This window comes from Petaurus breviceps, unplaced genomic scaffold, assembly GCF_028583685.1.
Source record: "Petaurus breviceps papuanus isolate PSGF00001 unplaced genomic scaffold, PetGlider_PUasm1.0 100, whole genome shotgun sequence".
NCBI lineage: Eukaryota > Metazoa > Chordata > Mammalia > Diprotodontia > Petauridae > Petaurus > Petaurus breviceps.
The window spans coordinates 402,277-456,791 of record NW_027185573.1 but is presented as its reverse complement, the minus strand read 5'-3'; the positions used below and the strand labels follow the sequence as shown (position 1 = coordinate 456,791).

General features: G+C 44.9%; 2 long non-coding RNA genes across 2 annotated transcripts; both read right to left on the bottom strand.

The window, feature by feature from the left end:
• Positions 1–13,554: 13,554 nt before the first annotated feature.
• LOC138149367 (uncharacterized) lies at positions 13,555–14,231 on the bottom strand. The gene is made up of 2 exons (XR_011165353.1): positions 14,008–14,231; positions 13,555–13,886 (listed from the first exon to the last, which is right to left on the bottom strand). It is a non-coding gene; the product is annotated as an uncharacterized lncRNA (long non-coding RNA).
• Positions 14,232–19,704: 5,473 nt separating this feature from the next.
• On the bottom strand, positions 19,705–49,634 carry LOC138148834 (uncharacterized). Its single transcript, XR_011165238.1, has 3 exons — positions 49,081–49,634; positions 35,985–36,083; positions 19,705–20,278 (listed from the first exon to the last, which is right to left on the bottom strand). It is a non-coding gene; the product is annotated as an uncharacterized lncRNA (long non-coding RNA).
• Between the last annotated feature and the right edge of the window lie 4,881 nt (positions 49,635–54,515).

Here is a 54,515-nt window from a genome sequence, read left to right as displayed (position 1 = left end):
AAAAAGAGACAGAGAGTCAGAGAGAAAGTATGTGAGAGAGACAGAGATAGAGACACAGAGATAGAAAGAGACAGAGAGAGGGAGAGAGAGAGAAGATATTAAGCTGGTCCCCACCTTCATTGGATTAATCTTTACTTCATCAAAATGTAACCTTCCTCTGACATCTACTTGCTGTAATGACTCTGAACAAATCTCTTTCCTCTTGAAATAGTAAATAGAGTACTGGATTTGGAGTCAGGAAGACCAGAATTCAAATCCTGCCTTAAACTCAATTTATTCTGTGATCCTGGGAAAGCCACTTCAGCCTCAGTTTCCTCAACTGTGAATGGGAATAATAGTATCTACTTCATAGGGGGTCATAGGCCTCTAGGTAGTATAGTGGTTACAGTGATGGGAGCTGTGTGACCCTGGGCTAAATAATTTAATCTTTTTTTTTTAAGCAATTGGGGTTAAGTAACTTGCTCAAGGTTACACGGCCAGTTATTTCTGGGGTCTGGTGCTGAGTATCTGAGCCCGGATTTGATCCCCAGGTCATCCTGACACTGGGGCCAGTGCTCTTACTCGCTGAGCCACCTGGCTGCCCCTAAGCAATTGGGGTTAAGTAACTTGCTCAAGGTTACACGGCCAGGTGTTTCTGGGTGGGTGCTAAGTGTCTGAGCCCGGGTTCCAACACTGGAGCCCGTGCTCTTACTCGCTGTGCTACCTGGCCGCCCCAATAATTTAATCTTTTTCAGCCTTAGTTTCCTCAGTTCTAAAATGGAGACAATAATAACAGCTACCTCATAGGGTTATTGTAAGCTTAAAATAAAATCACCTGTATGCAGCCCTTTGCAAAGAATAAAATGCAATATAAATGCTGGCTATCGCTACCTATTTATAGTACTTTAAGGGTGCAGTGATGCTGTGCAGCATGTAGACACTGGGACTAGAGTCAGGAAGACCTGAGTTCAAATCCAGCTTCAGACACTTGCTAGCTGTATGACCCTGGGTAAGTCACTTAACCCTGTTTGCTTCAGTTCCCTCATCAGTAAACTGAACTGGAGAAGGAAATGGCACACCACTGCAGTTCCTTTCCCAAGAAAACCCCCAATGGTACCCTAAAGAGTTGGACATGACTGAAAAGGACTAAACATCAAAAATGGTTTGCAATCCAATCTAATCCAACCCAATAAACATTTGTTAAGCACCTACTATGTGTCAGGCACTGTGCTAAGTGCTAGGGATATAATTATTAAAAAGCAAGATGGTCCCCGCCCTCTGGGAATTTACAATCTAAAGAGAAAGACAACACACAAATGGAGAAAAGCAAGGGTAAAGGGATGCACTAGGGAGGGGCGGGGCACCTTGTTCAGGCAAGGCAGCAGGTACAAAGTGGAATGAGATGAACACATATTATTATTGAGATAATATATGTGAAACACTTTGAAAACTTGAAAATGTCATAGAAATTGTAGCTAATTATCCAGGTCCCACTGATAGGAAATGAGAGAACTTGAACTCCAGTCTCCTGACACCAAGACCTGGGCTTTTCCCACCTATGGAAGATGATGACAATCCCATCTTCAAGAAACTCAGACTGGGGAGTCCAGTTTCACATTTAGGAAATGGTTAAATGATGATTCCTGAGAGTACTTAAGGAAAGCCAGTGTCACGGACAGGAAAAGCTCCAGGAGATCAGAGAAAGGGGGAATCACTGTGGTTGTTTGTCCTTCCTTCTCAAAGAGGACCATGACATCAGGGAGGTGATGCCATGACTTGCAAGTGAATTGGATTTAAGTGAGGCAGGGCTGGGCAAAGTCACCAGCCTCACTGTCTCCTCCAGAGCCACCTGGGTTCAGTGGCCAGGTATTGATCAGGACAACTGGAGATGGCCCTTGGGATTAGGGTAGGTAGAGAAGGGATAGTCAAGACTAAAGAAGGTAGCCTACTCCTGGAGGACCTGGGGGAGAGACTGGACTGAAGGAACGTCAGAACTAGACCCTGCCAAGATCATCATTGTGAGATCTTGCCCAACGGGAGAGGTGGGCGAGGAAAAGTGTTGCTGTAAGACTGGTGAAGGCCAAAGGTTATCTCACTCTTCAAAAAAGGAATGAGAGTGTTGTGTGAACAACAATCGGCTGGGGTGGGTTGGTTTCTATTCCTGGCAAAATTCGAGAATGTACTTTTTCTAGGAAAGGCTTAGGAAATCTAGAAAGGAAAGAAAGGCCCACCAAGAGCCATCTTGCTTTTATCAGGAGTAGGTTGTTCCATGCTAACCTTTGTATTTTTTCTGACCAGTGGACCAGAAGCATAGATCTAGATCTGGAAAACATAGGGAGCGGTTGTCTTGAGTGTTAGTGAGCATTGAGAAAAGAAGGCCTCTCATGCTTTTCTGATGGGTGAGAAGAAGAGATGGATTTAGAATTGATTGAATAGAGCTTGAAGGGAACCTTAGAGGCAGGCCATAGACTGCAACCCCCTTATTTTACAGATGAGGAAACTGAGGCTAGTTTTTGGATGATCTGAATTAAAGAGTAGTAATTAGTGGTTCAATATCAATTCAGATGAAGCTCTCCAATAATTATAATAGCTAACATTTTTATACCACTTTAAAGTTTGTAAAGGACTTTACACATACCTCATTTTATCTTCATAAGGCTCCTGGGAGGTAAGTGCCATTATCATCTCTGTTTTATAGATGGGAAAACTGAGGTAGAGGTCCATTGTGCCCAGGGTTACAGAGCTACATCTGATGCCGATCAAATCTTCTGGACTCCAACTGAAACCTCCATTCACTGTGCCACCCAGCTGCCATATTCTCTAGGAAAATACCTTTGGCATATATGTGTGTATAAATATCTATGTATGCATCTTTTTCTGAATCTGTGATTTCATGAATTTGGAGCACTCACTAGTGTGAAAAACTTAGTGTGGAGAGGGCTCTGGACTTGGAACAGGAAGACCTAGGTTCAAATCCTTCTTCAGACATCACTCAAAGTTCTCTGTGCCTCAGTTGTCCTAAATTAGAAAGTCAGTCTGTTGATAAGCATTTAAGAAGTGCCTTCTTTGTGCCAGGCACTGTCCTAAGTTCTGAGGATACAGCAAAAGACGAAAGACAATCCCTGCCCTCAAGGAGCTTGTAATCTAATGGAGGAAATGGCATGCAAACAAGCATGTACAAGTGAGCTATCTCCGTGAGCCAAAGAGGTGACAGCTAAAGGACGGGCTCTCCTTGGGGAGGGGGCAGAGGGTCTCAGCCTATTCCAAGCCTCTTATTCCCAAGCAGTAGCTGAAGGATCCCAGATTTGGAGCCAGAAGGGATCTCACATGCCACTGAGTCCAGCCCCTTGATTTTACAGATGAGGAAACTCAGGCCCAGCAAGGTTAGACTCGTGGGACTGAGCAGTTAATATCTGAGGCAGCATTCTAACTCAGCTCTTCCTGACTCAAGGTCCAGTGCCTCATCCATGCTGCCATCCCGAGGGGAAGTCTCTGGGGCAGAATCCTACCTGAGAAATGCAAGCAGTCTCAGGGCTAGGCCTTTCTCTGGGGGACACTTCTTTCTCCAAAGAGAGTTGATTAGACTCTGGGAGGACTGGCAATAAGTTAGCTCATGCATTCCTCCCTATGGGCAAAGAGCCAGGGAAAAGCAGAGATTTCTCCTGAGAGAGGAAGGAGGACTCTCTGGCTCCCTGCTTGGAAACCTTCAGAGTGTCAGAAGATGGGAGTCCTCAGGGCCTTCCCTGCTGGGGCTGTCTCAGCCCTGCTGAGTCCCTGGAAAGCCAGGTTTGTTCTGTCTCCTTAACAGCCATTGTCTGAACTTGGAAAAGTTCATCCTTGACATCATGACACCCCTTCCTCCTCAGTTTCCTGGTTCTGCCTCCTCTGTCCTAGTTCTTATTGATGAGCCTCCCAAGTCGCTATTGGCTTACAGAAATGAGCTCCCCATTTCTTATAGAATGAAGACTAAGCTCCTTACTCTAGTATTCATGGAAGTGTGGCCAACGGAGAAGAATGTTCAAAAGGGAATTAGAGGGCCTGGGTTCAAATCCTGGCCACTAACTATGTGACTTTAGATAAAACCCTTGCAGACACAAAGAAAGGTAAAAGACTGTCTGCCCTCGAAGAGGTTACAATCCAATGGGGGAGATAAGTTGCAGCCAACAAGGTACCAATGAGCTAAGGAAAGCCACATAATATGGCTGAGAGATAGCCAGCCTTCAAGTAAAAAAAGGCCTGGATTCAAATCCTGATTCTGGTTTCTACTGGCTATGTGACCCTGGAGAACTCACTTAATTTCTCAATGCTCCAGGAAACTAGAAGACTCTAAGCAGCAAAACAACTGAGATCTAAATTGGTGGAGAGACTTGCCTCACCTGGAGTGCCTATTCTGACAAAATCCCTGCTCTAGACCTAGTATCCTAAGGAAGCAGCCTCTTTCTTGCCAGGGTCAGGGAGGGAGGAAGAGTCCAGGAACCCTCAGAGGCCCCAGACGACCTTTGGGGAAGGAAGAGAGACAGATAGAGCCCCAAGTGACTTTCCAAGCCCTCGGTCACATTCTGTGAAATCAGCTTCCTAAGAATGACACCCACGCAGATGTCCATGGCAGACAGGGGCTGGGCCGTTGTCATGGCAGCAGCCTTGTGTCCGCCAACTTCTTTCAACCAGATGCCACTCTTGGGCTCCCCGCCACCCTCCCCCTCAAACAGATTCTAAGAGCTGGGTGTCAGGAAAGTGTGGCCAAAAGCCCATCGGGCCACTAGGGGAACGAACTCTTCTTTCCTGCCTGTAGGACACAGCCTCTCCATCACTCAACTGGGCTGCTTGCGAGCAAGCCAGTTCCCTCGGAGCTGGCTTTCCAATCCCTTTTTTCTTCTCTCCCTCTGGGTTTGGGGGAAGGGGCCCCCGGATAATTTCTGGGCCATTGTACCCTGGTGGCAGCCCGAAAATTTATCACCCAAGAAACATCTTCTGGTTCAAAGTGCACATCCGTTCTGTTAATGGTCCACGATCTTTCCCCCCCTGGGAGGAAATGGAGAGAAAGGAGACATTATTGCCACCAGACTGAGCCAACCAGAATTAACATGACAATGTCTCCCCCACCAAGAGATGCTGACTCCATCCAGAAAACAAATGGGCCTTCCCTTCCCCCTGACCAGGAGGAAACACACTGGAGTCCCTAGCCCTGGGTAGGCAAGAGTCTCTCACCTCTCTAGACAACTTGCCCCTTTCCAGAGAGCGGATAGATGGGCTTGGGGGTAGGGAGCCAGGACTAGAGTTCTAGGCCCCCCACCTCTCCTTTTGGGCCCCTTTCCACCCCACTTAGCCCCCAGCCTCAAATAGCTGAAAAGTCATCATGCAGAAGAGCAATTAGACTCAATCCCTGTACTCTGCAGTTCTTGGGGACAGATGTAGGAGACAGAGATGGGCATTGCAGAGAAGCAGAGTGAGGCTTGATATTGGCAAAAGCTTATCAACAAGTTGATCTATTCCAGAGCAAAATGGTAGGTCTCCAGAGGTAGCGGGTTCTCTTTTCCTGGAGGATTTCCAACATACACATGTTGTCTTCCCTGATAGAATGAAATCATCCCTGCCACCTATCCTAGGGCCTAGCACACAGTAGGCATTTAATAAATGCTAGGGGATTTATTGGTTCGTTGGTGTGGCTGTGATCACTTGTCTGATATTGTGGCCTAATAAGAAAGATGTGGGTTCAAATCCTTCCTCAGAGACTTACTGCTAAATGACCCTGAGCAAGTCATTTTCTGAGACAATCTGCTGCAATGGAAAAAGTATTGGACTGAAGGTGGCAAGATCTAGGTTTGACATACTCACCCTGTGGCATATAGTTCTGAATAGGGTTGGGAGGAGGGAATCTATTTCCAGGGGTTCTTATTCTGAGGTCCATGAACTTAAAAAAATATTTTTATGATAATTGTATTTTATTGTGATTGGTTTTCTTTATAGTACTGTGTATTTTACTTAGAGAATTTAAATTTTTTTATTCTGAGAAGGGCTCCATAGGTTTCTTAAGCCATGCCATTAAAGAGATTAAGAACCCCAGATTTAAACTGAGGACCAAAGATAGAGAAATCTTTAACCAAAAAGAATGAATACCTAATGGTTGGACAGCAGCAGGGGAGAGATTTTTGAGGTAAATATTTACTCCCCCTGTGCTGAAGGTTATTTTTTCTGACCACTCTACTTAAGCTGGTACTTTCTCCCATGAAGAAGGTACAAGTTTGGTTGCAGCAGAAAATATTCCTAGGACTACTCCTAATAGTAGCAGCAATAATAGCAATAATACTTGGTAGTAATTAGTAAGATTATTATTAATAATAGTCATATTATTATTGTTATTAATAATCATTGCACTGTGGCATGGAGATGACCTTGTCTTTATTTTTATAGTATTTTATTTATTTTATTATTATATTTATTTTATTTTTCTAATTTCATGTAAAGACAAATTTTAACATTCATTTAAAATTTTTGAGTTGAATATTTTCTCCCTCCCTCCCCTACTTCCCCATTCCCCAAAATGGGTAAGCAACTTGGTGTAGGTTGTATATGTGCAATTGTGTAAAACATATTTCCATATTAGTCATGTTGTGAAAGAAGGAACAGACCAAAAGAAAAAAAAACATTAAAAAAAATAAAGTGAAAGATCGTATGCTTCAATCTGCATTCAGACTCCATAGTTCTTTTAATGGATGTGGATAATATTTTTCCTCACAAGGCCTTTTGAGTTGTTTTGCATTGCTGGTAATAGCTAAGTCACTCATAGTTGATCATCGTTACAATGTTGCTGTTATTGCATATAGCATTCTCCTGGTTCTGCTCACTTCCCTCAGCATCAGTTCATGTAAGTCTTTCCAGGTTTTTCTGAAATCTACCTACTCGTCATTACTTATAATACAATAATATTTCATTACACTCATATACCACAGCTTGTCTAGCCATTCCCCAATTGATGGGCATATCCTCAATTTCCAATTCTTTGCCACCACAAAAAGAGCTGCTATAAATATTTTTGTACAGGTAACTCCTTTTCCCTCTTTTTTTTATGTCTTTGGGATACAGACCTAGTATTGATATTACTGGATCAAAGGGTAAGAACGGTTTTATTGCCCTTTGGGCATAGTTCCAAATTCCTCTCTAGAATGGTTGGATCAGCTCACAACTCCACCAGCAGTACATTAGTGTTCCAATTTTCCCATATCCCTTCCAACATTTATCATTTTTCTTTTGTGTCATGTTAGCCAATCTGAGAGGTGGGAGATTGTTTTGATTTACATTTCTCTAATCAATAGTGATTTAGAGAAATGGCCTTGTGTTTATTAAAGGCCATGACAGCTGCTGGCATGATCTGGGAGGTCTTACAAAGCCAGAAAGGCTTTGAGACCAAACCCAGGGAAGTATCTATAGTCCAAGACCAGCCAGTGTAAGCTGAGTGATCTCACTACTGAGATTTCAGACTATGATTCTTTTTAGCCTTAGCAACCCATGAAGGTCATCTATCAAAGTACAGAGGGTCCAACCCATACCCACAGGAGTTGGACAGTTCCATAAAGGATAACCCCATGATGCTGTGTATAATGGGACATTGACTGAGAGACTTTCGGGCTAGATTAGGTAGAGATATTTCAAAAGAGTTCAGGATAGATGGATCTGGAGAGGTGAGTACAAAAAAAAAGCTAATCACCTTTGATTTAAACTGAAGAGAGAAATCCTTAAGCAAATGATAATGGTTGGACTGCAGATACCCACAAAGGAGATTTCCCAGGAGTCACAGAAATATGGCAAAGCTAGCTTCCAAAATGTTCTTTCATTCCCAGTACCTGAAATCCTAAAATGCTAAAAGTAGATTCTCCTCTCCCTCTCCCCCCATCAAGATCGTTCTCTATCCTTGGTTGAGCTAAGATCTTATCTTGCTCCCAGTCAAATGGCTCATTTCTTCTCCTGTGTTCAATCATTTACTCTAATCAGTATAATTTCCCCAATTTCTGTTTCCTGTTTACTTGTGATAAAAAGGTTTACCAGTTATTCATGATTGTCTTTTGTGTAACCAGAGTTTGCTTGGAGGAAGTTAAGCTAGTGAAAGTAAGATAAATGTTACCCTTCTCTTAACAATGACCAAGGGAAATATCCTTTCTTCTGAAACCCTCATAATGCTAGATCATGGGCATTTGGAGCTGTAATATATTTTGTCACTGAGTCATTTCAGTCACATCCAACTCCGTGTGACCCTATTTGGGGTTTTCTTGGCAAAGATACTGGAGTGGTTGACCATTTTCTTCTCCATATCATTTTACAGATGAGGAAAATAAGGCACACAGGGGTAAGTGACTTGCCTAAGGTCACACAGCTAGCATGTAAGTCTGAAGTCAGATTTGAAGTCAGGAAGAAGAGTCTTCCTGACTCCAGACCTAACACTCTATCCACTGTGCCACCTAGCTACTCATTATAGATATAATGTCTATGATAAATTTAATTGTAGCCTACCCCTGTAAAATCTAGCCCAATACACTTCTTGGAGATAGGATTGTGACCTTCTTGTGCTCCCCACAACAGTCTCTCTTGGAAATGGGTTGGGCTATATCCCAAATTAGGTTTTTACCTAGCCATGCCACATATAGTTTTTTACATTAGAGACCAACCAACCACATACATTATGTGTGGAGGATTGTCCACAGGAGTATTTCTTACTAATTTTTTTGGCCATGTCCGTTTCAAGAATTTTTCTTTTCTTTTAAAAGATATTCAAGGAATTGGACATTTTCAGTGGTATTTCTGAGGCTGTGTGTATTTTTCCTCAGGCTTTCTCATCATCTTTTCTGAAAGCTGGTAAATGACCATCACCTCATACTTTGGATCTTAAGTGACTCTGTTGCCCTAGGCGCTCCATTTTAAGAGGTCCACTGTTTAGGGAGCAGGGGTTACTTTCATCTTTGCTGGCTTCACACTTTTTATTTGACTTTTCCTACCTTTCTGGCTTCACACTTTAAATTGGAATGCTTTTTGTTTTTCTGTGCGGCAGATACATTTTTTTTTTTTCTGGAAAGAGTGATTTTGAAAAACAGGATATTTTTTCAATTGTTTCAAAAAATAAAGTATCTGGGATTCGATTTTTCATCAGGACAATTGTGAATTCTAGTAGTATAATTAGTATATTTTTGTCCTTAATTTCATCCACACTCACAATGTGTGTATGTGTATATATACTAATTTTTAATATAATTCCATGCACACACATATATGGAACACACACATGTACTACACACAAATATATGTGCATGTATATTTACACACATGCACAATGTATACAAACATGCATATGTAAACATATATGTACATGTAGGCAGCTCGGTGGTGCAGTGGATAGTGTGCCAGCCTGGAGTCAGGAAGACTTATCCGCCTGAGTTTAAATTTGACCTCAGATACTTCTTAGCTGTGTAACCCTGGGCAAGTTACTTAACCCCCCGTGCCTCAGTTTCCTCATCTGTAAAATGAGCTGGCAAACCATTCCAGCATCTCTGCCAAGAAAACCCCGAATGGGGTCAAGAAGTATCAAACTGAAATGACTTGAACAACAACAACAGCAAATGTTGTCTCAATTTTAGCCTCATCACAAACCTGGGAGATAGCAGTGTCATTATCTCCATTTTACAGATGGAGAAACTGAGGCAGACAGCAGTTAAGAGACGTTCCTAGAGTGAGACAGCCTGGAGAGATAGAGGATTCTCCTTTTTTTGGGAAGTTTTCAAACAAAGGCTGGACAGCTAATTATCAAGTATATCATGAAGCTGTGATTTTCAAAGTGTGGTCTAGGGACTAGAGGGCCCCAAGATCCTTTACTTACCTTAGGTCTATGAGATCAAGACTTTTGTTGTTAAGTCATTTCAGTCATGTGTGACTCTTTGTGACCCCATCTGGTGTTTTCTTGGCAGAGATACTGGAGTGGTTTTGCCATTTCCTTCTCTAGCTCATTTTACAGATGAGGAAACTGAGGCAAACAGGGTTAAGTGACTTGCCCAGGGTCACTCAGCTGGGAAGTGTCTGAGATCAGATTTGAACTTAGGAGAATGAGTCTTCCTGACCACAGGTTGGTACTCCATTCTCTGTGCCACCTAGTTGCCCATATACATATGTATATATGTACATATGCATATTTGTACATATTATGCATGTGTAAATATACATACACACATACTTGTGTGTGGTATATGTGTGTGTCTATAGATGTGTGTATAGAATTATACTTTAAAAGAGTATACGTACACATTACATAGACAGAAAGATAGATACAGATATATACAAATACACATTGTATGTGTATGTGCGAAATTAAGGGCAAAACTAAAATTATTAAACCACAATATGTGTACGTGTGTGTGTGTGTGTGTGTGTGTGTGTGTGTGTCCTCCAAAGAATAGTCTACCTTCCCATTCAGGAACTCACATTTTATTTTGCATTCTTTCCCACAGTAAGAAGATGCATTTTATATTTTTTGAAGGCATAGATAATTTTTCTTCATTTCCTGGTTCCACTCTGGAGCTGTTTCTTAGTGATCATTCCAGCAAAAACCCTACTTATTTTCAATATTTTTCCCTTTCATATTTCTCTTATTTCCTGGGAGGGTACAGAGCTTACCCACACTGACTTGGGTTCACGCTCTACCTGAGCTAGCATGAAAATATCACTAGCTATTTGTCTGCTTCATTTTCTCGATGTGCTATGTATTTATAAGCAAGTTTGAGTGCCTGTTGTATGCATAATGATTTACTCTACGTTGCTACATTTAAAAGTCACTAGTCCTTTTTTTCATAATTTCAGACCTGTTGCTGAATAATACAAATATAATATATTTACAAATAATACAAATAATTGTATTATTTATGCTTAATATATTAATTATACAGAGCAATATTTGCTACAATAGTACACATTTATTATGTGCATTAATATTTAAATATTGATATTGTCACTTTTATGGGGCAATCTTTAAAAATTACAGGAATTGAGGCAGTTGAATTTATTTCTGTGAATTTACAGCTGAAAAACATAAAGGTTTCCTGATATCAGGAGGGGGTTCAGACCTTAAATACAGAGACATTTTAAGAACACTGTGCAAATGTGTAGAAGACTTATAAGAGTATACAATTAATATTAAGGTGGGTGAGATGACTGAGGAAAGTTTTCTAATCCTAATTAAGAATTTTGACTGTGGATGCCTCTATGAAGAGCTGACACCAGGGGGTAATACCTGGGAGCTTTATGACAATTCACTCTTTGAAAAAGAGCTAGCAGGAAAATCAGGGGTCATACTCAGCAAAGAAGGCTTCCCCACAGAGATACCAAATGGCACAATTAAATCCAGATATACCACTTTATCGGTAAGTAAAGCTGAGGCCATACCCTCTAGGGAAGACACATATGATAGACCCCCAAATTGGCATTTTCTCTAGACATGAATTGTGTTTCTGAGAGCTTTTATTCTGAAAGAGAAGCCATACTACCTTGTTTTACAAATGAGGAAACTGAGGCCCTAAGGGATGAGTGCCTTCCGCAAGGTCACACAACTACTAAGTGGCAGACAAGGAATTTGAACTAATGTCTTCTGACAAGAGATTTAGTGTTTTCCCCATAATTTCACAGTTTCTGACCTGCCTCTGGAGAGGGCATAGCCACTCTGGCAAAGTGACAATTTTTTATGAGATTGAAGGAAAATAGTCTAATATTGTGTTTGGCTCTCCGAGCTTCCAAGTGGTTTGGTTTTGTTTGTTTTGGTTTGTTTTGTTTTTTGCCCTTAATGTCCAGCCATTTACTTATTCAATAAGTCTTAAGTACCAACTGTGTGTCTGATGGAATATAAACTCTCTATTTTACTTTTGCTTTGATATTCTCAGTATTTAGAGCAGTGTCTGGTGCATAGTGGGCATTTCTTAAATTCTTATTGATTAATTGATTGGCAGTTACTGTACTAGGTACTTGGTAGTAAAGAAAAAAAAAATAAAACCAGCTCCTGTCCTCAAGAAGCTTACATTCTATCAAGGAAAACATGACTACATATAATTAATTGCAAACTATATACAAAGTTGTTGTTTAGTCGTTTTCAGCTGTGTTTGACTCTTTGTGATCCCATTTGGGATTTTCTTGGCACATTAGAAAGAGCCCCAGGTTTGGAGTCAGAAAGACCCGAGTTCAAATCTCACCTCAGAAACTGACTGGTTATGTGACCCTGGGCAAGTCATTTAACCCTATTTGCTTCTGTTTTCTCCAGTAAAATGAGCTGGATTAGAAAATGGCAAACCACTGTAGTATCTTTGCAAAGAAAACCTCAAATGGGGTCATAAAAGGTAAGATACAACTGATATAGTTCTTAGTGGTAGTTAGGGTTATAATTCCATTTTACAGTTTAGGAATCTGAGATGTTGTGACTGACCCAAAGTTACACAGTTTTTAAGTGCTGGTATGCTGGCCAAAACCTCAGTCTCGTCTCCCAGATGAAGGCACTTTTCACTGCACCCAAGTGGTCTTTATAATATACTAAGCTGGTTATGGATGAAATATATTTCCCTATGAAAGATATTTAAAAAGTTTTATTAATGCTTCTTTTCATACCAGGATGACTTTGCAAAACATACATATTTTTCCTAAGGACCCCCTCTCCACCCCCTTATAACTGAGGTTAAGGGCTGGGGGAAAGACTGGTCAATGAGAACCCAGTCCTTGGAGTATGCAAAGTATTGCTCTTCTCTACATTGGAGGCTTCTGAGCTGGGTTCTGGACATGCAAGAAGCCTATGTGTAGATCCAACAGAACATTCAGCTCACACTCCCTGGACAGGGTTCTCACTGGCCAGGACCTTTTCCACTTGCAGAAGAGAAACAGTTAAGGAAGTTAAACCCCTATAATGACCCTATTTTAAAATGTATGTGACATTCCACAACCCTAGATTACTGCCTTTTGTTCATTCATTCAATAAGCAGGGTGCTAAGCACAGGGGTACAAAAAGAGGCAAAAAGTCCCTCCCTCAAAGAGTTTACAGTCTAATGGGGGAGACAACATGTAAACACATAGGTATAAAACAAGTTATAAGCAGGATAAATAGGAAGGCACTGGAATTAAGAGGAAGTGGGGAAGGCACCTCTCTACCAAAGTCCTTGAATTAGTACTAGAGGCTATCTAGTCAAATCCTTTTATTTTACAGATGAGGAAACTGAGACCCAGGAAGAGGAAATTACTCACCCAAGAACACACAAAGGGGAGATTTGAACCCAGAGCCTCTGAGTGCAGAGCCAGTGTTCTTTCCAGTATACCATGAGGATCATAGATGGATGATGGGGTTATCTGGTCCAACCCCCTTGTGTACAGATTGAGGAAACAGACCAAAATTGTAGGTGGTCAGAGCGTTTCATCATCATTAACCCTCTGGACACCAGATTGGACCATCCATTTACCCTAAATTCTGATGTCTTTCCGTGTTGTTCATTTCTTTCCATCATGGCGGCCCTTATTTGCATTGTACCCTTCATTCTGCTTCCCATTCATACAGAGCACAGCTCAGCTGTGTTTCAGTAAAACAGAACTTTATTTTGCTTTGGGCCTTTAGCCATCTCTCCACAAGGACCAGCTTTCTTCTTTTCTCTGTCAGTCCATCAATCCACAAGCATTTATTGAGCACCTTCCCCGAGCCAGCCATCCACCCCCGAGCACGGATTCCTTGTCAGAGTTAGGAAATGGTGACTAAGCTACATGAGCCCCGTTCCAGGCCTCTCTGGGGGGAGCCTCCCAGTCTATGGAAGGGAACATTTTTCCTGGCTCAGCCTCTTCATAGTCAGTCTGGGTCCTTTGCATCTTCAAAGTGCTGCTCTGCTGTTGAATAATTAATTCTCGGGCTGCTCCTGGGAAAGAGAATAAATAAATGTACCTTTTAGAGGGTGACAAGGGCCTCTGGGGAACCAAGGGCTGTCAGCTTAGCAGAGGCTGGAGGGGGGTGATGCACACGGGGCTCTGTTTACTCACCGAAGCAATCTTTAAATTGGATCTCACTCTGCCTTTCACAAGGGAGTCTCTGGTGCCCCTTCAGAAATATGTCAACACGGTAACTGATGGCTCACTCCCAGGATGGAGCCCTCCCTCCTCCAGTCCGGCATGGAGAGAAAGACCCACCTGTGTTTTCTGCTTGATATACAGGGTCAAGATGCTAGAAGCAGCTTCCAGGGCTGTATGGAGAAAGAACCATGGCTTATCACAGCTGGGAGAGGCCTCAGAGCAGGGGATGTCAGCGCTGGGAGGGGCCTTAGAACATGGAATGTCAGAGCTGGGAGGGGTTCTTAGAACAGGGGATGTCAGACCTGGGAAGGGCCTTAGAATAGGGGATATTAGGACTGGGAGGGACCTGGGAACAGGAAATGGAGGAGGGCTCCTGGGCCCCTGGTTCATACTAGCTTAAAGTCTAATAAGGGATTAAGACAGAAAAGCACAAACAACCCCAGAACTAGGGAGCATGAGAAGGAATGGGAAAGCATTCATTCAGCACTTACTGCATACCAAGAACTGGGGATGCAAGTACAAAGGTGAGGCAATCTTTGCCTCCAAGGACCCTCCATTTGCACAGGAGATGACACATCAAAGAGGTGAGGCCTGGAAGTCACCAGGATGACCAATGTCCCACAGTGGGGCGGACACTTACCGTGCCTGTTTCAGGAACAGTGCATTTGATTTGATTTCCATTTCCACAGCAAGGTTTGATAGGAGGTTTGGGGGAGGGGGAGGAGAAGCATAAGAAGAGGTTGGCAGGTTTGGACACATCCAGTTATTAGGAAGAGAAGCTAGGGGGCAACATAGTACGTAAAGCACCAGGCCTGGAGTCAGGAAGACAAGTCCTGAGTTCAAATCTGGCCTCAGACACTTACTGGCTGTGTCACCCTGGGCAAGTCACTTCACCCTGTTGGCCTCAGTTTCCTCATCTGTAAAATGAGCTGGAGAAGGCAGTGATGACAATGATACTCCAATATCTCTGCCAAGATAACCCCAAATGGGGTCAGGAAGAGTCTGAAATGACTGAAAAACAAGGGAACAATGGCCAGGACGTTTTCACCCCCATCTGGCCTCCATTGCTCCTGGTTCTTCCCCCTGAACAGAACAAGCAGAACCTTCCACGTGAACGTTTTAGTTTAGTTATCATGTCCATTTCCCATCCTCCCTCCCACCCCAACCCCAGTCTTCTCTTTTCAAAACTAACAGCATTATTCCCAGTTCCTCCAAACATATGACATGACTCGAGCCTCTTCTCCACATTTTTCATCTTCCTTTGGGCTCCTGGCCTGCTTGTCAGAGTCCTTAGGGAGCTGTGGTGCCCAGAACTGAGCCCAAGGCCCCAGATGAGGCTTGGCAAGGGCAGAAGACAGTGGGATTATCACCTTCCTCCCCCAGAGAGTTCTCACTGACTGTCTATCCAGCCCAAGGTCACACACTCTTTCATGGCACCATATCACCCTGCTGACTCAAAGAGAGCTTGGCAACCAGTAAAAGAGGAGGTAACCTGCCCATGGGCACCCATAATGACAAAGCCAAGGTTCCTGCCCTCTAGCCCCCAGAAGTCACTGGGTCACAGACTCATAGGGTTAGAAGGGACCTACCTCAGTGACCATCCTGTCCAGGCAGACCTGAATGACAATTACCTCTTCAGCCTATAAAACCAGGGGTGACCAGCCTTTCCTTGAAGACTCCCTCAGTGAGGGGAAACCCATTACACTGTAGGAGAGCTCTCATTATAGATGCCTCTCAATGGAAATGTCAAACCAAACTCTCTGGTTGTCGTTGGTCAGTCATTTTTGACTGTGCCTGACTCTTCATGACCCCATTTAGGGTTTTATTGGCAGAGATTCTAGACTGCTTTGCCATTTCCTTCTCTGGCTCATTTTACAGCTGAGGAAACGGAGGCAAATAGAAATAAGTGACTTATTCAGGATCACACAGCTAGTAAGCATCTGAATCCAGATTTGAATTCGAGTCTTCTTGACCGCAGGCCCAGCACTATCTGCTGTACCGCTGAGCTGTGTCCTCTCTGGGGCATCTGCTTGTGGCTCCTAGTTCTGGCCTCTGGAATCAGGCAGAGCAAGGCTAATCCCCTCCTCTAGCCCTTCAGATACCTGAAGACAGTTTTCGTGTCCCACCCCCAAGTCTTCTCTTCAGGCTAAACATAGAATCATAGACTTAGATCTTAGTGGTCCAACTCCCCTCACTGTACTCATGAGGAAACGTAGACCCAGAGGGAGTAAGTCATTTGCCCATGGGCAACCCACGTTACAGGTAGGATTTGAACCAAGGACCCGTGAATCCAAATGCAGTTTTCTTGCCCCACAGGGGTTTCCTTTGGCCAATCCTCATGTGGTGATTTCATACACAGTAAGGTCAACCTAAAGTGTCCTGACTTTATCCCTACAAGTCGGACGATCACCATGAAGAAAGAGAGTGTGTTAAAAGCACGGGAAAGATCAAGGGATACCACAGGCTACAGTGCCTGGCCATAAGCACAGCCTCAATTTGGGCACCCTCCATTCCCAGGGCCTTCTCTCTGAGGTTACCCTTCCTTCTGCTTCATCTATCTTGAACGTATCGTACCTCATTGTTAACATCTTGTCTTCCTCATTAGAATGTGAGCTTCTGGAGGGCAGGGGCTGGTCTTGCCTTTATTATCCCTAGCGCTTAATACATAGTAAGAGCTTAATAAATGCTTGGACTTCATCCCACTGACCAAGTAGGTTTCCCTGAGCCCTGATCATAGCTTCAACTTTGAGATTCTCTGGCTACTGAGATTTCCTTCCACCTGCTCTGTACATATCTCACTAAGTGCCTAGCTTTTGAATGTTGTCTCTTCTGCTAGAATGTAAGCTCCATGATGGTAGAGACCCTGCTTTTGCCCTTCTTGGCAATCTCAGTTCTGTGCCTGGACATAGCTGAACACTTAATAAATGCTTCGTGGCCAATCCTTAGAGGAATCATGGCTTTCGATCCGGTGTCTCAGAATTCTGATGTCCAGTGCAGCTGGCCTGACTCACAAGGGGCCATTTGGATCCAGTGAGCATCCAGAAGACAGAGGACATGTTGGGAGCCTGATGGCTGCGGCTCATGCCTAGGAATCTTTTCAAGTTTTCTCCTGGAGGGTGCCAGGAGCTAAGACATGCTGTCCTCTTGTCAGGCTGACTCATCCTGCCTCCTCTCTTTCCTGCTCTCCCGGTTCAGAAAAGGCATTTTTCTTCCAAGCAGTTTTGTAGGGTTTGGGGGTTGGGGAGAAGTGGCATAGGAGGGCTCATAGATGAGAATGAGAGAAATAAACATTTGTGCAGCACCTGTTGTTGTGTTTCGTGTTCAGCTGGTCAGTCGAGCCTGACTCTGTGACCCCATGGACTATTATTCGGGGCTGGGGAACCTGGGGCCTCGAGGTCACATGTGGCCTTCTATGTCCTTGAGTGTGGCCTTTTGACTAAGTTCAAGTTTTACAGAACAAATCCTTTTATTAAGGGGGGATTTGTCCTGTGAAGTTTGGATTCAGTCAAATGGTGACTCTAGAGGACCTAGAGGGCCACATGTGGCCTCGAGGCTGCAGGTTCCCCACCCCTAGACCCTTCTGTCCTCATCTATCTGTTGAAGTCTGTCCAAGCTCATGTTCATTGCATCCACATAGCACCTACTATGTGCCAAGCACTTTATAATAATTATTTCATTTAATCCTCACAACAACCCTACTATCATCCCTACTCTACAGTTGGAGAAACTGAGGCAAACAGAGGGTAAGTGGCTTGTCTAGAGTCTCACAGCTAGGAAGTGTCTGAGGCTGGATTTGAACTCAGGTCATTCTGCCTCTAACCACAACACCTGCTGAGAGGGCTTCTGGAAATGCAAGTCCGGCCAGCATCAGAGGAAGAGGCCTCTTGAAAAGATTTTAGCTTTGTATCACAGCAGCCCCTAGCACAGTGCCTAGTATACAGAAAGGGATTAATGAATGCTAGTTGATTGATTCATGGTTGGGGGCTAAAAACTTACCTGCTCTCCTTTGGAAGGTTTGAGGCTTGTAGGGGTGAGTCTACGACCCCGGGAGTCAGCACTAGGGGGCATTGAGAGGGGTGCAGTGTCCAGGATGGAAGCGGTGCTCTCGCCCTCTGACCCGATTAGTCCACATCTGGAACACTGGTCAGGCTTGAGCACAGGGCTTTTAGACAGCAGGGGTGAGCTGGAGGTGGAGGGGCCTCAGAAGATCTTCAGTCCAACCCTCTCATTTTACAGATGAAGAAACTGAGGCCCAGAGAGGTGAAGGGAAGCCTTGTATAACCAAAGCAAAATAAAATAAAATAACATTCTTTTGCTCTTGACTTAGGAAAGCGTAGAGTGAGTGAATCTGTCCAACTTCGATGCTCTTCTCTGGCAGGTTTCTAAGATCCCCACAGAAGTCGGGCCCCTCGGCAGGAGCAGCCGCCTGTGTAAGGATATCTGAGGAGCCCACAGAGTCTGATGAAGGCTGTTCTAACACAATTTCCCTCAGACTCCAAAAGCTCAGGAGGCCCCTTTGTCTCAGGGGCTGCTGGAGAGAGGAAGGAGCTTGTGTGAAGTGGGAAATCAAATGGGATTTTTGTTCTTTGCAAGGACAAAAGAACAGTGGCCCATCCCCACGAGGGGCTGTCTCTATTACCCAGGCAGGCTTGCAGTTTGACTAGCAAAGAGCTGTTTGGAGGGGCTGTGCTTATGGAAAAGAAAATGACCTTGGAGTCTGTTCTGAGCCCTTGCACTTACTGGCTGCGTGACTGTGGGAAAGCCCTTTCTCTTCTCTGTGCCTCAGTTTCTCCCTCTGTAAAAAGAGGAGATTGGACTAGATAACCTCTGAGGTCGCTTTCAGATCTAAATTTATATTCCAATTTACATACTCTAGGAGGGACATTGTGGGTTAGTGGACAATGAGCTGATCTTGGAACCCTGAAGGCCTGGGTTTGAGTCCCTCCTCTGACATCTCCTGGCTGTGTGACTGTGGGTGAGTCATTTCATTTTTCAGAGTCTTAGGTAGCTCTCTGAGCCTATGAGTGGAAGAGAAGCTGTTTGGCCAGAAGTTCCCTAGTCAGGTAACTAGCCCAGTATCCATCCCCTATAGACTTTGTGCATCTTCTCTTTCAAAAGCTAGGGATCTGGGCTCCAGAGAGCCTGAGCCCCCATTCATGACCAAGGGCCCTTCCAACTTCAAGATCTTACAGCTTTGTCCAAAGCTTTTATATGTATATGTGTGTGCGCATATGTATAACACATACAAACACATCCATGTATGAGGTGTGCATGACTATGTATACCCACAATACATGCATGTGTGTATGTACACATTCACATATGCATCTGAACGATACATGCATGCACACAGACACATACAATATAAACATATAAACATGTGTGTATAAAGGCAAACATTTACTTGCCTATACTATATCCATTGAATGGAAATACCAAAAAAATACTGCTACCCTGCCTGGTTTCAGCTCCACAGACCAGGCACACCCTGAATGTCATCCCTCCCCTCCTCCTGCTTCCTGTCTCCTTCTGTGTGCTATCTCCCCCATTAGATGGGAAGCTCCTTAAGGACAGGGACAGTCTTTCTTTTATTAATTGCATGCCCGGCACTTAACACAGTATCTGGCACATAGTAGGCTCTTATTTATTATTTATTGGATTGGAAAGATCACTGAATTTGGAGGCCCAGGACCTAGGCTCAAATCACAGGTCTCCCATTTAATAGCTGTGTGACCCTGGGCAAATCACTTCTCCCCCTGAGCTCCAGCTAGGTGGCACAGTAGATAGAGGACTAGGCCTGAAGTCAGGAAAACCTGAGTTCAAATCTGGCCTCAGATACTTACTAGCTGTGTGACCCTGGGCAAGTCATTTAACTCTGTTTGCCTCAGTTTCCTCCAGTAAAATGAGCTAGAAAAGGAAATGGCAAATCACTCCAGTATCTCTGCCTAGAAAAACCCAAATGGGGTCACAAAGAGTCAGACACAATTGAACAACAACAGCCTTTGTGACCAGTAATAACAATAATAATAACAGTTCATGTCAATCAATAAGCACCCATAATAAAATGAAGCAGCTGGTCTCAATGACCTCTGAAGCACTCTCCAGCTCCAAGTCTGTGATCCTACTGATAAGTGTCCACTGGTTCACCACCAGTCCTGAAATGGAAATAGAAGACCTGGGTTTGAGGCCCAGCTCTGCCACTTCTGGGTCTTGTGACTTGGGAAGGCCTCAGTTTTCTCATCTATAAAATAGAAATAAGACAAGAAGTAGCTTACCCCACAGGATTGTGGCAAGGATTGAGTAAAATAATGTATATTCAGTGTTTTATAACCATAAAGAACGTGTGTGTGTGTGTCTGTAAGAGAGAGAGAGAGAGAGGCAGAGAGGAAAGAGAGGCAGAGACAGAGAGGGAAGAGAGAGACAGAGAGGGAGAGGAGACAGAGACAGAGACAGAGAAGACTGATAGATGAATGACAGATTTAGATATAGATAAATGGGTAGGTAGGGCAGCTAGGTGGTGCATTGAACTGATCGCTGAACTTGGAATCACAGACTCATCTTCATGAGTTGAAGCCTGGCCTCAGACAGTGTAGTGTCTGGTCTGATTGGATTCTTAGATACAAGAATGGATGGCTTCCAAGCTGTGGGTATGGCAATTAAGTCTCTCTCTCTGTCTGTCTCTCTCTGTTTCTGTCTGTCTCTGTCTCTCTCTGGTCTCTCTATCTTTGTCTCTTCTCTCTCTCTCATTCTTTCTTTCAGTTTATCTCTGTTTCTCTTCTCTCTCCTCTTCCCTTTTCTTCTCTCTCTGTTATTCTCAGTCTCCTCTCTCTCTTCTTTCTCACATTCTTTCTGGGTTTTTTTGTCTCCCCTCCTCTCCTCTCCTCTCCTCTTCTCTCTCATTCTCTGTCTCTGTCTCTTTCCGTCCATCTTTCTCTCCTTTCTGTCTGTCTCTCTCCTCTCTCTTTCTATTTCTGTCTCTGTCTCTGTCTATTTTCCCTGACTGTTCTGCTTTTCTGTCTCTCTCTTTCTTTGTCTCTCTTTCCCATTCTCTCCCCCTTCCCTCTCTCTTCTTGCATATGCATAGCTTGCTAGCACTTAGAGAGGACTCCCCCTGTCATTTAGCTATAGGAATCAGTGCTGTGGGAACACACTCTAAGGAGATCAAAGAAAAGAAAAAAGGTCCCATATGCACCAGAATTCACAGAAGCACTTTTTGTGGTAGCAAAGAAGTGGAAACATCAGTCGAGGGATGGCTAGGCCAGCTATGATTACAGGCATCTAATGGAACACGAGGAATTTAGAGAAACGAGAGAGGCCTTGGATGCAGGGCTGCCCAGGAGAGCCTCTGGGATGCGGCCAATGTGGCTGCTCCTCACCCATCACACCCCATCTCAGACTCGGGGCCTTGGCCCTGGGTGTCTGCCATACCTGGAGCGCACTTGCCCCTGCCTCCCTCTCCTAGAAGAAGCTCACGATGCAGGGAGCCTTTCCTGCTTCTCCCCATGCTCAGCCCCCACCTCCCAAACTGTATTCAGCTGTGTTGATTTTCTCTATATTGATTCTGCATAGACACACAGGTGAAGCACTTGCTATCTTCTCCATTCATTCCCAACTACCGACTCAGTGCAGGGCAAATAGTAGTTGCTTAATAAATGCTTGATGATTGATTACTTGTTTGAGAGTGAAGTAAGTGGTATTGGGGGAATAATATAAACAGTGTCGACAACAAATTTTTTTAAAAACCACGGAAAGAAGCTAAATAATGTCTAATGAGAAGAAGAAAGAACCAATCTGGGCCTGGAGGAGAGTTGAGGAAATGTGCCTCCCTTCCTTTGCTGGGGGGTAGGTGCATGGGAGTGGAAGTTGGATGTCCAGATTGGTTTTATTCAATTGTTTGGGTTTTTCTTTATTACGGAGGAAAGCTTATTGGAGCGATAGATTGAGTTGGAAATCACTGGCTTGTAAAGACAAAGGTCACCAATAAAAGAAGCAAATAAAATGAGGGGGTGAACGTGATGGTGTGTCCTGATCTCCCAGGAGAGACCCCCAAGGCTTGGTTCTGGTAAAGCAGACGGCTAACATTCCAAGGGCAGCAGGAGAGAGAGCTGCACCCGATGTTTAGAAAAAAGATCATTTCCTGGACTCTAGTTGGGAGTTGCCTACATGGCCCTAATGAGATAATCTGTAAAAAGTACTTAGCAAACCTAGTATAAAACTCTTCCTCATCCTCATCTTTATCACCATTATGAGCTGCATTTCTCTGTCACCATCATTGTATGGGAAGGAGGATGATCTGGATTCAAATCCCGTCTCTGATACTTACCAGCTGTGTGACCCTGGGCAAGTCACTTAACCTTTGTTTGCCTCAGTTTCCTCATCTGTAAAGGGAGGACTATAGAATTACCCCCCTTCATAGGATTAAGGTTGGACATGTGATTTCACTGGTATAAGAACCTCCCTCTGTCTCTTGAAGGGCAGCTAGGTGGTGACAGAGATTGAGAACCATGGGTCTGAAGTTAAGTCAATTGGTTCAGTAGGTTTTCCTGGCAAAAAGACTGGAGTGCTTTGCCATTTTCTCCAGCTCATTTTCCAGATAAGGAAACTGAGACAAACAGGGTGAAGTGACTTGCCCAGGGTCACACAGCTAGGAAGTGTCCAAGGCCTGAATTCAGATCTAGCCTCAGATACTTAACTAGCTTTGTGACCATGTGGGAAAGTCATTTCACCTCTGCCTCAGTTTTCCCAACTGTAAAATGAGGATTAATTACAGCATGTACCTCCCTGGGTTGTAGTAAGGATCAAACGAGATAATATGTGTAAAGTACTTAGCACAGTGCCTGCAATGTCGAAGGAGCGTATATAAATGCTTATTCCTCCTCTCCCTCCCCCTGTCAGCATTTTTCTGTCACTTATAACCTTGAGAGCTGAGGAGTGAAATGCTCAGGGTCACACAGGCAACATGCCCTGCAAGCAGGTGGACCAAGGTCAGCTTTCTACCCAGTTCACTACACCATGCTGCCCGAGCCCAGGTTTGTGTGAGGCTTCATAAAGAGCTCTATCAATGCCTGGGATGAGAGCGTCACTGATACGAAGATGTCTGGCCTATCTGAAATTATCTGGGGCTTGGGTCCCCCCCAGTCCCATTAGCCAGGGACACAGCTGACTGAGGTCTTATGGCCTGGGGGCCTCGGGATTCAAGAACAATGGACGTCTGACCTTAAAATGGGTCGATTTCATCTCCCGTGCCCCCAAACCCACAGCTCTTGACGTTGTCTGCCCTGTGGAAGGATGCCATCTCTAGCTGTCATTTTCCAGAAAGAGCTGAAAACAGTCTCCCTGGGTGTTAACTGGGTGTTTGGCAGTGCCCACCACCCAAGAATTGTCCTTTGATGAATACATTATCATATTACCATTTGAAACCGGTTTTTTTAAACAAGTAATTGGGAAAAATAAAATATTAAATAAATTATTTTTCAAAACCAGGAAAAAAACCTCCATTTTTACCATAACCACCCCCCCCCTGCAAGATCTTAGAAATATGCCCTCTTCCTGTATTCATTTAGGACTCAGGATTTTCGTTTTGGGGTGGGGGCAGAAAGGTTGGTTCAAAGCATAGAATTAAACAGAGATCTTCTCCCCCGCCAGAAAACTTGCTGTGAGTCAGAGGAAATTGCTTTACAGGAAGGGAATGATCGGGCTACGTGCCCCATTCTCTGATTTCAAAAGAGGGGGGAAAAGTCCTTTTACCAACTTCAGATTGCACTTTCCATCCAGTTCCCTCCCCCATCTGGAGCACTAGAGAACGTGGGCGGGGCCTTTCTGGGCTGCCAAGGTGGGGGTAATCTTGTTAATTACACTGATGAGCAGATGTCATCATTAATTAGGTGGTTATTCTTTGCGGCTGCTTCCTGCCTTTTTATCCAAGAATCTCAAAGCTTTGCATCCTGTTACCCAATTAATCCTGGGAACCCCCCAGTCTCCCTCCCCTGAAGTCCCCACCCACCAGGGAACAGAAGAGGTGGGCATCATTCACCTGGTTTTCTCCACTAATTCCCCAAGACAGAGGCCTTTTTTTCTGCCAGTGGCCTCCATCAGCTGACTCTCCCATCCCTTTTGCCTGGAGAGCCCCAGCTGAGCAGCTGGCTATGAGAATTATCGGTTTGAAGCAGAGACCAGTCATGAAGTTGATGAAGATTTTTAATTTTAATCACGTACATTTGCTTCAGCCCAATTTTAAATCACTTTAATGGCAGATTAAAAATATATAAGCTGGTCTTAAAGGACCTCCTTATTACCTTTATAAATATCTCTGATCAAAAGTTTGGTTTAATTGCACAGGGAGAGAGATTTGGAGGCTAGGGCTGTCCCATGAAGGCTGGCTTAAAAGGGACTGAGTGGGAGAAGGAGCCAAAGAGGCAGCCAGGGCTCGGGAAATAACCCTGGCATTGGGTCAGGAAGATGGAATCATGCTGCTAGGGTCAGATCTGGGTTCTGCTCCTTCCCGTGGCTTACTGCCTCGGCTAGTTTGGGCAAATTGCTTCATCTCCATTGGCCTCAGTTTACCCATCTGGAAAATGAAAGAATTGGACTGGTGGCCACACCCAGTCCTGAGACTCTGTGACTCTGGAAAGGGGGAAAAATAAAAGATGTTGTGTGACTGGACAGAGAAGCCTTGGGGTTTATAGAATCAAAGAATGTCAGAACTGGGAAGGCTTTTAGAACAGTGTTGGGAGGGCACCTAGAACAGAGAATGTCAGAGCTGGGAGGGATCTTAAAACAGAATTTTAAGGGTGGACGCTTAGAATGTAGAATGTCAGAGCTGGGAGGGGCCTCAGAACAGAGGATTTTATAATGGGGGTTGGGGAGAACCTAAAACCTAGAACATGTCAGGATTGGAGGTAGGATTTTAACCCAGGTTATCCAACTCAAAGACATTATTACACTCTCTTCTGTACTACACAGATTCAGTGTTTGAACTTAGATCAACCAATCAACCAATTCACTTAGTAGGTCCCTGTCAGGCACCATGCTGTGCCTTGGGAACACAGCAACAAAATCTTGATTCCCAGTGTAATGGTTTCACTCTAACAACCTACCTCTCACTCTCCCCCTCAGCCTGTCTATGCTGGCTGGTGGGCAGTTGGGCTGAGGAGAAATAGGAGAGGGGAACCAGAGCCCTAATTACAAATATTTTCACTCAGGGTAAGTCCCACAAAGCCATGTCTGGGGGGGGGGGGGTGCATGCCCTCTCTTGGGAGTTGGAGACAAAAGGACAGGACAGGCAAGAAATTCCCCCCAGTCTCCCACCTGGTGACTTCCTATGTTTTACTATAGTTACTAAGTTTATTTGTTTCAGACAGACAGATAGATAGATAGATAGATAGATAGATAGATAGATAGATATAGATGAATAGATGGATAGAGATAGATAGATAGACAGATAAACAGATGGACAGACAGACGGACGGATAGACAGATGGATGGATAGATAGGTAGATAGATGGATAGAGAGATAGATGGATAGATAGAGATAGATAGGTAGATAGATGGATAGAGAGATAGATAGATGGATAGATAGATAGATAGATGGACAGACAGAGAGACGGACAGATGGATGGACAGACGGACAGACAGACAGATAAATGGATAGAGATAGATAGATAGATAGATAGATAGATAGATAGATAGATAGATAGATAGATAGATGGGTGAGTGGATGGGTAGATATGTGGGTGCATGGGTGGATAGATGGATAGATAGATGGATAGATGGGTAGATAGAAGGAAAGACAGATGGATAGATGGATGTGGATAGCTAAATCATAGAGATAGCTAGCTACAACTAGATGAATATAGCTGGCTAGATAGGTATAGATGGATGGATGCATCCAGTTTTGAGAAGCTGTGACTCTGAGATTTTGTAGTTAGAGAATAGATAGATGGATAAAGACAGACAGATGGACAAAGACAGAAAAATTAACAGATAGAATGGCAGATGGCCAGATGGCCAGTCAGACAGACAACATATTTATTAAGCATTTAACAGGCAGCTAGCTGGTACAATGGCTAGGGCACTAGGCTTAGAATCAGGAAGAGCTGAGTTCAAGTTTGGTCTCAAACACTTACTAGTTGTATGGCCTCGGGCAAGTCACTTAACCTTGTTTATCTCAGTTTTCTCATTTGTAAAATGAATGAGCTGGAGAAGGCAATGGTGAACCACTCCTGTATCTTTGCCAAAAAAACCCAAAACAAAAACAACCCAAATAGGGTCACAGAGAGTCAGACTAGACTGAACTACAACAAATGTGCCCTGGGCTGAGCTAAGGGGAAACAAATACTGTATAAGTGAGCAAGACAGTCCCTACCCTCAGGGAGCTTACACTCCACTGGGTTGTATCAGCAAGCACCCCAGCGTCCCCAGGGTGGCTGCCAATACAGGTTCTTAGATCTGCTTTGTTAAAGGAAAGCAACTCAAAATGGGTTAACAAGCTTACTTTAATCAGTCAAATATGTATTGTTTACTTAGTTCAGGGGGAAAAGGTCCCAGAGTCTCATCTGATCAAATCACAAAACACTTCTCAAAGTGAGCCCCCAAAGCAAAGCCTCAGTCAGGGCTTATATAGCCTTCTCCTGGCTCAGAGAATGTAACAACCTTCTGGACCCACTGGCCAATCAAAAAATATCTACTGAAAAACAAGCCTCCCTCCCCAGGCTCCAGGTGCACTTTAGCCTAGGGGCAGGGAAGATCTTAAAAATTTACATTCCCATTACATGGGTGGAGACCACACACAGAGGACATAAAAGACTCAATCTGGTGAGGAGGGCAGAGCCTCAGTTGACCTTCTCTAGTTACTGGGGGCTGGGAGGACCACGGCTGAATGGCATTAATAACAGTGTCCGACACTGATGTGGCCCTTTCAGATCATGAGCTGCTTTAAATGTTATCTTCTGGGATCCTCACCACCAGCCTGGGGTAGAGGCTGAGAGCAGGAAGATGCCTCAGAGGACATTTAGCCCAATCCCCTCATGAGGGGCCTGAGGCCCAGAAAGATGACCTGATTTGGCCAAGGTTACGTGGTCTCTCCCATAGGTGTCTGAAGGATCCAAAGCCAGCGCTCCCCAACCCATCTGGGCTCTGTGTCCCAGAACGCTCATTTCTGGGTCCAGGACAAGGCAGCATTCCAAGGTCTATAGTTGCCTGGGGCTTGAAGGAAGATGTGAGCTGATAATTCTTATCACCTCCCAAAGCAAACCTTCCCTGAAGGTTCCTAGGTTAAAACCACACATCCCAGGCTTCGCCCAAGAACACTTTCTCCACCCCCTCTCTTCCCACAACCAGGTATGGAAACAAACCCCACTGACTCCTCCTGCCTCTAAATCACTGTTGTCCTTGCCAGCCTAGACACCAGCCTGGGAACGAGGAGGCAAGAGCCCCAGTGGGGGAGGAAGGAGAGGAGCTGAGAGCTGCTATGAGGAAAATGGCGTCCTCATATTCTCTTTCTCAAGAAGCATCTATTAAGCTCTTTTTATGTGACAGGATAGAGCACCAGGCCAGGAGTAAGGCAGACTCATCTTCCTGAGTTCAAATCCAGCCTCAGACACTTACTAGCTATGTGACCTTGGGCAAGTCATTTGACTGAAAAAAAAAAAACAGCTGACCAACAGACAGTGCTAAGCAATGGAGTTGTGAGGATAAAATAAAAATTCACTACTGTCAGGGAGTCTGTGGTTTTGTTGATTTTCAGTCATTTCCAACACTCCATGACCCCATTTTGTGTTTTCTTGGCAAGAATATTAGAATGGTTTGCCACTTCCTTCTCCAGCTCATTTTCTAGATGAGGAAACTGAAGCAAAGTTAAGTGACTTGCCCAGGGTCACACAGCTAGTAAGTGTCTGAGGCTAGATTTGAACTCAGATCTTCCTTACTCTAGACCCAAGCTCTATCCACTGGGCCATCAGGTTGCCCTAAAGCAATAATGATACAACACAAAGAGCTTCCCAGTAACTACAGTGGAATGAATGCCACCTGTGACATTCCTGTGATTAGAAGTATTTAAGAGGAACAGTGGATAGGATGCTGAACTTGGAGTCAGGAAGACCTCAGTTTGAATCCTGCCTCCTATACTAGCTGTGTTTAGTGGCAACCTCTAATGGGAATGCAAATTTGGAAGATCTTCCCTGCCCCTAGGCTAAAATGCACCTGAAGCCTGGGGTGGGAGGCTTGTTTTTCAGTAGATACTTCTTGATTGGCCAGTGAGTCAATAAGGTTGTTACATTCTCTGAGCCAGGAGAAGGCTATATAAGCCCTGATGTGCAGCTTTGTTTTGGGACTCACTTTGAGAAGTGTTCTGTGATTTGATCTGAATTCTGGGAAGCTGTTGTTGAGAGTCCCCCGGCTTTGAAAAACCCAGATGTGGAAACCCAGATGTAGACTGGGTATGGATGTAATGGTTGGACAGTTTGGAAAGCTGTCTACTTGATCTGTTAATGTCTTGATAATTCTGTCTGTATATTTTGAAGTTTGGGGTGCTGACCTTATTTTTCCCCTGAACAAGGTAAACGATATATGTCTGACTGATTAAAGTAAGCTTGTTAACCCATTTTGAGTTGCTTTCCTTTAACAAAGCAGATCCAAGAACCTGTATGGGCAGCAAACCCTGAGGACATGCTTGGGGTGCTTGCTGCTACACAACCATACTGGCATCCCCAGGATGGCTGCTAGCACAGGTTCTTAGATCTGCTTTACTAGGAAAGATAGCTATTTAAGGCATCAGCAATCTTTTAAATTACATTCACTAGTTCAGGGGAAAAGTCGGCACCCTGAACTTCAGAGAAAATACAAGCAGAGAAATAAAGACCAACAGACAGGGCTCTGACTGCCTGAATAAACTATGCACTTTACATACATCCCTGGATGGAGAGAGCCTTTCCATCTGAGCATCAGGGAGCTCTGAACACATGGCCACTCAGAATCTCCACCAGGGAATCACATAATTCTCATAAGCAAGCCCCCAAAGCAAAATACCAACCCAGAGTATATATACACTTCTCAGAGCCAGAAGGCATCACAGCCCTCCTGACTCAGTGCCTAATTAGAAATTAGCAAAAGGTGTAAAAGACTTCCTACAAGCAAGCCTCCCCTAAGCAAGCTTCCCTTAATGGGCTCGAGGTGAGGTCTATTAGTGGGCAGGGAAGATCTTATATCCCATTAAAATTACACTGTGTGAACCTGAATAAGTCACTTAACCTCTCTATGCCTCAGTTTCCTCAATGGTAAAATGGGAATAATAATAACCCCTACCTCCTATGGTTGTTCTGAGGATCAAATAAAATAATATTTGTGAAATTCTTAGCCAAGCTCAAAGTGCCCTGAGAATGGTACCTAATGTTATCATCAGGGATGGAAGCTGGTTGCAAAGATAAGAACAATGAGCCAGAATGCTATATGGAGTATTTGTCCCCATTTTGCCAAAGAAGTGATTTTGAAAGAGGTGAATAATTTACCCAGGGCCAAGAATGTTGGGTTTTGGAGCAGGGTGACCCGCTGGATTTGAACTCGGGTCTTCCTGACTCCAGGGCTAGTAGTGCTCCATCCAAGTCACCAGTGGGGGTGGAGTGGGGTTGAAGTATGGATGGAGAGAAGGGGGATGGAAGTAAGAGATATTTGTGGAAGCAGAAATAAACAACAATAACAATAAAAAACCTGGCAAATGCTAGTTTTTATGTTTATTACTAGGTCGTAGGAGCTTTCAAATTTTCTTTTAGAAATAGGGTTTAGTATTATCTTGAAAGAGAATGATGCAAAATACATTTTAAAAGCCTGCGTTAACTACCACCCAAATCACTTTGAAATGTGCAAAATGCATCTCCAGTTGGTGTCTGCCTTGTCCTAGGATGGCAGCTTGGGAGATCAGAGGCAGCAGATTTTACCTCCTTAGGGATCCAAAGACACCAACATTCAGTTTCCTCCTGCCTGTCCAGGCCTCATTCTCCTCTCTTCAGCAAAGACAAAAGAGGCAGAGTTGTTTTATGATACACACTGCTTTCCACTCAACAAACATTTTATGAGCCTTTACTGCAAATAAACTGCTAGCGGGTAAAGATGCAGCTCAAATGCTTGTTGCGGGGGCTGCTTTCATCTTTCCCCAATATGTATCTCATTTTATGAAAAGGAGAGGGGGGTGCAATGGAAGACATGCCAGGAGATTAGAGTCCTAGGTTTGCCTTTGCCATGAATTCATTGTGTGACCTTGGATAAGTCACTTCCCCTTTGGGATTCCTGTTTCCTCCTCTTTGAAATGTGACTTTCCAATTCAGTCAGCCAGTGGCTGGCTCCCTATTGTCTCTGAGAGCACATATAATCTCCTCCTCGGTTTAGCTTTTAAATCTCTTTACAACCTAGCCCCAAGGAGCTTCATTGGATATTAGTATCCATTAGCTCTCTGTAAGGCCACTAAACTGGCTTTCTCTCTGTAGCTCACTCACAACCCTCCATCTCTGGTAATCTTGCTTTTTCCCTGACCATTCCCTATGTCTGGAATGCACACCCTCCTTACCTCTGCCTCAGGAAGTCCCTCTCTTCCTTTAAGATTCCACTCAAGCCCCACCTTCTGCATAAAGCCTCTCCTGACACTCCCAACTATGCCCCCTTAACTGTGTCATAGATATGTATTTATTATCTATATATTTCTATGTGGCCCTCTGTCTTTCCTCCACAAGAATGTATACTCTGTGAGGGTAAAAACTGTTTTATACTTTATACTTGTATCCCCAGTGCCTATCACATAGGAGTAATAAGTTGGTTGATTGGTTGATTGATTGAAATAAGAGTACCCCACTACATGTAAGGCCCATCCTGACTCTGATATTTTATGTTCTATGGTCCTTCCCCGTTCTGATATTCTGTATTCTAATATCCCTTCAAGCTCTGAAATTCTGGGTACCTGGGGACACCCCATATAAGGTGATCCCAAATTCAAGGTATTGGGGGGGGTTCTTATTCACTCAAAACCATGTCTTTTGAGCCCCCACCTATTCATTTTTTCTTACTATCTGGCTAGAGTATACACTTAGTTCAGAACAAAAGGCATTTAAATAAATTGCATAGTAAGAGGAATAGAGATAAATAAGTTCCCCCCATAAACCTAGCACAATCTCCATCAAATACATCAATTTAAACAACTAGTGGATGGAGTGGTAAGAGACACTAGGACTAGGGCTGGGCAGAAGAGTTAGCAAAGGTGTGGAATCCGTGTGAAGAGGTGCACATGTGGAGGCAGAACTCATTCGATCTGTAGCACACACTCAGAGAACATGTGGCCAGTGCCATGTGTGGGAGGTGGTGACTCATTCCTCCAGAGCTGCAGGGCTGCCGTTATTTTCTGGTAATATAATTGCATTACTGCTGCTAGGTCTGTTTCCCACTGGTTTTATATGGTGCACAGTGTCTGCTTTATATCTAGTCTCCACCAGATACATAGTCCTTGCCAAACCTCCCCCCACCCCCCACCCCTTCTTTTGTATGACGATTTGGCACTGCCCCCATTGTACAGTCAGTGGTTATTGCCATGTGTAACTCCACTGAGTTACATCTAGCTTCTGGCTTCAGCTAGAGTTTTTAGTAGGGATACTCTTTCCTTCTCATAAAAGGATGAGTGGGCTCTGCCATGCTCTTTTAATTTAAAGCCATAAGACTTGTTAAATCTCTTTTTAGAAAGCAGAAGCCCTCAACACACCCAGTCATCAAAGTAGAGGAAGGAAAACCTTTCCCAGATTCCCCCCCACCTTCTGCCATGAAAACTGATAGGTCTATTTCAGAACCTTGTATAGAAGGAGATTTCCTCCCCAGAGAGTCTTTGGTTCGGGTGCCAAACTGTTTGGAACATAGAGCAGATGCACTCACAGCTAACTAGTGTCCTCAAGCTTAATGTATTTTTGGTGGAAATATTCCTCTTGGTGGAAGCCTGAATCTCTGTTAGACTTACCTCTCTCTGGCTCAGGACACTCTCAGCTCCACTTCCCCCTTTGGCCTCCTCCACCAGCCCACCTTGCCCAACTAGAGATACTTTCATTTGTTTCCTGGGGCTGTTCTCTTAATTGGGAAGTCCCTGGCCAGCACTACCATTTTATGAAGGGCTTTAGCTGTGCTTACTTCACTTCCAGTTCCATTCACTCTCCTAACTGCCCCATTTCCTTACTAGCAGCCTTGCTTCTGAATGGGAACCCTCCTTCTCTCACCTCCTGTCCAACTCCCCTTTATGTTTTGTCTTCTCCTATTAGACTATGAGAGTAGGTGACGTTTTGTTTTACTGCTATTTGTAACCCCCATGCTTAGCATAGTGCATGGCACATAGTAAGTGTCTAATAAATGCTTTATTCGTGAATCTGTCAGTCTGTCCACCCATCTATTTATCTTTCCATCTATCATCTGTCTGTCTGTCTATCATTTGTCTATCTACCTACCTATCTATCTATCAGGGGCCATCTCTAGTTGTCCTGATCCATATCTAGCCACTGGACCCATATGACTCTAGGAGAAAGTGAGGCCGGTGACCTTGCACAGCCCTCCCTTACTTAAATCCAATTCACTTGCAAGTCATGGCATCTCCCTCCTGATGTCATGGACATCTTCAGGAATGAAGGACAAACAATAACATTATCTATCTCCCTATCTATCCTTCTATCTTCTATCTATCTGGTCTGTGTGGCTCCATGTTTAATTCCCAATTAAGGATTCTGTGCTTTTAAACTTATTTCCAAGGAGTTCTGCCATGGAAACCCCACAAAGCTGCATGAGCCAGACTTTTGATTACCTAGCATCCCTTTGGGTGCTCAACCCCCTTCACCTCTGCTATTCAAATAACTAAGGTAACTTGGAAGTTAAGCCTAGGGGGCAAGGTTATTGTCCCTGCACAATCCAACCACTTTCCTGGCTTTTGATATGTATAGGTCTCCTCAAAGATTCTTCAGGCCTCGAACATCCTTTAGTGATATTCTAACGACAATGCCCCCCAGCAATTCCATACCCTAAAATCTCTTTGGGTGCTTACATTCTCTATTCCATGAGTCCTTCCAGTTTAGAGTGGAAGCTCCTTAAAGGCAGCTGGAGATGCCATGAAGAGAGCTCTGGGTTTGGAGTCAAGTTGACCCTGAGTTCAAATCCTGCCTCAGACTCTTACCCGTTATGGAGCTCTGGGCAAATCCAGATGGAGAAGGGGGATCATAAAAGCACCTATCCCCCTGGGCTGTTGTGAGGCTCAAAGGAGATCGCTTTTGTTATTGTCGTGTTGTTTGGCCCTCGTATTCCCTAGCACGGCTCAGCAAACGCTTTCTGGGTTTAAAATTGTTGAATTAGATTAGATTCTATGTTCTAAGGTTCCTCCTGGCCATGATGTTTTATATTCTAAAGCAGCTGTCAGATCTAACAGCCTCTGTTCTAAGCTCTTCCCAGCTCTGACATTCCCTGTTCTAAAGTCCCTTCTAGCCCTGACATGTGTTCTAAGGCCCCTCCCAGCCCTGACATCCCCTGTTCTAAGGGCCCTTTCAGCTCTGACATCCCTGTTCTAAGGGCCCTCCCAGGCCTGACATCCCCTGTTCTAAGGCCCCTCCCAGCCCTGACATCCCCTGTTCTAAGGGCCCTTTCAGCTCTGACATTCCCTGTTCTAAGGGCCCTCCCAGCTCTGATTCTCTATATGCTGAAGGTCCTTTTGTCTCTGACATTCTATGACATTAGAACTGTATGGAAAATAGATTAAAAACCAAGCCCTTTCAGCTTGAGTCTGAATGAAATTCTGGGGAGACCCTGGCATCTCTTCTCTGATCTCCTCTTGATGATTGGTCTCCCTCTTCTCTGCACACCTCCCCTACTCTTTGTACAAGTCTCAGGATACTGATCCACTCTGCATTCTGCTCCAGCTCTATGGGCTGGCATCAGATCTTCTTGACTTGGCTCCTGGGATACGAGAAGGAATGCTGGGGCCGTGGTTGGGAGAGAACTGGGTTCAGATTCTGCCCCAGACCCTCCCCAGCTAGGTTACTGACCCCAAAGCACTGAACGTATCTAAGCCAGGGTTTCTCTATAAAAGCACTATAACACCACCCACCTCAGAGGGCTGGTGTGAGCAAAGCCTCTGTCAGCCTGGAACACTCAGAAACTATCAGTGATGGTTGCATTTGTTTTTGCCTTTCCCTTGGCCCTAAGCCATGGGCGGAAAGTCAGTAAATGGTTCAATATAACAATTAGAATTGAACTAACCGACAGGACAAAGTAGTAAGGGACACCAGGGCCAGGGCTGGGCAGGATTGGGGGGATGATCAAATAATCCACAAGCATTTATTAGACACTTACTGCATGCAGCCGCTTTCCTAGGCTCTAAGAATACAAGAACAAAAATTAAACAATTCCTGCTCATAAAGAATTTGCATTCTCTTGCAAGAGACAACACAGCCCTGTATAAGCATACATAGAAGAAACATAAAGGAAGAAATACAAAACAGTTCAATAAAAGGTGGTTTGAGATGGACCGTGTGAAGGCAGCAGCAGGTGGAGGAACACAGGAAGACCTGAGTTCAAATTTGGCTTCAGACACTTACTAGCCGTGTGATTCCAGGGCAGGGCTAGCCTCTTTCTGCCTCAGTTTCCTCAACTGTAAATGGAGATCACAAGAGCACCTGCCTCCCAGAGATGTTGTGAGGATCAAATAAGAGAATGTCTGCAAAGCACTCGGCACATAGTAGGGGCTTAACAAAAGCTTATTTCCTTTCTTGCTTTCTTCTTTTCTTTGGAGGGGCAATTGGGGTCAAGTGACTTGCCCAAGGTCACACGGCTAGTAAGTGTTAAGTGTCTGAGGCTGAATTTGAACTCAGGTCCCCCTGACTCCAGGGCCGGTGCTCTATTCACTGTACTACCTAGCCACCCCCTCCTTTCTTTCTTGAAAGAAGATGGGAGACCCTACGAGGTGAGGACAAGTGTTGTTCTATAAACAACGGCTCTGGGCATTCTCTCTGGTTGTCCCCTGTGACTGGGACCCCCTCCCTCCTCCGCTCCAACTTCTGACCCCCCACCCCCCCAGCTTCCTTTAAATCTCAACTAAAATCCCACCTTCTACAGAAAGCCTTCCCCGATTCTTCTTAATTTCAGGGCCTTCCCTCTGCTAATTATTTCCTATTTGTCCTATATGCAGCTTGCCTTGTAAAGATTTGTTTACTTGTTGTTTTTCCCCATTAGAGTGTAAGCTCTTTGAGGGCAGGCACTGCTTTTGCCTCTTTTGTATCCCGAGTACTTAGCACAGTACCTGGCATATTAATTAAATGCCTGTCACTTAATAAATGTTTATTAAATTGAATTGAACTGAGTGTATTCCAGACCTGGAGGATGACCAGAGGGGAAATGTGTGAGGAGGGAGGTCAGCATAGCTCAATCACCAAGAGAAGGGGGGAAAGGAACATCCAGGGAGGCTGAAAAGCTAGATTGGGACAAGGCTGTGAAAAACTAAAAGAAAAACAAAAGTAAAAGAAGCTAAAGAAATTAGATTAAAATTAAAGAAAAAATGTAAAGACTAGAGAAAGTTCTGTTTGATCCTCGAGGCAATGGGGAGTTAATTGAGTAAGGAGAGGCAGAGACAGGGTCAGATCTGGGCATGAGGCAAACCGCTTTGGCAGCAGAGGGTGGGATGGACCAGAGTGAGGAGGGAGGCCACCGAGGGGGCCTGCTGTCATCTAGGTGAAGAGTCACGAGCCTTCCCTAAGGTCCTGCCAGTGTAAACCGAGAGGAGTTGCATGTGAGAGACATGTGCTAGAGACACCAGCATTTGGTAACTGATTGGTTCTGTGACACGGAGAGTGAAGAGCTGGGGAGAATGCCAAGGTAATAACAATGATGATGGGTGGTTACAGGGCGCCGGGTGCAGTAGTGCATAGTGTGCCAGGCCTAGAATCAGGAAAACTTACCTTCCTGAGTTCAAATCTGGCCTCACTACTTCATAGCTGTATGACCCTGGGCAAGTCACTTCACCCTGTTTGCCTCAGTTTCCTCATCTGTAAAATGAGCTGGAGAAGGAAATGGCAAATCAATATCTTTGCCAAGAAAGCCCCAAATGGGGTCAGGAAGGGTCAGACACAACTCAACAACAACAATAGTAATAATAGTCAGCATTTGCATTACAAATTTGCATTACAAACATCTCATTTTATCATCACAACAGCCCCTTATTATACCCATTTTACAGATGAGGAAATGGAGGCAAGCAGAGGTGACTGAGAGACTAGAAGGGCTGTGGCAATTTGGGGCAGCAATAGAGAAGTTTAGTTCCATTTTAGACATTTGGAGTTTTGGATGTCCAGTTGGAAATGTCTGGTAGGCAGCTGGTGGTTTGGGACTGCAGAGCCCCAGGATCGGGGCTGGGTATGGAGATCTATACAGGGGGCCTAGAGATGATAGTTAAACCCAGGAGGGCTGATGAGGCCACCAAAAGGCCAGGCTTAGAGAGAGAAGAGAAGAGGGTCCGAGACAGAGCCTTGGGGGCTGGCTACTCCCAGTTAGATGGCATGAGCTGAACAAAGACCAGGAGACAGAGGAGGAGCAGTCAGAGAGGTGGGCAGAGAGCCTAGAGAGAGCCTGGAGAGAGAATGAGTCCCAGCAGCCCATGGGGAGAGTGTCCAGATGAGGCTGGTGCAGGCCCCTCTCCCTCCTCCACCAGGAACGGTGAATTCTCCGAAGGACCCAGGGCTTTACCCCCACTCCCACCCTCATTTTCACCCTTCCCATGATCAGAATCAGCTTTGAACCAAGCTAGCTGTCCTGTTGGAAAGGTTCTGATTAAAATAAATTAACAGGAAAGAATTCAGAGGAACACAGACTTCTAAGATCAGAGATTTCAAGCTGAAAGGGCTATTAGAGGACAGACATCGAATTTATCCTCCTCATTAGTTAATGACCGATGGAGCTTCAAGGATGTTTTAAGGGGACACAGTGCTTAAATCCGAGAAATATAGCACTAACGGGGGCATTCTCTGCCTTTGGAGCCAGGGAAAGTCTTGCCAACTCCCTTTAAATTCTGTCTTAATGGAACAGAGATCATAGGATCCAAGTAGGAGACATTGCAGAAGCCAGATAGGTGGTATAATGGAATAGGAATCAGGAAGGTCTGAGTTCAAATCCTGATTTAAATCTTCACTAGCTGTGTTTCTAGTTAAATCACTTAACCTCTCTTAGCCTCAGTTTCCTTATCTGAAAAATGGGTTACAATGAGAAAACGTGGGATAATGGAAATAAAGCTCTTTGCAAATCTTAAGGTGCTATAGATATTTTAACTACTATAGTTTAACACTGTCATTTTACAGATGAGGAGACTGAGGTCTAAACCGAGAGTCAGGAAAACCTGGATTATAATTCTACTTTTGACATCTAGGCATCCACTTCTAATTATTTGTAAGCAGATGGCTACAGCCCCTGACACTTACTAGCTCTGTGACCTTGGGAAAATAGTTTATTTCTCTGCCCCTCAGTTTTCTCATCTGTAAACTGGGGAGAAAAATGCCTGTCACACCTCCCTCTCAGGATTGCTGGGTGGCTCATGAGAGACAATGGATCTCAAGGGCTTTGCAAACTTTAAAGCCTATGGAAATACCAAGGCTTCTTTGCAGAAGGTGTGGAGAAATGGTTGTAGCTGAGACCCAAAGACAGATCCTGCCTCTGACACCGATTGCCTGTGTGACTTCCCCTTCCTGGCCTTCAATTTCCTCATCATTCAATCTGACTGGATGCCTCTGAGGCCTAGGTCCCTGCTCTGCTGTTCTTAAATGACCAAGAGCTCACGTGGTGTGAAGCATCTCTGCCCACCCCCCTGCTTTGGTGTCTGGAGAATCAGCCCAGGCTCAGGGGCTGGAGCCATCTGCTCACAAGCTATTAGAAGGGGATGCCAGAGAATCTGAGTTGTGGGCTGGAGGAGGAGGGCAGGAGGGAGGGCAGGGTCCATAAATCCGAGGAGGCCCCCATCTGCATCGACCTTCCTGTCCAAGGGTCTGACAGAGAGTGACTGCCAAGAGAAACCTCAAACCCCCTACCCCGGATGGAACGTTAATAAAATTACTCCTGTGAACCCATAATTCAGAGCAGGGGGGTGTGCAACACAATGGCTTGGCCTCAGCTGTGCTGACGGAATTATAAAACCATCTGGCCGAGCTCTCGGCATTCGGAGCCTCCTTCCCGGTGCAGATGGTAGAGCAGCCTTATTTTTTCTTGTATTGTGTGTTCTATTTCTCAAAACACTCCACACATATGTTTAAAGTGTTCTTGACAACTGCTGGCTGCAGGCATAGGATATGCCTGAGGGGAGGGGATTGCTAGAGTCCACTGAGAGTTGGGCTTGCTTGGAGTGGACCCAGGACCTTCCCAGAAGACTGGTCTGGATAATAAGAGCTGATGTTTAAATAGCACTTTATGGTTTGAGAAAAGTCCTTTGCATATATTGTCTTTTTTTGACCTTGTGAGGCAGGCTGTACAGATACGGTTAACATGATTTTACAGATAAGGAAACTGAGTCATTAGGAGGTCGGTGACTTATTCAGGGTCACACAGTTCCAAGTGTTTGGGGTGGGATTGGAACTCCCATCTTCCTGACTTCCAGGCCATTGTTCTAACCACTTTACCAAACCGCAGTATGTCTATGCCATCTCCTAGATGGGATAGATGAAAGTTTTCTGGGGCTGACCACAGAATTCCCAAGTGCTAACAGAGAATTTGTGGTAATGGAACAACGTATGTGCAGAATATTTTATATACATTAGCTCACTTGAGTTTCTTCTGGAAAACCCCAATCCAATCCAATCAATATTTATTAAGCACATACTATTGCCAGGCAGGACGCTAAGTACTGGGGACATAATTAATAAAAACAAAGACAGTCCCTGCCCTCAAAGAGCTTACAGTCTGACGGGGAGAGGGGACCAGCACAGAAAGGGAGGCAGGAAAGAGGGAGTGGGGAGAAACATGTGCGTCTTATTTCATGGAGTTGAAAAAAACCAGCAGATGCAGAGTGGAGAGTCTAGCTGGATTTGTTTCCATGCTCTGAATGAAAAGTCAGGACACCTGCTACCTCTTTATAACTACCACCCACAGGATCATTGAATTCTGGGGATCTCCACTGGGGAGGGAGCCTAGTACTAGGGAAAAGCAGACGTACAATCAGTGGACCTCTGTGCAAATCTGCTTCCCACACTGCCCTTGTGACCAAGTCACCTACCCTCCCTGGGCCTCAGTTTCCCCAACCACAAAGTGAAGGGGGCTGGATTAGATGTCTTCTGTTTGGGATCTCTGAGCCTATGAACCCAGAGGCCATGGAGTTCAGCCCATACCCGAACAAGAATTCCTTCTCCGTGAGAGAGGTAGCTATTGGCATGGTGGATAGAGTACTTGACATGGAATTGGGAAGAACTGATTCAAATCCAGCCTCAGATACTAACTGTGTGATCCTGGCTGAGTCACTTACCCACTGCCTACCTCAGTTTCCTCAACTGTAAAATGAGGATTATAACACACCAGGGTTGGTGTGAGTATCAAATGAGATAATATTTGTCAAATACTGAGCACAGTGCCTGGAACAGAGTAGGCATTATATAAATAATACCTGATTCCCTTTCCTAGATCTAGAAAGTCACTTGTTAACCTTTGCTGGTGTGCAGTAGAAGGATGCCCACTCCCTCCCCTAGCCACTCACTCTTCTTTTGGCCAACCCTCGTTGTTAGGACATTTTTTCCTTACATCAAACCCAAATCTTCCTCCTTGAGACTTTGTAGGACCTAGAGCTAGAGAGACTTTATTCTAGTCCAACCCCGTCATTTTACAAATGGGGAAACTGGGGCCCAGGAGGTAAATCGACCTGTCCAGGGATCCACCTGTGGTAAGAAGCAGAGCTGGGATTCCTAGACTCATAAGTTTAGAGCTGGAAGGAACTTTAGAGGCCAGGCAATTCAACCCTTCCATTTTACAGATGTGTAAACGGAGGCCCAGAGAGGTCAAATGATTTGCCCTGGGTCACAAAGCCAGTGAGCATCTCAGGTGGGATTTGAACCCAGGTCCTTTGAGGGCAGACTTAGCACTCTTTCCCCTGTACCACATAGTAATCACCCACCGCTCTTTGTTCAGCCCTTCTGGGGCCAAGCAGAACAAAGCCAATCCATTTTCCACGTGACGACCCTTTAAATATGTGAAGATAGCTATCTATGGTGTGCTGGTTCGAGGCTTGGAATCAGGAAATGAACTGGAACCCCAGCTCTTCTACTTCCTATCTGAGTGACCTTAGGCAAGTCCCTTAACTACCTTGGATTTCCATTACGTACATAAAATGAGAAGACTCTAGTAGGTGATATCTAATTTCCTTTATCAGCAGCCCTCTCCTAAATTGCTTCTCTTCTCTGGGCCATACATAGAGGGACTGAAAGCACTGGTGTCTGTGACTCCTGGTATGGTCGAAACCTTTATGGCTGGCTTCCAGTCCCTAAACCTATGCACTTTGTTGTTAACAAAGATCTAGCAACCCAGAATGTTGGGGTGATTATAATATCCCCTACCTCCGGGGGTTGTTGTGAGGATCAGAGGAGCTGATTGTAAAGTGTTTCCCTGTAAGCACTATATCAGTGTGAGCTAGTATTAGTATTATTTCTATCCCCTCCCTCCAGAAAGGTGTAAGTTTCTTATCAGCAAATACTGTCTTTTGTTTCATTTTTGCAACCCTGATTTTTGGGTTCTTGGCACACAGCAGGTGTATAATGTATGTTTGTTGGACAGTACCATAATATTTAATGAACTCAAAGACACAGACTACGGGGGTAAGGATTCATTATTTGGGGGAAAAAACTGCTGGGGGAAAATGGAAGGCAGTCTGGCAGAAATTACATTTACACCAGCAAATCACACTACACACCACAATAAACTCTCAATAGATGCATGACCTAGATATACAAGGTCAGATCAGAAATAAATTATAAAAGAATGGAAGGAGATTCCATTCATAACTATGGGTAGAGGAAGAGTTTTTGATCAAATAAGGGATAGAGAGAACCATGGGAGATAAAATGGACTATTTTGATTACACAAAATTGAAAAGATTTTGCCCAAGCAAAAGTAATGCCGTTAGAATTTAAAGGGAAATAGTCGCCTGGGTGGGGGGAATTGCAATAAATTTCTCTGATAAAGACTGAATATTGAAGATATGTAGGGAATTGATATAAATATCTAAGAATAAGAGCCTCTCCCCAATAAATAAATGATTGAAGGAAATGAACAAGCAGTTCTCAAAGAAAGAAATCCAAACCATCATTAATCCTAGGGGAAAAGTCCTACAAATCACTAATAATAAGAGAAATTCAAACGAAAACAGCTCTGAGATTTCGTTTCATATTTGTCAAACTGAAGATGATGAAAAAGGAAAAAGACAATTGTTGGAAGGTCTGAGGGAGAACTGGCACACTAATACATCCCAGCAGATGGAGTTCTGAATCGGACGTGTCATTCTGGAAAGCAGTTTGGAATGGTACACCCTAATCCAGTAAACCTTTCAATCTAGCAATACCACTATTAGGCACATACCTCTCTCTAAAAGGACAAAAACAAAAGGAAAGGGGCCATACATACAAAAATATTTATAGTAGCCACTTTGGTTTTGGCCAAGAGCTATGCACAAAGTGAGTACCCATCAATTAGGGAATGCAGAAACGAATGCAATGCAATATTATTGCATGGTAAGAAATGACCAAAGGGCCAAATTCAGAGACACCTGGGAAGATCTGTATGATGGAGAGTGAAGTGAGCAGAACCAAGAGATCTATACAATGTATATAACGTTATAAAGGAAAAGTCATTTTGAAAAACTAGAGGAGATTGATCAATGCAATGACCAGTTACTATTTCAGAAGCCTGCTGGTTAGACAAACCTCCCATCTCTTGTTGGAGGGGTAGACCATAGTCAGAGAATGAAGCATATATTTTCAGACTCAAATCACTCATTTATTTTGTTTGACTATATCTATTTGTTATAATGGAAGCCTTTCGGTTAGGGGTGGGAAGATAATAGAGGATGTAGGCATGATAACTTCCTTATGTACTTAAAAGGAATAGCAAGTTATAGATAATATATTTGCAGTTTCATGTGCAATCATCTTTTTTCTTATTATACTATGTTATGATAATGCTTGTTTTAATCCATAAATTAAAAAGAAAGAAAGAATAAGTGAATGAAGTATTTATTAAGTGTTTACTAGAGAAGAAAAGAAAAGAAAAAGTGTCAAGATGAAAGCAAATGGAAACCAGAGAGGGTATAGGCAAACAGGGACAATATTGGTGCCACTACATTGTTTAATTTTTTAAAAAATAAGCTGTATATAATAGATTCAATTTCATATAAAATCTTCTTTCTCTGATCCTCTTTGTACATGGAAATACTTATGTTTGTTGATGACTTTCTAGTTCATAATAAATATGCTTGCTGAATTAGCACGTCAGGCAGCCTTCATTCCTGACAAGCATGACCCAGTTTTCCAGGTGGAGGACTGAAAGGAAGCAATGAGGCAGCCCAGCCCACCAGGTGGCCTTGGCATAGCTTCTCCCTTCTCTGTTTTTTTTTTTCCTTCTTAGGGGCTTCCTGGCCCCATTCCATGCCACAGATATTGGGCACCTTCTGGACCAACTGATTGGTGTGTCCCAGAAGCTGCTCAGTCCCACTGTTTGGGAACGTCTGAACAGGCATCCTTGGATAGACAGGGCAAGGACTGATGGGAAATGGGGTGGGATGAAGCCCATTCCCCTGCTACAGTAAAGGAATTGATTCGAGCCAGAGAGGCCGTGGGAACACAGATGAGGCCTGTCTGCCGAGTACAGTAGAGAGCCTGGGACACGGAAGTCTCAAAAGGAACAGCAAGCCAGATGTGCACGTCCCCAGCCCCAGCCCCTGCTCTCCAGGTTTGCCATGGAAGTGGCTTTAATGAGTCTGGACAGGAGAAATAAAACAGCCCCAGCTGCTGCAGCTATTTGGGGAGGCAGGTCGGAAGCAGCTGGGCTCTCGGGCCTGTGGGGAAACAGTGGGGGCGGCTTGTCTGTGCAGACCATGTTCTTTGGAGAGTTTCTCTCCTTCGCTGTCTGAGGCCCAGGATGGGGAGACTGGGAGGAAGGGGAGAGAGAAGAGGAAGCAGCTTCAATTCTGATCATGGCTGGGATGCCTCCACACCCTGGGATGCACTCCCCGCGCCCCCTCCCCCCAACTGATCCCTCTCTAAATCTCTGTGGCACCTTTGTATCTGAAAGGGACCTTGGAGGCCATCCAGACCCACCCTGCTCATTGTACAGACAGGGAAATTGAGGCCCAGAGAGAGTAAGGGACTTCTACAAAGTCATAACATCAGTGGTGGAATTTGAATCCAAGTTGAGAGAGAGAGACAGAGAGAGAGAGAGAGACAGAGAGACAGAGAGAGACAGAGAGAGAGAGAGAGAGAGAGAGAGAGAGAGAGAGAGAGACAATTAGAGAGAAATCTAGTTTTTAGAAATATTTTTTAAAAAATCCACGGACCCCAGAAAAGCCGGGCTGACTTTCCCCAAGTCTCACAGGTGGAGAGTGGATCTCGCGTCCCCTTGGCCTCTTTCTGCCCACCTGCCCTGGTTCGGGCACTCATCGACTATGTTTGGACTCACCTTACCCAGAGTCTCCTCCTTAGTAGCTCTATGACCCATAATGAAACACTTCTCTTTGGGTCTCAATGTCGTCACATGTTCAATGAAATCCTTAGAGGTGGGCAGATTTATATCCAAGACTTGCAGCTCTCAATCTGTGAACCCTTGACTGTTGTTAGGAGCCCCTGATCTTTCTCTTCCTGGGCTCATCCTTCATTAACTGCCAGCGAAATCTTCCCAAGGGCCGGGTCTGGGCAGATCTGCACAGAAACCTTTGGTGACTTCTCATTGCCTACAAGGAGAAGCCTGAGCTCCTCAGAGAGACCTTTCAGCCTCCTGTAAGGGTGAGGGAAATCTCCCCCTGTCCATCAGAACTTGCAGCTGGTTTTATCTGAAGATGAAAAGGTCAGGGATATAATAATAATTTTGTTTTCATTGTTGTTCAGTCATTTCTGACTCTCTGTGATGCCATTAGGGATTTTCTTTGCAAAGATCCTGAAGCAGTTTGCCATTTCCTTCTCCAGCTCATTTTAAAGATCAGGAAACTGAGGCAAACAGGTGAAGTGACTTGCCCAAAGTCACCAAAGCTAGATTTGAACTCAAGTCTTCCAGACTCCACTCTATTCACCGCACTGACTAGCTGTCCTATAATAATATCTAACACTGGCATAATGCTTACTATGTGCTAGGTGCTGTGCTAAATGTATAATTATTATCCCATTTAATCCTCATGACAGCCATTTTACAGATGAGGAAACTGAGACATGAGTTTCCCAGTTGATTTCATCTTGAAGAATGATGACTTTCGGAAATGATGAGTGTCAGTGAAGGGCCTTGAGTCCATGTTATATCAATTAATCAGTCAATAAACATGTATTAAGTGCCTGTTATGTACTAAGCGTTGTGCTAAACACTAGGGACACAGAAGTAAAAGAAAATGCCTGCCCTCGGGGAGCTTATAATCTAACAGTCTAAACCTGGCCTCAGTCAGACACTTACTGGCTGTGTGACCCTGGGCAAATCACTTAATCTGTTTGCCTCAGTTTCCCCATCTGTAAAGTGAGCTGGAGAAGGAAACGGCAAACTACTCCAGTAACTCTGCCATGAAAACCCCAAATGGAGTCATGGAGAGTTAGACACGACTAAAAAGTGACTTGACTACAAATATACAGAATAAAAGGAAAAGTTGAGGGGCGGCTAGGTGGCACAGTGAATAGAGCACTGATCCTGGAGTCAGGAGGACCTGAGTTCAAATCCAGCCTCAGACACTTAACACAAAAACTGGCTGTGTGACCTTGGGCAAGTCACTTAACCTCAATTGTCCTACCTTCCCCCTCCAAAAAGAAAAAAAAAAAAAGGAAAAGTTGGTTAAAGGAGCTGAGCACATTTAGCCTAGAGAAAAGAAGCTTCAAAGGGGACATGAGAGCTGTCTTCAAGTATTTGAAGGAATGTTTCATGGAAGAGGGATTAGTGTCCTTCTTGGTCCTAGAGGGCAAAGCAGGGAGTTGTGGGCAGAAGCTGCAAAGAGGCAGATCTCAGTCTGAAGAAGGGGAGAACTTCCCGACCATCCAGGCTGTCCCAGGGCAGAAGGCTTAACTTGAAGAGGTGGCGGGGCGGCCCCACTTGTGGGAGGTCTTTGAGCACAGATTAGATGATTGCTTATTGGGGAAGCTGCAATGGAGGTTCAGACTGGGCGACCTCTTGTTGGATTCCATTTTGAACTGGATGGTCTCTAACCTAGCTCTGACATGCTGTGGTTCTGGGAATAATGTTGACATAAGGCTATGCAATACTCACCCAAGTGAAGCCAGAGAGAGGGAGCAGAGCTGCACCCCAGAGCCCAAACCCAGCCACACCAACCTTCTCCCTGGGTCATTAAAAGCTGCATATTGGCCACAAAACCTATCACTGTAGTTTCAGGGCCCCTGAGGCTGGAGAATTGTACCTGCAGGTTGGGTGGAGATAGAGGCTGAAATCTGGGCACCCCAGGGAACACCCAGTTCATTTTGCTTCTTTCCTGGCTCCCTTCTTTCCCTTCTCAGTCCTTAACTGTGACCATCTCTTAAATAATAATGATGATGACCACAATTACACTAGGAAAGGCAGTCTGGGTGTAGAGGATAAAGAACCAACCTTGGAGTCAGGCAGGTGGGGCTTCAACTCCACCTCTGACACATACAGGCTGTATGACCCTGAGCAAGTCACTTAACCTCTGACTCAGTTCCCTCATCTGTAAAATGGGAATGATAATAACATCGACCTCCTCCTAGGGCTATTATGAAGATGAGATGACATAATTTTTACAAAATGATTTGCAAACCTTAAAGTGCTATATAAATCCTTGTTATTAATAATAATAACTTTATTATGATATTAATAATTGTTATATTATCAAAATTTATATTATAACATCAAAATATTATTAAGCTCTCCATGTTCTGGGTGACTCTAAAGTGTAGGGTAGTTGCTGATCTGTTTTGGTAGAGGGAGTTCCGAGCTCCCTATACCCCTAAAATCTTAAAACCAAAATAATAGCTATTCATATTGTCCTTTAAGGACTGTATGATAGCTAGTTAACAGAGGGGCAGAGTTCTGGGCTTGGAATTAGGAAGATCTGAGTCCAAATCCCATCTCAGACACTAACACCAGTTTCCTTATCTGTAAAATGGGTTTTATAATGATAGCACTTCCTGTATTGTGGGAAGCAAATGACATAATATATTTAAAGCACTTTGTCATTCTTAATACACCATATACTGTTAGCTATTGTTTTAGATAAACTCAGCTAGAGAGGTCCTATGATGTTCCAAAGTACTATTTCTTGGACTCAGTACACATCCGTCTCCAGCCTTAAGACAATGGATGAAATACTCAGCTTTTCCCACGTAGACACTTTTCTCTCCTGGTCAGGTTGCTGTCTGTCAGGGGGAAATTACATTTGAATCCTCTGCTGAGAAAATTAGGTCATTCTGTCAGGATGCAGGCCCCAGGCAGTCAGTGCCTGCCCCCACTGGCTCTCTGCCTCTCCTGCCCTGCCCTGGCTCCTCTGTGGCCAGGACTTCCCTGAGCCCAGACTGTCTGTCTTCTATCTGCCTGCCTCTGCATGGCAGAGTCCCCTGACTGTGCCCACAGGATGGGTTTCTCTGTTACAGATTGTCTCAATCCTCCAGGAGCCGGCCCAGATTTTTGAAATCAGGTAACAGACATCCACCCCCCATCCCCTGTCCCCCAAGCCCCTCTTTTAAAAGTTATTATTATTCCCTGCACTGGTCCCTCTCTCCCTGACCTCCAAATCCCTCCAGATCCTGAGTGCTTGTCCATGATCAGGTCATGTGGTGCCTCTCCTGATCTCCCCGAGGGCTGCCTTTATGCGCCTATTAGGACTACAGGATCACAGATTCAGAGTGGCAAGAAATCTTAGAGACCATTAAGTCCAACCCCCTCATTCTTCAAGATGAATTCAACTCGGATACTCACACCCCCTCCCATCATTTCCCATCCCAGATACAGACAGGACTTCACCATCCTCCCTACTCCCCCACCAACTAACTACCCTGCTCCTTCCTTTATATCTGTCGTCTCTCCCATTACATCGTAAGCTCCTTGAGGGCAAAAACTGTCTTAAGCCTTTCTTTACATCCGGGGCACTTAGCAGTGTCCGCCTCTGGACACTGACTGCTTTTTCAATAGGAATGGTCTCCGAAGGGGGGAATCTCCGAATTGCCAAATCTAATGTCCTCTTCCTAATGTCAGTCCTTCTTGATCTCTGCAGCCTTTGTCACTTTTGATTGCCCTTGTCTCCTGGATCAGATCCTTTCCTGTTCAGGTTTTTGTGACCCTGCTCTCTCCTGGTTCTCCTCCTCCCGGTCTGACCGGTCCTCTTCAGTCTCCTTGGCTGGATCTTCATGCAGGTCCCACCCACTGCGTCCCCCAAGGCTCAGTCCTGAACTCTCTTCTCTTTTTTTTTTACTTCATCTTTATTTTCACTTTGTAAACTCACGAGCTCCTCTGGGTTCAATGATCATGATTCCCAGATCTGGAAATCCAGAACTAACCTCTCTCTTGCCCTCCACCTGCCTTTTGGACATCTCAAACTGGATGTCTTGGAAACCTTTTCAACTCAACATGCTCCCAAACAAAACTCATTCTCCTTCCCCCAAAATTCTCTCCCCTTTTCTAATTTCTGTATTACTGGAAAGGGCACCACAACCTCAGTGTCACCCTTAGTGCCAATCTCACATTCTCTCCACACAATTTGTTGCCTAGTCACATCTCTGTTATAGTCTCCTTCCCTCTCCTCTCCTGGTGGAAATCCTCATCACCACACACTCAGACTACTGCAGTAGTCTGCTGCCTCACGTCTCTCTAGCCCATTTCATTCTCTACTCTACTGTCAAATCGATCTCCCTAAATTAAAGGTCAGACTATCTCACCCTATCCCCCTCCCATTCAATAATCCCCAGTGATTCCCTATTATTTCCAGAATCAAATACAAAATGCTCTCTTTGCCTTGTAAAACCAAGCTAAACCCCTTCCTGCCTTTCCCAGTATTCTTATACCTCATAGCCCCACCATCCAGCTACCTCTGCCTATTAGAATTTCTTCCCCCAAGATCCTCCTGAATATATACACCTTTTCACTGACCCCTTCCCCATCCTCCTCACCTCCTCTTCCTGGCTTCCATCAAGTCTCTGTTAAATTCTCATTTTCTCCAAGAGAACTTTCCCAGTTTCAGCCTCATTCCCATCCCCCCACTGCTAATGCCTTCCTTCTGAGGTTACCTCCGTTTTACTCCAGTCACCCTTATATGTACCAATTTGCTTACATGTTAACTGCCCCATTAGATGGTCAACCCCTTGAGAGTGGGAGTCATATTTCTGCCTTTCTTTATAGCCCCAACCCTTAATAAATTTTTGTTGATTGCCTTGTTAACTTCTTAGATCACAGTGCCCAGAACTGAATTCAATACTCCAATGATGGTCTGACTCTCTGACTAGGGCCTACTGGTACCTGTTAAAATATAACTAAGACTAGGGGTGGCCAGGTGGCGCAGTGAGTAAGAGCACTGGCCCCAGAGTCGGGATAACCTAGGATCGAATCCTGGCTCAGATATTTACCACCACACCCAGAAATAACTGGCCGTGTAACCTTGAGCAAGTTACTTAACCCCAATTGCTTAAAAAAATATATATAACTAAGACAGCAGCAGGAATTATCCCGATAGCCCCCCATCCTGGGGGTGGGCATGGCCTCCTCTCTCTCCTTCTCTTTTTAGGTTACTTCTCCCAGTAGAGGCAGAGAGGAGATGGGAAACAGGGATGAGAAGAGGGAGATATTGTGGGAAAGAATCAAAGAAATTACAACTTTCTGAAAGCCCAGCCTTACCCATGTTCTCCATGTCAGAAATGCGCCTGGTTTTCCACATGGCCTGGGCTGACTTTTTCCAAAGCTCTGCCTTCACGATAAACTATTTGGCTGACAGCTTCAGATGCTTCTCTGTGGGCCACAAAGTGATGCTTTCCAGCTTGGATGATTTCATCCCCTTCAGAGGAGGGGAAATGGACCGATGAGGTCAGTGCAATCCCATTCCCAGAGCTGGGCCTGCCTGTCAGCTGAGAAGTGCCAAGTCCTAGCCTGACTGACCAACCCTGCTGGCCCAGCTCCAGGATGAACATCTCCAGGCCCTTCCACCCATCCCCACGCAACAGCTCAGTCTTAAGCGCCCTGGGCATCAGTCCTGGATCATTCCCTCCTTCCTCCAACTTTTTCGGGGGGGCCTTCCTAAAAAGGGGCCCCCAGAGCTGGATATCCAGATGAAGTGTGTGCTCAGAAAAGGCCAGCCACCCACTGGAGTAGGGCTGATGGGCCAAATGTTTGCCTTTCGCTCTCACGATCTCATACTGAAGTACGAGTGCCACTGAGCTCCCTCTGAAAATCTCCACACTGTCCTCCATGCCGGCCACTCCCCCTCATCATCTCTGTCTCCAGCCTTCTCTGGCTTCCTCCAGGTTCCACTTAAAGTCATCTTCTCCAGGAAGCCTTTCCTAATCCCCCTGAATACTAGCCCTGCCCTCTATTGATAATCTCTAATCCATCCTGTTTGCAGCTAGCTGGAGCAGTGGATAGAGCACTGGGCCTGGCATCAGGAAGACCTGAGTTCAAATCCAGCCTCAGACACTTACTAGTCGTGTGACCCAGGGCAAGTCACTTCACCTTTGGCTGCCTTGGTTTCCTCATCTGTAAAATGGGATTAATGACAGCACCTACCTCCTTGGGCTGTTGTAAGGATCAAATGAAATAATAATTAACACAGTGCCTGACACATAGTAAGCCCTCAATCAATGCTGGTTTCCCCTCCCCCCTACTTTTTCTCTCTTCCCCCAAGGCCCTTGTAGCTCTCACTTTATGATCCTGTTTAAACCTAGAAAAGAGAAAATCCTGGGGGAAAGAAACTGTCTTCAAAAGATCCCCTGATTCTACTCTGTCCCAGGGGGCAGGACCAGGACCCAACCTAAGGTCAGAAAAAGAAGTCCCAGATAGGGAGCCGGGTGTCCCTGGAAGTTTCCAGCCAGAGGCCAGCTCACATCTTTGCCCAGGATTTTGCCGGGTGTAATGCGAATGTAAATTTTAAAGATCTTCCCTGCCCCTAGGCTAAAGTGCACCAGAAGCCTGGGGAGGGAGGCTTGTTTTTCAGTAGATACTTTTTGATTGGCCAGTGGGTCAATAAGGTTGTTACATTCTCTGAGCCAGGAGAAGGCTATATAAGCCCTGATGTGCAGCTTTGTTTTGGGACTCACTTTGAGAAGTGTTCTGTGATTTGATCTGAATTCTGGGAAGCCGTTGTTGAGAGTCCCCCGGCTTTGAAAAACCCAGAATGTGGAAACCCAGATGTTGACTGGGTATGGATGTAATGGTTGGACAGTTTGGAAATCTGTCTACTTGATGTTTCTGTCTTGATAATTATGCCTGTATACTTTGAGGTTCAGGGTGCTGACCTTTTCTCCTGAACAAGGTAAATGATATATGTCTGACTGATTAAAGTAAGCTTGTTAACCCATTTTGAGTTGCTTTCCTTTAACAAAGCAGATCCAAGAACCTGTGGTAGCTGCAAACCCTGAGGACGCTTGGGGTGCTTGCCGCTACACCGGGGCGGGGGGATTTGTACTTGAGCCAAGGGGGTGCTGGGGGTGATCTCTTGTCCCGGGCTATTTCAGCTGTTCAGCATTTAAAGGGTTTCTCTGACCCCCTTGTCAATGCTTAAAGAATTAGGCCTTGATCACTGCACAACTGTTAACTCAAGTTAGGGATCATTTTAAGGAGATGCCAAGGACTGGGTAACCCAGCCACCAGTTCACCAATGCTAGAAACCAGGGCAAGGAAGGGACCCACTCAGGAGCCAGGTCTGTTATGAGGAAACAAGGACCATTTTTTTGGGGGGGGAGAACAGTTTCTGACACAGGCATATCGTATAGGCTCTGTGACTTAGTGGACTGGCCTTGGGCTTGGAATCAGGAAGACCCACGTTCAAATTCTGCTTCAAACAGTTACTATGTGACCTTGGGTAAGTCACTTAAAAGATGTGTGCTTCTGTTTACTCCTCTGTAAAATGAAAGAGTTGGACTTAGTGGTTTCTGAGGCCACAGGTAGCACCATAGATAAAGCTCTAGGCTGGAATCAAGAAGACTTGAATTCAATCTGGCCTCAAACACCTAAGAGTTGTGTGATCTTGGGCAAGTCACTTCTCCTCTGGCTGCCTCAGTTTCTTCAACTGTTAAATGAGAATAAGGCAGCTAGATGGCATAGTGGATAGAGGACCAGGCCTGGAGTCAAGAAGACCTGAGTTCAAATCTCACCTCAGATACTTATGTGTGACCCTGGACAAGTCACTTCACTCTGTTTGCCTCAGTTTCCTCATCTGTAAAATGAGCTGGAGAAGGAAATGGCCAACCGCTCCATTATCTCTGCCAAGAAAACCCCAAATGGGGTCATGAAGAGTCAGACACAACTGAGGCAATTCAACAACAATTACTAAAAGGGAACAATAATAATAGCGCCTACTCCACAAGTCGTTACCTGGATCAAATGGGATAGTGGTTGAGAAACAAGGCTCAGTGCGCGTCCAGCACACAGTAGGCTCTGTACAAGTCCTCATTCCCTTCCCTTCCCCCTTCTGGAGCCCTTCTAGCTACATCTGTGTCCTTCCTAAGGCAGGAGTTGCCGGTCAGGGGTGGCTCTCCAGGGATCAATTCCGTGATTAACTCAACCCGCATTTCTTAGGTGCCCAACCTTGGGACAGGCCCGAGCTAGGCTCTGAGGACTCGAGGGCAGACACAAAGCAGTGCCTGCCCCCACAGAGCTTACATTCTATGAGCAGTTACCAGGAAAGGGCAGGAAAAGGTCGGATGGGCCCAGAACTGGAACAGCAGGACACGAGGGGGATAATCCACCCCAAACCACAGAGCTCTGGGGGGAACTCGTGACTTGTGAAGTCCCTTTCAGTTCTGAGACACTTGGGAGGAAGGGTGGTTCAATGGGAAGCGCAGCATCACTGGAGTCTAGAGGAACCTTGGTTCAACCCCCACCTCTGATACTAATTGTGTATCATCTTGGCCAAGTCACTTAACTTCCCTCAGTCTCAGTTTCTCCATTTGTAGAATGAAGGGCTTAGGATAGATGACCCTGAGGTTCCTTCCATCTCCAAGCCTATGATCTTATAATATTGTCACTGAACTTTTATGCCCTCAGTTTCCCTATCTGTAAAATGAGGGACTTGAATGAGACGGCTCCTGAGGTCCCTTCCAGACATAGACTCTATGAGATGCTAAGCACGAGGAAGATGAAGAGACACGCTCTGTGCCTTCACAGACCAAGTCACAGGCATTTTATTGTGTGCCAGAGACAAAGTGGAATCAGCTCTGACCTCAGGAGCTTACATTCTTTCAGGGAAGACAACATGGACATACAGAAGCGAATATAAAATACAAGGTGGCTTTGGCTTGACTTTTTTTTTGAGAGAGATAGAGGAAGGAGGGAAAGAGACAGACAGAGAGGCTCTAGAAACTGGAAGAAGATTCTAGAATCACAGATTTAGAACAGATGTAGAGGCCAGCAAGTCCAAACCCCACATTTGACAGAAAAGGAAACTGAGGCATGGGGAAGTCAAGTGACGCAGCTAATAAATGTACAGGGGAGGGGGTGGGATTTGGACTTGCTCTTCTCCAAGTCTACTCCATTAATATCTATGCCTTGGCATTTAAGCTGAGTTTTGAATGAAATTAGGGAGTCTAAGAAGTGGAGGGAAGGAGGGGGTGTAGGAGAATGTGGCTCTGAGACGAGCTGTGGCAATATGGAGACTGAGTATTGTTGGTGTTTAGTATGTGAGTGTGAGCTAGAGTGGTCTGGGAAGGCTGCCCAGAGGAATTGAGACAGGAACTGGGAAGAGGAGGAGGAAAAAGAGGAGGAAGAAGAGGAGGAGGAAGAGGAGGACTTAGATGGTTGGAAAACATGGGGGGTGATATTTCAGGAGAAAAATTTCAAGGCAGACATGAGGCTGGGCTGGGGTAGGGGAGTAGAAAGGGAGAGGACAGTGAGCTCGGCCTCCCTGGAGTGAAGGGTTTCTGCAGAACGGTGAGAGATCCAGCTGCACAGCTAGGCGAGGGTCAGAGGTGGAGGGTTCTGGATGCCACACTGAGAGGTTCAGTGCCTCACTAGCTCCCCCGGGTGTAGGTGAAGAGACCAGGGTGACCCACCCTTGGAAGTGGAAAGTTCCCCTTCCCTTCCTGTGAAAGGGCCGGACCAGCTCTGCTCATACTCTGGACGTTTCTCTCCCAGCTCTGCCCCTGATTCTCCAGAGTCTTTCACCTCCACACCCTCTACTGATGAGTTCCATTTTGGGTCGCCATGTTGTGAAGGGGCCTGAACCAGCCTATATCCCCCTTCTGGACCTGCTCCTGGCTTCTGGATCTCAAAACTGAGCTCTCACACAGGGTGGGAGTGGAGAGCATTAGCTAAAGCCTGCCTCACAGCCCTGGCGCCTTTCGTGGACTTTCTCCCAACAGAAGTAAGTTACCTGAAGGCAGGGACTATCTTTTTGCTTTCATTTGCATCCCCAGAACTTTACACAGATAGCTGGGTGGCATTGTGGACCTGGAGTCAGGAAGATCTAAGTTCAAATCCAGCTTCATGTACTTTCTGAGTGTGTGATCCTGGGAGAGTCCCTTACCTCTGACTGCCTCAGTCTCTTCATCTGTAAAATGGAGATCATAAAAGCACCTACTTCCCAGGGTTGTTGTGAGGAGGTGTTAATATTTGTAAAAGTGCTTTGCAAATCTTCAATAACTATATCAATGTTGGTTGTTGTTATATAATAACAGTTTCTGGTACCTAGAAGGCACTTAACAAATGCTTGTTTCTTTCCTTCCGTCTTCCACACACTTTCTCACCCAACACCCTTTCAGCTCCTCTTCTGATTGGCCAATTCCTGCCTGGGACCACTATTTCATGAGGAGCTTGGGTCATCCAGAATCATTGTTTTCCTGGCCCCACTCCAGTTTCTATGGACTTTTCCACTTTACCCCAATGCAGGAGCTCTTCCTTCCCTTGCTAGCTGCCCATCCCACCCCCTCCACTTTCCAAGTTCTTTTTATATGTTCTCTTCCCCCATGAGAATGTAAGCTCCCTGAGGGTAGGGGCAATCATTTTTCCTTCATATATGCTTCCCCAACACTTAACACAGTGGCTGGATTTAGTAAGCACATAACATTTTCTATCTATCTATCTATCTATCTATCTATCTATCTATCTATCTATCTATCTATCTA